The sequence below is a fragment of the Balaenoptera borealis genome (genome assembly GCF_965194805.1).
Source record: "Balaenoptera borealis genome assembly, chromosome: X".
NCBI classification, from domain to species: domain Eukaryota; kingdom Metazoa; phylum Chordata; class Mammalia; order Artiodactyla; family Balaenopteridae; genus Balaenoptera; species Balaenoptera borealis.
The window spans coordinates 38,745,712-38,817,800 of NC_138881.1; the positions used below are offsets into that span (position 1 = coordinate 38,745,712).

General features: G+C 36.7%; 2 long non-coding RNA genes across 2 annotated transcripts; both read left to right on the top strand.

The window, feature by feature from the left end:
* The first annotated feature begins 318 nt into the window (after positions 1 to 318).
* Positions 319 to 4,132, top strand: LOC309621190. Its single transcript, XR_014239804.1, has 3 exons — positions 319 to 905; positions 1,323 to 1,482; positions 2,780 to 4,132. It is a non-coding gene; the product is annotated as an uncharacterized lncRNA (long non-coding RNA).
* Positions 4,133 to 4,263: 131 nt separating this feature from the next.
* On the top strand, positions 4,264 to 50,512 carry LOC309621192. The gene is made up of 3 exons (XR_014239806.1): positions 4,264 to 5,005; positions 9,514 to 9,590; positions 45,030 to 50,512. It is a non-coding gene; the product is annotated as an uncharacterized lncRNA (long non-coding RNA).
* The last annotated feature ends 21,577 nt before the right edge of the window (positions 50,513 to 72,089 follow it).

Consider the following 72,089-nt stretch of genomic DNA (forward strand, 5'->3'; position numbering starts at 1 on the left):
GTAATTTTCATTGTCAGTTGACACCTAAATATTTGGGTGGGTCTGGATTCTGGATCTTTTTTAAATCTTGTGTTTTAGCAGGCATCTCCTGACACTGCTCAGGTGAGTGAAGGAAAGTGCCATCATGCTACTGCCAGGTTCTCTACTCAGCCTCTGTTCATACTTGGGAAGAAGGGTTCTTTCTACTGCTGGGCAGAGGTAGGAGTCACCCTTCCAACTTTGACTTCCCAGATACCACCATAGCTAGTAGGGGGAGGGGCACACAAGGCAAGGAAAAAGAAAACAGAGAGAGAAAGAGAGCGAGAACAAATAAAAAACAAGAAATTAAGTGGCAAACTTAAGTCTTAATATGTCAGTAATTACATTAAATGTTAATGGTCTCAAACAGTTGTCCCTCGGGGTTTTTGGAACACTAGTTCCAGGATCCCCCCACAGATACCAAAATCCATGGATGCTCAGGTCCCTTATATAAAATGGCATAGTATTTGCATATAACCTACACATACTTTAAATCATCTCTAGATTACTTATAATACCTAATTACTGCTCACCACATGGCCTCCACTGAGACCATGGGGGATTTGCCTTGTTATGACTAAGTAGTGGTAAAAATTATGACTCTCCACTAAGCTTCCTCTGATACCATGCCAGTGGGAGGGAAAGGGCGTTCCTAGTACTTTAAGGTGGAAGTGGAGGTGCAGGCTTTTCACATGGCCTCCAATGACACCACAGGGGGTGGTGGCCTTATTACCACTGAATGGTTGTGAAAGCTCTGATTCTCCATTAGGCCTCCTCTGACACCATCCCAAGAACGAGAGGGAAGGATGCTTTGTTACCACCAAGTAGAGGCAGAACTCCAGGCTTTCTATGTGGTTTCCACTGACATCATAGGGTGGAGGGTTTAGGTAAGCTCATTATTATTCTATGGAGATGAGAGTAATGGCTCCCCAGTTGGCCTTTTCTGATACCCTCCCAGCAGGGGAGTTGGGATTTCTTAGCATAGTCTGGCAACTGCTGTTTCATATATTTGGCCCATTTTTTGGTTTGTTTCTGACAGGAAGGTAAATCAAGCCTCTGTCACTCCAATTTGGCTAAAAGCAGAAGACCCTCTTTTCATATTTTTTATATCAGTTTAAACAATATGCCAATTACTATAGGGTTAAACAAATTATCAGGCAGGTCTGGTTTAGTAGGTATTTAACCATTAGTTTTAAACTACAGGTTAAATCACAGTTTGAACAATGATAGCCTATTAAATTGAAATTTAGAGACAGAGGAATAAAAGGAAGAAGAGAGTTTCATTATATATCTATTAAAAGTAGATTATTAAGAACAATACCGGAGGAGCTTCAAGATGGCGGAAGAGTAAGACGTGGAGATCACCTTCCTCCCCACAAATATATCAGAAATACATCTACATGTGGAACAACTCTTATAGAACACCTACTGAACGCTGGCAGAAGACCTCAGACTTCCCAAAAGGCAAGAAACTCCCCATGTACCTGGGTAGGGCAAAAGAAAAAAGAGAAAACAGAGACAAAAGAATAGGGACGGGACCTGCACCAGTGGGAGGGAGCCGTGAAGGAGGAAAGGTTTCCACACACTAAGAAGCCCCTTCGCGGGCGGAGACTGCGGGTGGCAGAGTGGGGAGGCTCGGGAGCCACGGAGGAGAGCGCAGCCACAGGGGTGCGGAGGGCAAAGCGGAGAGATTCCCGCACAGAGGCTCGGCGCCGAGCAGCACTCACCAGCCCGAGAGGCTTGTCTGCTCACCCGCCGGGGCGGGCGGGGCTGGGAGCTGAGGCTCGGGCTTCGGTCGGATCCCAGGGAGAGGACTGAGGTTGGCGGCGTGAACACAGCCCGAAGGGGGCTAGTGCACCACAGCTAGCCGGGAGGGAGTCTGGGGAAAAGTCTGCAGCTGCCGAAGAGGCAAGAGACCATTGTTTCTGGGTGCGCGAGGAGAGGGGATTCCTTCCCTGTCTGCCCACAGAAGGCAGAGCACCACTTAAACAAATACCGTATGCTAACCCATATATATGGTATCTAAAAAAAAAAAAAAAAAAAAAAAAAAAAGGTCACGAAGAACCTAGGGGCAAGATGGGAATAAAGACACAGACCTACTAGAGAATGGACTTGAGGACACGGGGAGGGGGAGGGGAAGGGTAAGCTGCGACAAAGTGAGAGAGTGGCATGGACATATATACACTACCAAATGTAAAATAGCTTGTGGGAAGCAGCTGCATAGCACAGGGAGATCAGCTTGGTGCTTTGTGACCACCTAGAGGGGTGGGATAGGGAGGGTGGAAGGGAGACGCAAGAGGGAGGGGATATGGGGATGTATGTATACATATAGCTGATTCACTTTGTTATAAAGCAGAAACTAACACACCATTGTGAAGCAATTATACTCCAATAAAGACGTTAAAAAAAAGAACAATAACACATGTTCCAAGAAAATAATCACTACTAGATTTTTGTCAAAGTTTTTACTCAATTCTACATAATCAAACGTTATTCCACTGATATTGTTCAACAGTCTAGTTTCATAAAGTCATCTATTTCTAGAAAAAAATAGTCCTGGAAATTCTGCATCTTAAGTTCCATATAGGTTGAGTCTCCCAGGTATCAGACTATAGTGGTGACATCAGCATGTATCCATGAGTTTATTCCCTCAAACCTAACTACATTAAAATAGTCAAGAGTCTCTGTTATCAAGTCTTGTTATCTTGGATATTTTGTTCAGAAATATTTGCCAATTGGCAACTTTTGGCTTTGGTTTCAGATAAATGTGAAGTGAGAGCAGAAATCCCTGACTGATGAAACTATCACTTTATTCCTGGAACTCTATCAGAGTGAAGAAGAGTGAAATCTCTCACTGGGGCACAGTTCTGACGCATGTGGACCTCCCTGTAACATTTCATACCAACTTAGTTGATTATTATGAAGGTAAAAATATGTTATGGTAGCAGAGTAATTGCTGGATTTAGAACACCTTTGTATCTCGCCTGTAAAATGTGTGTCATAATCACTAACATTTGATAAGAATTTTTAAAATCTGGGAATACATTTGTTTGAGAAGTCAATATGTTGATAATATGTCACCCCTTGCACATGAATAAAAGTGGGACTCTACACATATTAAAAGGACTAACCACTATTAAAAATATCTTTGTTTTACAGCACTTGTCTTGCACAAAATTAACCTGGGGGAGGTTGCTTCTTCTTTGATTTGATGGTTTTTCCGAATTTTGCACCCTAGGAAAGGACAACTCTTACCATTCTGTTGAGCCAATTAAGAAGATAATAAGCATACCAAGCAAACCCAATTATTTCTAACACCTCTTCTTGCTCATGAGTGCCACTTTCTGGGTTATAAGATGAGGAGAAATCCTTTGGTGCTATCTAGCAGCTGTCTTGGGAGCAATGAATATGGTTAGAGTGCAAAAAACACCTTTTCAATCGTATTATTCTGAATTTGAGGTCTGAACTCAGAGGAAAGCAAAATCTTAATAGTTTTCAGATGATAGTTCACTTGTTCGAGGACAAGAAAGGTCCAGAGAGTAGCAATACCATATAAAAACCGTAACAGAATTTTTTTCATAATAAACATTAGGAATTTAGTTCTTCATGTCAGGTTTTTACAGTTGTCTACAGTTATGGAATTCCCCAAAGCATAAATAGCATAAAAATTAACAGACTCTTCTGAGAATGCACAGTCAGGTTGGATGAGGCAAAAATCACCGGCCATCTGGGTAGAATACACTGAAAGCAAATAGTAACTTTTTATTGCTTCACATTCAGAACAGACAGTACTCTAACGACATTTTATTTTGTCTTCTGAGCTACCAGTATAGGCATACCTCATTTTATTGCAATTCTCTTTATTGCGCTTCACAGATATTGCATTTTTTACAAATTGAAGGTTTGTGGCAACCTTGCATTGAACAAGTCTATCAGTGCCATTTTCCCAATAACATTTGCCCACTTCGTGTCTGTATCATATTTTGGTAATTCTCACAATATTTTATTTATTTATTTATTTATTTTTAACATCTTTATTGGAGTATAATTGCTTTACAATGGTGTGTTAGTTTCTGCTTTATAACAAAGTGAATCAGCTATACATATACATATATCCCCATATCCCCTCTCTCTTGAGTCTCCTTCCCACCCTCCCTATCCCACCCCTCTAGGTGGTCACAAAGCACCGAGCTGATCTCCCCGTGCTATGTGGCTGCTTCCCACTAGCTATCTATTTACATTTGCTAGTGTATATAAGTCCATGCCACTTTCTCACTTCGTCCCAGCTTACCCTTCCCCCTCCCCATGTCCTCAAGTCCATTCTCTACATTTGTGTCTTTATTCCTGTCCTGCCCCTAGGTTCTTCAGAACCATTTTTTTTTTAAGATTCCATATATATGTGTTAGCATACAGTATTTGTTTTTCGCTTTCTGACTTACTTCACTCTGTATAACAGACTCTAGGTCCATCCACCTCACTACAAATAACTCAATTTCGTTTCTTTTTATGGCTGAGTAATATTCCATTGTATACATGTGCCACATCTACTTCATCCATTCATCTGTCGATGGACACTTAGGTTGCTTCCATGTCCTGGCTATTGTAAACAGAGCTGCAGTGAACATTGTCTCACAATATTTTAAACTTAACTATATTTGTTATGGTGATCTATGATCAGTGAACTTTCATGTTATTATTGCAAAGATTTCGACTCCCCAAAGGCTCAGATAATGGTTAACATTTTTTAGCAATAAAGTATTTTTAAAGTAAAGTATGTACATATTTTAGACATAATGCTATTGCACACTTAATAAACTACATAGTGTAAACATAACTTTTATATGCACTGGGAAACCAATTAGTGTGACTCTCTTTATTGTGATATTCACTTTATTGCAGTGGTCTGAAAGGCAGCTATGCTAATAATCACTATACCACCAGCGCCTCAATTGCAGTGGTCTGGAACCGAATCTCCCAGATCTCCAAGGTATGCCTGCATTTCCTCTCACATATACATAAATTTTTAAATAAATAAGTAAATAAAATAAACATGTACGTATACAATCATACTAAAAAATGAAAGATTATCATTTTTTGAAAATTTAAACTTCAGCTTTTAACATTTGTAAACATATAAGAAAGCACTTTTTTTATATGGGCAAATATGTTTACATATAGGTGAGAATATGTAAATTAAAACTATTATTTGGTGACCAATTACTTTGCTCTTTTTGTCTCTATTCACTTTGATTTCTTTAAAATTTTTCCAGGTAACGTAAGATTATTAATTAACTACACCATTATAATATTTATAGAAAGATGTAAGTTGCAATTGCAAGATCCTTAATAAATTGTGAATTAATTAAATAACAATGCAATCACTGTTGATATTTTAAAAAATGACTTATCAAAAATTATAACACAATGAAATTTTATTCACACAGTGCAAGTAGAGTAGTTCCAGGGTTTATGTATTTTGAAACATTGGCTGGAAGTCACAAGAACAAAAAAAATCAGAAGGATATTAGTTAGTATAATTCAATTTAGTTGAGCATCTATGTTTATATGTTCCTAAAATTTTTGTCAGCAATGATCACTTTTCTGACCCATAAGATAAGTGTAGGAAAGTCCCGCTCAGACTATTTTGTAAGAAAATAAAATTAAACATTGTAGGGCTTCCCTGGTGGCGCAGTGGTTAAGAATCCACCTGCCAATGCAGGGGACACGGGTTCGAGCCCTGGTCCAGGAAGATCCCACATGCCGCGGAGCAACTAAGCCCATGCTCCACAACTACTGAGCCTGCGCTCTAGAGCCTGTGAGCCACAACTACTGAAACCCACACCTAGAGCCCATGAGCCACAGCTACTGAGCCCACATGCTACAACTACTGAAGCCCGTGCGCCTAGAGCCCGTGCCCCTCAACAAGAGAAGCCACCGCAATGAGAAGCCAGTGAACCGCAACAAAGAGTAGCCCCCGCTCTCTGCAACTAGAGAAAGCCAGCACACAGCAATGAAGACGCAACGCAGCCAAAAATAAATTAACTAAATAAATTATTTTTAAAAAGTCTTTAAAAAAAATTAAACATTGTATATACTTTTTTATATCATATTCTACACTGTAATAAAATCAGAAAGAACATCTGATTTTACCTTTTTAAATTAATTACTTTTTAAAAATGAAGACATTATTTTTTAGAGCAGTTTAAGGTTCACAGCAAAACTAAGAGAGAGGAAAAATACAGAGATTTCCCATATATCCTCTGTTCCCACACATGCGTAGCAGCCTCCATCATCAATGTCTCCCAACAAAGTGGTACATTTGTTACAGCTGATGAACTTAGATTGACACATCACAATCACCCAAAGTCCATAATTTACATTACAGTTCACTCATGATGCTGTATATTCTATAGGTTTGGACAAATGTAAAATGATATGTATCAATCATTATGGTAACATACAGAGTATTTTCACTGCCATAAAAATCTACTATGCTTCCTCTCTTCATTCCCCCAACTCTTGGCAACCACTGATCCTTTTACTCTCTTCATAGTTTTTCCTATTTCAGAATGTCATATAGTTGGAATCATACAGTACTTAGCATTTTCAAATTGACTTTTTTTACCTAGTAATATGCATTTAAGTGGCCGCCATGTCTTTTCATGGCTTGATAGCTCATTTCTTTTTAGTGCTGAATAATGTTACATTGTCAGGATGCACCGCAGTTTATACAATCACTTACCGAAGGACATCTTGGTGGCTTACAAGTTTTGACAAATATGAATGAAGCTGTTATAAAGATCCATGTTCAGGTTTTTGTGTGGGCATAAGTTTTCAGCTCCTTTGGGTAAATACCAAGGAGAGTGATTGCTGGATCATATGGTAAAAATATGTTCAGTTTTGTAAGAAACCTCCAAGCTGTCTCCCAAAGTGGCTGTACCATTTTGCAGTGCCACCAGCAATGAATAAAAATTCCTGTTGTTCCACTGACACTTGGGTGTTCTCAGTGTTCTGGATTTTGGCCGTTCCAGTAAGTTTGTAGTGGTATCTTGTTTTAATTTGCATTTCCCTGATGACATATGATGTGGAGTATCTTTTCATATGCTTATTTTCCATCTGTACATCTTTGGTGAGATGTCTGTTAAGATCTCTGACCCATTTTTAATCAGGTTTGTTTTCTTATTGTTGAGTTTTAAAGATTCTGTATGTATTTTGGATAACAGTCCTTTATCACATGGGTCTTTTGCAAGTATTTTCTCCCAGTCTGTGACTTGTCTTCTCATTCTCTTGACACTGTCTTTCATGGAACAGAAATTTTTAATTTTAATGATGTCTAGCATATCAATTATTTCTTTCATGGACTGTGCCTTTGGTATTGTATCTAAAAAGTCATTACCATACCCAAGGTCATCTAGGGTTTCTCCTATGTTATCTTCTAGGAGCTTTATAGTTTTGTGTTTTACATTTAAGTCTGTGACCCATTTTGTGTTAATTCTTGTGAATGGTATAAGGTCTGTGTCTAGTTTTATTTTTTTGGATGTGGATATCCAGTTGTTCTGGCACTCTTTGCAGGAACACTATCTTTACTGTATTGCCTTTGCTCCTTTGTCAAAGATCAGCTGACTATATTTATGTGGGTCTATTTCTGAGTTCTTTATTCTGTTCCATTGATCTATTTGTCCATCATTTTGCCAGTGCCACACTGTCTTGATTCCTGTAGCTTTATAGTAAATCTTGAAGTCAGGTAGTGTCAGTCCTCCAAATTTGTTCTCTTTCAATATTGTGTTGGCTGTTCTAGGTCTTTTGTCTCTCCATGTAAACTTTAGAATTAGTTTATCAGTATCCACAAAATAACTTGCTGGGATTTTGATTGAGACTGCATTGAATCTATACAGTATGTTGGGAAGAAGTGACATCTTAAAAATATTGAGTCTTCCTATCCTTGAATGTGGATTATCTCTTCATTTATTTAGTTCTTCTTTGATTTCATTCAGCAGAGTTTTGTAGTTTTCTTCATATAGATCTTGTACATATTTTGTTAGATTCATACCTAAGTATTTCATTTTTGGGGTGTCAATGTAAATGGTATTGTGTTTTTAATCTCAAATTCCACTTGTTCATTGCTGGCATATAGGAAGGTGATTAACTTTTGTGTATTAACCTTGTCTCCTGCAACCTTGCTAAAATCTCTTATTAGTTCCAGGAGTTTTTTGGTCAATTCTTTTGGGTTTTCCACATAGACAATCATATCATCTACAAACAAAGACAGTTTTATTTGTTTCTTTCTAATCTGTATACATTTTATTTCCTTTTCTTGTCTACTGCATCAGCTAGAACTTCCAGTATGATTTTGAAAAAGAGCAGTGAGAGGAAATATCCTTGCCTTGTACCTGATCTTAGTGAGATACTTCAAGTTTCTCACCATTAAGTACTATGTTAGTCGCAGGGTTTTTTGTAGGTTTTTTTTTTAACATCTTTATTGGAGTATAATTGCTTTAAAATGGTGTGTTAATTTCTGCTTTATAACAAAGTGAATCAGCTATACATATACATATATCCCCATATCTCCTCCCTCTTGCGTATCCCTCCCACCCTCCCTATCCCACCCCTCTAGGTGGTCACAAAGCACCGAGCTGATCTCCCTGTGCTATGCAGCTGCTTCCCACTAGCTATCTATTTTACATTTGGTAGTATATATAAGTCCATGCCACTCTCTCACTTTGTTGTAGGTGTTCTTTATCAAGTTTAGTATATTGTAAATAGCTTTTAAAATAAATGTAATAATAGTTTAATTTGTATATGACTTACTATAAGAGTAATAAATTTATAATTCTCTAAGATTTATTACGTAATATTAAAACTATTCCAATTTTGCTTAAAAGTCTTCATTTAGAACATTTTCTTGAAATTGGCCTGATACCAATGTTCATTCCATTGTTTCTTATCTTAGTAGCCTAAAGTTACCTAAAATTTAATTGCTCCCTTTTGAGCACACTTTTTTCTTTTTTATTTCTCCTTTTTTTGTGTATGAGTTCTTGAGACTATTCTAAATATGCATATTTAAATGTACATAAGCTAAGTCCCTAGACTAATTAAATATGTGCTCCATTAAATATGATAAATTTAACAATCTTGTTAATTTCCCTCCAGATTAAGTGATTTAGTTTCACAAAATTACATAACTAAGGAGGTGGATCCCTTGATGTTCCACCCATATCCCCGCTCATTGAAGGACTTGCCCCAGCTTCTGGGAGTGATATAAGCAGGAAGCCCACAGCTGTCAAGGATATCTCAGCTGCAGGGAGCCACAAAGTTACTCCCACTACCCTGATCCATGTGGAGATATAAATGTGCATCAATCTTGGCCCAACAGGGAACAACTTTAAAGGCCTATTCTAACTCCTAAGTGCCCCATAGGGTTGCCCAAAGTATCAGTATTTGTAGGGACTGCATTACAGTTTGGACTTCTCCCTTGATCCCCCCTACCTCTCATAGGTGTTGATCCCTTCATAGCCATCCTGCCTGCTAAACTCTAGCTCTGGGTCTACTTCCAGGAGAACCAACTTGCAACAGTAAGTAAGTAAATAGTTTGCATTAGATAATATTATTTATATCTCCATAGGTAGTCCCATTTCTTAGTCTATTCCAGTCAATCCTCTCAGTCTTTATGCTCAGCACACAAAATAAACCCTGCCATTTTCTTTAACATCACAGAATAAGATAGTCTATTTTCATGATATCAGCTGAACAGATTTTCTGTTCTTACTTCACCTCAAGATGGATCTCTCTGTTTGAACTAAATGTTCTCATGTTGCATACAAATGACCAATTCCTTCAATCAATTAAGTTTAATTTTTCAAAGGTATTTAAAGCAAACAGCTCTATATCTAAAATCTCTCTGGTCACACACACAAAGAATTTCAAATGACCATTTACAGACAGAGATTAACATGTGAAAAATTGCTGGGCAAATTATACGATTTTAGCTAAAAGAAAAATGAAAACAAGACACAAAGTTTTTGCCAACAAAACACAGAATAACTTCCTGAAACCAAAAGAAATAAATGCGTACTTACCCACCCCAACTTTGCTAGGGTCTTTGGTCATCCCTTAGTAACATAATTAATACACTGACCAAAAGCCTATGGAATTAAACCCAACTTACCTTTTCTCCAGTCCTATGACATCCTTCCAACATCAAATGACCTTTCCAGGCACTTATAGGAGCGGCAAGGGTAGGGACATTCGATGTAATTGCCCAAACCACAGGGAAATCCAGTACTCTGGCTCCAAACTTCCTCTCCAAGTTTTCAGTGTCATATTTGATGTGGTATTACTTGATTCAGAGCTGTTCTTGCTTCACTCTGGTAGGCTGTTGTGAGTTGAGCTATCTTGGTAGGGCCTCCAAATTCTTAAGGAAAACATATATGACAAATTCATTATGTCAATGTTTTATTTTAAGTGTGATACAAGAGATTAGGCCTCTAAATTAGCCAAGTAAAAGATTTCACTTTTCGTAGATATACAGGAAAAAAAGACTGATTAGGAAATCACTGTTAGACTAGATACAAGACGAAAAAGAACGCTTGCTTAGAGATGTTTAGACTGCTGCCTGATAGATAGCTGGCTAGGTTAGTAAATAACATTATCAATTTTTAAAATTTCATTTAGGTCTATCAGAACAGTCTCTAAACATATTATCAGGAATAATCATTACTTCCCTGAAAGAGTTTGGGAATTACATCACACTCAGTTTGAGTCTTTTTTCCTTACTCATCTCTAATCTAGATTCTCCTATCCATCAAGATACAATTCAATACAGATGAAAATGGCATTCCAGGGAGGAGGTGGAGGATAAGAGTGGAGAGATGTGGTTGAGAGGGTGGGTATACAAAGATGTAGAAGAAGGAGGAGGCATGGCAATGCAGAAGTCAGGATGGGATCTGCCTAAGTCAGGTGGGCACTGCTTAGTAGGGACACATGGGAACATGATTCCAACAGTAAGGAAAAAGTTACACAGGGCCTCCACATTTTCTCAAGTGGAAAAACTACTGTTCATTTCTTCCCCATTCATGTTCAGTTGGTTATTGACTATGCAAGAGCACTTTATTCATGTACCTTCTAGGCCAGGGTAAGCCAGGGAACCTATGACCTGGTGGTTTCCTGGTCTCATGTTTTTGTACCATAAAGGGGTAGCTATTTACAGCTCTTTGATAGATTTGTGATTAGAGTAAAGATTTTACCAAAATTCCACTGAAGTACACGGTAAGTTGACCTATTTTATCCTTTGCAGTTCAGTAGGGTGCACTTTTTGCACAATCTCTTGCTCCACAGGGAGAAGTGAATGACGGAGTACTTTTAAAGGTTCCAATTGATTATGGAAAAAAATCCAGACTAATGAACCCACTACTAAATTTTGTCTATCTTCTAGCTCTAAATTTGTGCTAATGAGAGAATGATATGGTTATCACTAGTCAAGTGTGGCTACTTGAATTTAAATTTTAACTAGTTAAAATTTTTAAAAAATTGATTTCTCAGCCACACTAGCCACATTTCAAGTGCTTGGTAAACACACAAGGTTAGTGTCTACCATATTGGACAGCACAGATTTATAGAATGGATATATCACTGCAGGAAGTTCTATTAGAAAGTGTTGCTATAAGTGATGAGAAAGCATCTCAAAAAAATCTGGACTAATACGCCCACCACTAAATATCTTATGTCTATATATAGATCTATACATATAGAAGGTGTGTATATATATACATATATATATGTATATATATATGTACACATACACACAAAGTCTCTATAACAGGATTATTTTAATTAAAAACAAATGGTCCGAGTTTGGGGACACCTTCAAGATGGCGGAGGAGTAAGACATGGAGATCACCTTCCTCCCCACAAATACATCAGAAATATATGTACATGTGGAACAACTCCTACAGAACACCTACTGAACGCTGGCAGAAGACGTCAGACTTCCCAAAAGGCAAGAAACTCCCCACGTCCCTGGGTAGGGCAAAAGAAAAAAGAAAAAACAGAGACAGAAGAATAGGGACGGGACCTGCACCAGTGGGAGGGAGCCGTGAAGGAGGAAAGGTTTCCACACACTAGAAGCCCCTTCGTGGGCAGAGACTGCGGGTAGCGGAGGGGGGAGCTTCGGAGCCACGGAGGAGAGCGCAGCCACAGGGGTGCAGAGGGCAAAGCGGAGAGACTCCCGCACAGAGGCTCGGCGCCGAGCAGCACTCACCAGCCCGAGAGGCTTGTCTGCTCACCCGCCGGGGCGGGCGGGGCTGGGAGCTGAGGCTCGGGCTTCGGTCGGATCGCAGGGAGAGGACTGGGGTTGGCGGCGTGAACACAGCCTGAAGGGGCTAGTGCGCCACAGCTAGCCGGGAGGGAGTCCGGGAAAAGGTCTGGAGCTGCCGAAGAGGCAAGAGACCACTGTTTCGGGGTCCGCGAGGAGAGGGGATTCAGAGCACCACCCAAATGAGCTCCAGAGACGGGCACGAGCTGCGGCTATCAGCACGGACCCCAGAGACGGGCATGAGGTGCTTCCATGTCCTGGCTATTGTTTAAAAAAATGGTTCTGAAGAACCTAGTGGCAGGACAGGAATAAAGACGCAGACGTAGAGAATGGACTTGAGGACACGGGGAGGGGGAAGGGTAAGCTGTGACAAAGTGAGAGAGTGGCATGGACATATATATATACACTACCAAATGTAAAACAGATAGCTAGTGGGAACCAGCCACATAGCACAGGGAGATCAGCTCGGTGCTTTGTGTCTACCTAGAGGGGTGGGATAGAGAGGGTGGGAGGGAGACGCAAGAGGGAGGAGATATGGGGATATATGTATATTTATAGCTGATTCACTTGGCTATAAAGCAGAAACTAAGACACAATTGTAAAGCAATTATATTCCAATAAAGATGTTAAAAAAATTTTTTTAAATACCCAAAAAAACCAAATGGTCCACTCCCAGTTATGATAATGCACTAATATATTCCCTTCAGCTCTCTCATATTTTTATATGCCACTTTGTATTCTCCTGGTTTTACTTAACATTATATCGAACATCTTGTTTATGTTTCTACATAATCTTAATTATCATTTTAATGCCTGTATAATATTCCATCATTTTCATGTACCATAATTTATTAAACCATTTCTCTAATGTTAGACATTCTCTTGGTGCTTATTCCTTTCTTTATTCTGATTACAGTTACAAGGCTTTTTTCTGTGTGTAAATGTTTCTGTTCTCCTCTTATACTTCATAAGTAACTCCTCTATTCACATATGCTTTATGAGAGAGATTCTATTTATAGCCTTCATAGTGCCAGGAATATAAAGCTGTCTCTGACTAATTTAATCCAACAACACTCAAAACAAATAGGTTATGGAAGGCAGTAGATTTAATGGCTATTTAGAATGTGTGTCTTTGGCAGATGACCTTGATTTAATTGTGCAATTTTCATTATGCTGTAGCTTTTATTCCCTTATATTCTATAATGTTTTTGGCCCCAGAGACAGTCTCTAGAAGAACAGAAGTCATGTGAACCAGAAAAAACCGCTGTCAGACCCCATTTTAATTTCACCTGCAGGCTCAAACCCCCGCCAACCAGAGTTGTATTACTGACAGAGGTGGGATCTGATGACCCAGTAATATCTATTCTATGCCTATGCTCCTCTTCAATTTCTCTCCACTTACATCTAGAACCAAGATCCAGGATTCCACAGACATCTTTATGGCCTCTTATCCAGGCCTTGAGTTTGCCTTAAAACTCAACAAAGACTGGGGCCCCTACTGCTTCATCAGTTTATTTGCAATATTTGGTCTCCAGGACTAGGGCTTGCTTTACCTTTTAAGGTAAATTTTAGGAGGGGCCCAAGGTCTCAGCCTTGAGTCTAGGGTTCAAGGGTTAACAATCACACAGGGCCAGACAACTGAAAGGACTTACAACATTTCACACCTAAGGCTTTAATAAAGATAAGTATAGCAGGAGAAAGAAAGTATAGTCAGTCATTGAGGGGTTTGATATGTCCAGGAGCACCTCCTAGAGTTCTCTCAGTTACAGAAGATGTGCTTTGCATTCAAATTATGGACCACAAAGATATGTGCAAGGTATCTTGGTTTCAAGGAAGCCAAGATACTAGTTTACTGAGGGGTCTTTAACACACTACTTGTCACAACTAAAACCAGACTGTGTAAATGGCAAAACCAGGTACAAACCATCAATCTATAGATCCCTAACTGATGCAGACAAGCCAGTACAGGATGTCTCCAAGGGAATTTCGAACTTTAAGAAGCACATTATAAATCATCAGCTAGTACATTTCATCCTTATCTTAACCAAGGGTCAGTACCAGACTTTCAGGCAACCCTGGAGACAAGCATAGAGCTATCTCAGTCCAGGTACAAGCTAACTCTATCCTCACCCAGAGACATGGGCTATATAGAGATCCTCAGCACTTTGGTTTCTTCCTTCTTTCTCCATTGTTTAAAGCAACAAATACTCCTGTGTAACATAAAGTTTGGTGAGGGACACGTGTCAAGTCTCACAAAAGTTGCGTGGGCATATTGCCTTTCTTAAGGTTGAAAGTATTCAACTTGGGAAATCCTTTGAACTTCAACTGATTAATTTATTGAATAGACAGAAGAGGTTAGAATAAGAAAAAACATCTGTGAGTTATATTATCAGAGGGACTCTCATTTGCCATTGGAAAAGGGCTGCAGGGCATGCTGTCTCAGATGGGTAAGCTGTTATTCAGTTCACAATCCTATCCAACTCTGAAAGAGAAAAACTACATAGAAATCTTTTCAGCAACTTCTCTGTGGCTTCTTTTCCTCAAATGACCACAGAAAACTAAATGTGCTGAACCACACTTCCATAATGGTATTTGGCTGGAAACCTACTGCTGTAGCTTTTGTGTTTTTTGGCACTGTATTACTTTGTGAGGGCTGCTGGAAAAAAGTACCACAAATTGGGAGGCTTAAATAACAGAAATTCATTCTCTAACAGTTCTAGAAGCAAGTCTGAAATCAAAATTCTAGTGGGGTCGGTTCCTTCTGAGGGCTGTGAGGGAAGGATCTGTTCCAGGCCTCTCTCCTTGGCTTGTAGATGGCTGTCATCTCTCTGTGTCTTCACATTATCTTCCCTCTATGTATGTCTGTCTCTGGGTCTAAATTTCTTCCTTTTATAGGGACACCAGTCATATTGGATTGGGGCCTACCCTAATGACATCTTTTTAACTTTAGCTCTGTAAAGACTATCTCCAAATAAGGTCGAGTTCTGAGGTACCGGGGGTTAGGTTTTCAATATACGAATTTTGGGGGAACACAATTCAGCACACAAGAGGCACATATCAAAAAGCAGGCTGCTTCTCAAAGCCTCTGCAGCAACCTTTTTCTTTTTGTACTCTTCTTCTTCCTCTTGACATTAGTGTTTTTAGGAAAGGTGGTAACTGATGCTGCCTTGTGTCATGAAGAAGTTATTTCCTGCTGGCCAAAATAACAAGACATGTATATAAAGAGGCAGACATAACAGATAGCCTTCTGGACAGGAATCAACTGTGACATAATTAGAGACTCATGTCTGTTTTCAAAACAGTAACCAAGACAGCTTGGTTGCTATGAGTGACTATTCAATGCCAAAATGGCACATGAAGCCCTTTACCTCCTAAAATGAACAGGAAGGCTGCTTATCTGTGCTTTGAGGAGGGCAATTAAACAATGTTTTACTGCAATTGACTGAGAATTGTTGACTAACAATTGTTTACTAATTGCTTACTAACAATTTAGTAAAAATTGTTTTATAATTTATTGGTATAATTACCAATAATAACATAATAACAATAGTTACTCTTGCAAATATACAGTTTTATAACATATATATTGGAGTCCATAAAAATGTTGTAACTATCCTCTTTAATTGTACAACAAAAATATATTATAAAAATTTAAATTCCTTTCACAAAAAGATGTTCAAGAAGGGCAGAATAGTGATATTCACAATCATATTCACTTTCCACTTTATGATTTTAAACAGTATTTGTACCCAGGTGGTAGTGATATGCTATGGTCAAGGAGCCTAGTTGGAAGCAAAGGCTATAGGCATTTTCTGTGAAGAGATCCTAGAGCTCAGTCTCTTGGCTCTATCATTTAATTAGAAATGTTCTCTTCCTTGGTTTCTAAGCATAATTTCTTTAAAGTAGCCAAATGTAACAGCATTACCATTGGAAAATATTTTAAATAAAATTTATTAGTTGCAGCAACATGGACGGACCTAGAGATTGTCATACTGAGTGAAGTTAAGTCAGACAGAGAAAGACAAATATCATATAATATCGCTCATATGTGGAATCTAAAAAAATGGTACAAATGAACTTATCTACAAAACAGAAATAGAGTCACAGATGTAGAAAACAAACTTATGGTTACCAAAGGCAAAGTGGGGTGGTAAATTAGGAGACTGGGATTAACTACTAGATATAAAATAGATAACTAATAAGGACCTACTGTATAGCACAGGGAACGCCACTCAATACTCTGTAATGACCTATATGGGAAAAGAATCTAAAAAAGAGTGGATAAATGTTTATGTATAACTGACTCATTTTGCTGTATAGCAGAAACGAACACAACACTGTAAATTAATACTCAAATAAAAATTAATTAAAAAAATAAAAATAAAATGTATTAGTGTATGTCTAGAGTATGATTTGGTTACTTTCTTACATATCTTTAACTATTTCTTTTCCTTTACGAGTTCATGTGAGGAAAGTACAGATGGAATATTCTCCAAGATCGACGAGACCCTGGGTGCTAAAACAAACCTTAAAGCTTAAAAGATATGATATGATCTTAGCTCATAATGGAATTAAACTAGAAATCAATATGAAAAAGATAACAGGAAAATCTTTAAACACCTAAAAATTTTTTTAAAAAACCAATAATCCATGGGTCAAAGAGGAAGTCTCAAAAAAAACGAAACATATTTTTAACTGAATGGTAATATAAGATATCAAAACTTGTGGGATGCATCCAGATCAGAGCTTAGAGGGAATTTTATAGCAACAGTGTTTACATTAGAAATGAAGAAAAGTCTCAATAATATAAGTTGCTACCTCAGGAAACTAGGAAGAGAAGAGCAAAATAAACCCAAAGCAAGAAGGCGGTGAGAAATAATAAAGATAAGAGCAGAAGTCAAAGAAATGGAAACAGAACCAGCAAATGCCAATGGTTGTAGATAAAAGAAAAAACAAAAAATCCTACTCTCTCTAGCCTAAGGACTAGGAAAGAGGCAGTCTAGCAAGAGAGAAAACTTTTAGTAGCTGTTCTACTACAGCCAAACATCAAGGAAAAAAATCTGTGGCCTGACCTCTATCCATAGCAGCAGTGACTAAGAGGGAACCTAGACATCAGACTGTAATGAGGCAACCCAACCCCCTGCAGGTGTGGTGTCAGAAAAGGTCAAGAACAGAATTGGGACTTTCATCCACACTAAGCAGTACAAGTGACCACAACCCCAAACCATGGAGTCAGTGGAAACCATGCAGCAAGCATGGGCTTCCTCCATCATCTGGTAGCAATGAGGCACCCCTTCTCCACTCCACTGAGGTGGTATCAGAGGGGGCCTAGTGGATAGATAGTTTGGATTTACAACACTGCCCAATGGTAAGAAGGCGGCCCACCCACCCGACGGTGTCAATGGAGATCATGTGGGGAGTAGTAACAAGGCACCCCTACCAGTCCTAGCCAGGGAGATAACAGTGGAGGCCTAGTGAGAAGTTTGCCCAGCAGTAATGATGAGCTCCCTCCTCCTCAAGTATCAGCCAAGGCTAACTGGGAAAACCGGACTTCTACCTGCAACTGACGGTAATGAGGCAGTGTTCTCCCTTCCTCTCTGAAGTATCAGAGGAAGCTAACTGAAACAAAAGGCTTATATAAGATCCAGATTCTCACATAATATGCAAAATGTCTAGGTTACAATAGAAAAAAATCACTTATTCCAAGAACCAGGAAGATCTCAAACTGAATAAAAAAGACAACCAATAGATTTCAATGCAAAGATGACAGAGATATTAAAATTCTCTGACCAAGATTTTAAAGCAGCCATCATGGAACTGCTTCAACAAGCAATTATAAACATACCTGAAATACACCTATGAATATACTTAAAATGAAAAAATAGAAAGCCTCAGCAAAAGAAATGAAAATCTCAGTAAAGAAATAGAAAATATAAGGAAGAATCAATTAGAAATTTTAGAACTTAGAAATACAAAATCTCAGTACATGGGCTGAAGAGCAGAATGTAAGGCAAGGGGAGAAGAATTACTGAACTTGAAGAGAGAACAACAGAAATTACACAATCTAAACAGCAGACAGAAAACAGACTAAAAAAAAAGAACAGATTTTCAGAGACCTACTGGAAGATAAAATAAGATCTAACATTTATGCCATCAAAGTCCCAGAAAAAGAGGAGAAAGGGGTGGGGCTAAAAAACTATGAAATAACAGTAAAATAATAGCTGAAAACTTCCCAAATTTGGCAAAATTCATAAATCTATAGGTTCAAGAAGCTGCACGAACCACAAAGAAATTCATGTAAAGGCATATCATAGTCAAACTTCTGAAAACCAAAGACAGAAAGACAATCTTGAAATCAGTGATACAGAAACAACTTCCCTATATTGGGACAACAATTCAAATGACAGAGGATTTCTCATTAGAAAACACGGAGGCCAGAAGGAATTGATACAACATTTTTCCAGTGCTAAAAGAACTGTAAATCCACAATCCTATTTCCAGTAAAAAATTCCTTTGGGAACAAAGGAAATATAAAGACATTCTCAGATGAAGGAAAACTAAGGGAATTTGTCACCAGCAGACCTACCCTAAAGGAATCGTTGAAGGAAATTTTATTAAGAGAAACAAAATCATTAAAGAAAGAATCTTGGATTACACCAAGAAGGAAGAAAGGGGCTTCCCTGGTGGCGCAGTGGTTGAGAATCTGCCTGCCAATGCAGGGGACACGGGTTCGAGCCCTGGTCTGGGAAGATCCCACATGCCGCGGAGCAGCTAGGCCCGTGAGCCACAACTACTGAGCCTGCGCATCTGGAGCCTGTGCTCCGCAACAAAAGAGGCCGGCCACGACAGTGAGAGGCCCGCGCACCGCGATGAAGATTGGCCCCCGCTTGCCGCAACTAGAGAAAGCCCTCGCACAGAAACGAAGACCCAACACAGCCATAAATAAATAAATAAATAAATAAATAAATAAAAATTAAAAAAAAAAAGAAGGAAGAAAGAACACAAGAAGAAAAAATATAGGTAAATACATTAACTTTACTTCTCCTCTTGAGTCTTCTAGATTACATTTGGTGATTGAAGGAAAAATTATAACAATGTCTGATATGGCTCTAGATGTCTGTGGAGGAAATATTTAAGGCAATCATATCATAAAAGGGAGACAAGGTTTCTACACTTCACTCAAACCGGTAAAATGTCAACATCAGAAGACTAAGTTATGCAGAGCAGCCACTGAAGATGCTGTGCAAAAAGATACACTCAAAATCACTACAGATAAATCAAAATGGAATTATAAAATAGGTTCAAGTAATCCACAAGAAGGTAGGAAAAAGAAAATAGGAACAAAACACAGAATAAACAGAAAAAAAACCCCAGCAGATTTGAGCCCTAACATCTCAATAATTACATTAAATGTAGGCGATCTAAATATGCCAATTAAAGACAGAAATTGGTGGAGTAGATTAAAAAATATGACTATATGCTCTCTACAGGAAACTCTCCAAATATAATGATATAGACAGATTGTCATATCATGCTAACATAAATCAAAAGAAAGTGGAGTGGCTATATTCATTTCAGAAAAAAAGAACTTCAGAGTAAAGAAAATGACCAGAGGCAAAAAGGGACACTATAAAATTATAAAAGATTCAGTCCACCAAGAAGATAAAGTAAAATGTGTATGCACCGAACAACACAGCAGCAAAATACGTGAAGACAAAGGCTGAGAGAACTGAAAGGAGTAATAGGCACAGCCAAAAGATGAGAAGACATCACCATCCTTCTCTCAACAACTAACTGAACAGTTAAACAGAAAATCAGCATGGGTATAAAATAACTCAAAGGCAGTATCAACTAAGAGAATCTATTTGACATTGAACACTCCACCCAACAACAGCAGAATCCACATTCTTTTCAAGTGGCAATGGATAGCAAAACAAGACAGCCCCTTAAACAAATCTGAACAAATTTAAAGAATTGAAATCATACAGCGTGTCTCTGACCGCAATGAAATCAAACTATAAATCAATATCAGACAGATAACAGAAAAATTCCACACTAAAAACCATGCTCCTAAATAATTTGTTGGTCAATGATAAACCTCAGTAGAAATTTTTAAAAACACATTGTACTGAATGAAAATGAAAATATAACATATCAAAATTTGTGTGACATAGCAAAAACAGTGCTAAGAGGGAAATTTATAGCACTGAACGTGTACATCAGAAAAGAGGAAACATCTCCAGTCAATAATCTAAGATTCCCACTTCAAGAACCTAAAAAACAAAGAGAAAAATAAATTCAAAATGAGCAGAAGGAAGGAAAGAACGATAAAAACAAAAAGCAATGAAACTGAAAACAGAATAACAATAGAGAAAAATTAATAAAATACAGAGCTAGTCCTTTGAAAAGATCAATAAAATTGAAAAAAACTCTACCAAGACTTGACAAAGGAAAAATGAGAAAAGACACAAATAACTAAATCAGGAATGAAAGACTGCATATCATTACACACCCTGCAGACATCAAAATGATAAGGAAATACTTGAAACAACTCTATACCCATAAATTTGACAAACATGTACAGGATCTGTATGCTGACAGTTACAAAATGTTGATGAAGCTAATCAAAGAAGACCTAAATATGTGGAGAGACATACCATATTTATGAATTAGAAGGCTCAACATAGTAAAGATGTCAATTATTTCTTAATGTATATACTGGGCTAAGACAATTTCTATCAGAATCCAAGCAAGTTTTTTTTTTAATAGAAATAGGCTTATTCTAAAATTCATAGGGAGAGGCACAGGCCCAAGAATAGTTAAAATAATCTTGATAAAGAAGAATAAAGTGGGAGAACTCACTTTACCCAATATTAAGGCTTACTTATATAGCTCCAGTAATCAAGACAGTATGGTATTAGTAGAGAGACACATTGATCAATGAATTAGAGTAGAGGACACAGATATAGCTTCTACACAAGTACAATCAACCAATTTTTTTTCTTTTTGGCCATGCAGTGCGGCATGTGGGATCCTAGTTCCCCAGCCAGGGATCGGGCCCACGCCCCCTGCATTGGAAACGCGGAGTCTTAACCACTGGACCGCCAGGGAAGTCCCACAATCAACCTATTTTTGACAAAGGTGCAAATGCAGTTCAATAGAGGAAGGATAACCTTTTCAACACACGTGGGAGCAGTTTGCCCTCCATAAGCAAAAAACGAACCTTGGTTCTTCACACCTCATGCAATGATTAACCTAAAATGGATAATGGACTTAAATGTAAAACTATAAAACTTTTAGAGAAAAAAAAGGAGAAAGTCTTTGGTATCTAGCACTACACAAAGAATTTTTTAGACCTGATACCAAAGCATGATCCATAAAAGGAAAAATTAATAAACTAAAAACTTTTGCCCTGTGAAAGCCATATGAAGAGGATGAAAATACAATCCACGGACTGGGAGAAAATATTTGCAAACCACATGTCTGACAAAGGACTATTATGTAGAATATAAAGAACTACCCAAACTCAACAGTAAGAACACAAACAATCCAATTAGAAAATGGACAAAAGGCTTGAAGACACATTTCACTAAAGAGGTTATACAGATGGCAAAAAAGCACATGAAAAGATGTTCAACATCGTTAGCCAGGGAAATGTAAATTAATACCAAAATGAGATATCACTATACACCTACCAGAATAACAACAAAAACAACAAAATGATATAGTACAAAATGCTGGTGAGGATGTGGAGATCCTGGATTACCTGAATTGCTGGTGGAAATGTCAAATGGTACAGGCACTCTGGGAAACAGTTTGACAGTTTCTTATACAACTGAACATGCAACTACCACATGACCCAGAAATTGTACTCTCTGGCATTTATCCCAAAATTATGAAAATATGGCCACACAAAAACCTGTACATGAATAGCACTTTTACTTGTAACAATCAGAGACTGGAATCATCCCAGATATCCTTCAGTGAGTGAATGGTTAAACAAACTGTGGTATATACATACTCAGCAATAAAAAAGAATGAACCATTGATACACGAAACAACTCAAACGAACATCTGGGAGATTACACTGAGCATAAGACACCAATCCCAAAAGGTTATATACTGTATGATTCGATTTCTATAACATTTTGAAATGCTAAAATTTTAGAAGTGTAGGACATATTAGTGGTTGCCAGGGGTTGGGATTGAGGAAGGGGGTCACAAGAGGGAGGTGGGTGGAATTATAAAAGGGCAATATGAGGGATCCTTGTGGTGACAGAACTGTTCAGTATCTCGACTATGATGATGGATACACAAACCTATACAGGTGATAAAATTGTATAGAATTTAATACATACACATACAAATTAGGATGAGTAAAACTGGACAAATCTAAATAAGATTGGTGGATTGTATCAATGTCAATATCCTGGTTGTGATATTATATTACACTTTTGTAAATTGTTACCATTAGTAGAAATTGGGTAAAGGGTACAAAGGATCTCTCCACATAATTTTTTTACAACTACATGTGAATATACAATTATCTCAATAAATTTTTTTTAAGTTGTGAAGTACCAGAACATACACTTCACCAAAGATCATATAAGGATGGCAAATAAGCACATGAAAAGATGTTTAACATCTTTATCCATTAGGTAAATGCAAATTAAAACCATGAGGAGACACTACTACATACCTATTACAATGGCTAAAAAAAAAATACTGATAATATCAACTGCTGGCAAAGATGTGGAGCAACTGGAATGCTCATACATTGTGAGTGGGAATACAAAATGGCACAGCCACTCTGGAAAATGGTTTGGCAGTTTCTTATAAAGTTAAACATACACTTAATTATATGATCCAGCTATCTCACTCCTTGATATTTACCCGAGAGAAATGAAAACTTATGTTCATACAAAAACTAGTATATGAATGTATTTGGCAGCTCTACTTGTAATTGCCCCAAAACAGAAACAACACACATGTTCTTCAAATGGTGAATGGATAAACAAACAGTAGCATATCTATGCAATGGAATACTACTCAGCAATGAAAAGCAACGAGCTACTGAAACATGGAACAACATCAATGAATCCCAAAGGCATTATGCTAAGTGAATAAAGCAAGTCTGTAAAAGTTACATACTGCCTGATTCCAATTATAAGACATTCTGGAAAGACAAAGCAGATCAGTGGATGCCAGAAGCTGGGAGGGGGAGGAGAGTGAGACTATAAAGGGATAGCATGAGGTCATTTTCGGGGGGGGTGATGTGTTCTGACTGTGGTGGTGGATACATGAATCTATGAGAAATGTCTACCAAAAGAAGGGGCAGTAAAAAGAAATGGACATGGAATATTTGATAATCAATAGCCTTTTCCAGCAATTTGCACTCAGTCCTTTGGATGACTAAGAGTAGTGACTGAGAGACTTGAAGACTTAGTGACAAGTTACCTATACACTGTGTCTTGATCTCAAATCTCTATTCTGCCTGTCCAGGCTGTTTGAGAACAGGGATTAGAGATGAGGTTTCAGTTGCCTTTTCAAGATTCTGGTTCCTTTCTTCACACATGACATAGAAAGAAAATTATATGATACTCCTTTTATATAGTGCAAGCTCCAGTTTTCATGACTTTTTCTTCTTATCTAAAAATTGTATGTTTCCACGGAAGGCTTTTTAGTTTCCCTCTCACATAAACAGTTTGCCTTCTTTGAATGGAATTTTATGCCCCTTGAATTTTACAGAATGCTTGTAACTAGCAAAGACAAAAAAATCTTATTGTTACAAGTAGTGACTTAAAGTCATATTTTAAGGTAGTCAAAATATTTTTTTTAAATAGCTCTTTTTCCTAAAGAGTTTGAATCCATAAACAAAATGAGATATTTTTTTTGGCTTACAATTTAGATTAATTTCATTAAAATTAATTAATTTCATTAAAATCTCATTAAAACCACCACCAGCGTGGTTGTTTCCTCCCTATTTTTAAACCGTTTGCTTGTTATAGGTTTGATGTTATATGTTCATTTTGAAATAAATTCGCACAGCAGGCATTGCCAAGGATTTAGGAGTATTACCAAGTTCATTCAATTTGTTGAAAACGACATCAGAATTAAAGGATTCTCTTTCACTTTGGTCTTCTACCCACTTCCAAATTGAAATAGGAGTATCTTTGGAATAGTTTGCCCCCTCATAATTTAGAAGCCCTGTTCTGTGTGTACCTGCCACTCACTGGACCCTAAGAAACACTTTATTGAGCTAAAGAAGTCGAGCGGTCATTGTCATTTTCAGTTAAAAGCGCCATTTTGCCTCCTCATATCACTGCCAAGTGTCATCACTGCTTTTAAAACCCCAAGTAATCAATAAAGCCTTCATGGATTAATTGCATGAGTAAACAAGTTTTCCCATTATCATGTCCAAACATAAAATGTACCTCGACTTTTCATTCACTAATTCCCCTATGAATTCAGTAACTATTTCTACATAATGGAAACACCTGAACATTATGCTTATTCATTCAGATAAATGTTTATTATTCAATTATCAGTGTGTGCCATAAAGATATCCCATCTATCATAGTGATGCACTGAAGGAAATTAACCACTTTCCAGAAGAAGTTATGATCTGCCTCTGTCTGCCAAGCTTGGCTCCATTCATAAATCAATACTTAATAAATGCTTTCAATGGCTGATGATAAAAATGACTTTGTATAACTGAAAAGGCAATAGGTTTTATCCACCTTTTATGGCTGTGACAAGAGATACAGAGAAAATAAGAAATTCCATCTCTAATAATACAGTGAACCATTATCAGATCTGAATATAATGATAATATCCAAATTTGCAGTCTTTAAGACATTTAAGATTCTGACAGAATAAAGCATCTTCATATGCTTTGATTATCCCAACACCACAGTAGTTTCAGGACAGTAGTTGGTTTTAGGGAAAGGGCGGCACCAGGAAATGATAAGGGTCTTTGAAATAAGGTTTGCATGATTTCTGAATGTAATCTTTCCTTTCCAGAAAGAAATATAAACAGCTATGAGAAACCAATTGCAATAGATCTTGATCAAACTTGGCATTTACTTCAAAACAGATATTCTGTCCATAAACACCAATGCCTACCTCGTGTATTGAATGGAGCATAAAGCATTTTAATGAAAGACATTTTTGAAACAATAAGCAAGTGAGGGGATGAAAACAAATCAGACATAATTAAAACCTTGTGGCCACATGTGAACTGAAGTATCTCTAACCCTTGGAGGTAAGTTCTTCATTCGGAAGCAAGTGTCAGGCTTTGCATACTAGAGATTTGCAGAACAAGGGGCAGACAGTTTTCATAATTTTATCACATTTACAACAAAACATCTGCAAATGTTGGCTGTTATCTTTTCATTTGATTTTTCTCTGAACCTCCCTTACTTCAGTAAACACAGATTTTATAATAACAGTGTATTTTTTCTTAGCTGTCTCTCAAGCTTAGCAGAGGGGCCATGTACCCATACATTACTCATTGTGCTTCAAAATCTCATAACCCAGGAAAGCAAATTTCTCTTTATTCTCCAGAACTAATTTCAGGCTTAGAGCACAGAAAATCCTCTGGGCCGCTACCATTTCTGAAAAGACAACTAAGGCAGTGATCACCTGGTAGGCATGTTTAAATAAATCACTTTGCTTTGCTTTTTGTTTTTGCAAGATTATCACATCTTCTAGAAGGAAGATTGATTGAAGGAAATGATGGAGACAGGTTCTTTATTCATTCAATGAAAAGGTCTCCAAAGGGTTTAATCTTTAACTTGGATTTGAGAAATGTTAAGAGGGAAAACAGATCTTTCACAGTCAGGTTGTAACAGTGATTACTAGAAATGTGATTTTTGTGGATTTTCTACAATGCCAAATATTGATTCATAAGCTTTTAAAAAAAAATCTTAAAAATTTTCTCAACCCTTAGAGCGCTCATAGTGTCTGCCTAAGAACCTGACATAGTTATCTTATTCTAATTTATTTCAAGTAAGAATGTAGAAATTGACACATGCCCTAAATATGATTTGTCTTGCTTTGGTCTCCTTTCAAAGCAGACTCTGAGATGAGGATGTGGGTGCAAATACTTTATTTGGGAGGTGAGCTCAAGAAGCAGAAGTGAGGAAGTGACAAAAGAAAAGAAGAAAGCTACGGATGGACCTAGAGATTGTCCTACTGAGTGAAGTAAGTCAGACAGAGAGAGACAAATATCAGATATCGCTTATATGTGGAATCTAAAAAAAGGGTACAAATAAACTTATCTACAAAACAGAAACAGAGTCAGAGATGTAGAAAACAAACTTACGGTTACCGGAGGGACGGCAGGGGGAAGAGGGATAAATTGGGAGATTGGGATTGACATATACACACTACTATAAATAAAATAGATAACTAATAAGGACCTACTGTATAGCACAGAGAACTCTACTCAGTACTCTGTGATGACCTATATGGGAATAGAATCTAAAAAACAGTGGATATATGTATATGTATAGCTGATTCACTTTGCTGTACAGCAGAAATTAACACAACATTGTAAATCAACTATACTCCAATAAAAAGTAATTAAAAAATAATAAATTAAGAAGAAAGCTAATAAAGTATGTGTTCCTCAGCAGTTAACACTGTGGGCAACCAGAACTTAACCTTGCCAGGGAACCTCTGAAAAACCATGTGGGATAGACGTCCCAAGAACTGGGGGAGAGGAGGGGAGGGGCTGGGGTATTTATTCCCAGATCCCATCCCTCATTGGTTGAGTTCTTCTCAGGTGGCATGAACTCCCCCATACCTCCATGTTGTGACTGTGTATGGCAGACCAGGCTTCCATGCTGGAGAAAATCCTCAGCCAGGAAAGAAGACAGACACAGATGCTTAAGTTGGGAAGCTAACAGGTACTGAGAATTGTGTTTATTTGCAGCTCCTGGTGAACTCAGGTAGGCCAAAGAAATCTGGGACAGGGTATGAATAGTGTCTGCTCCCTGCTTAGTTCTCTATCTGGAAGGTGCTTAGTAGAACTTATTAACAAAGGGAGTAACATAAATATGTATTTCAATCATTAAACCTGACCTATAAAGAAGCTGACTATTGATAAATGAGCCCTGGTCTTATTACAAAGCATGTATGTTTTAAAGAGGTTGCTGGCAGATATTTGACCAGTGTTCTATCTTTACCAATGAAGTTCTGTTTTGATCAGGATTTGTGCTTAGCACTATTGCAGGTTGACTGTGCAGCTCTGACTGTCCTTCTTCCAACGGCCTTCCTTTCCCTGATGACCAATGATACTACTTCGTGAGAGGAAGGTACTAACTGGAGGAACTTTGGTCCATGCAAGATTGCTTCTTCAGGTTGGAACTTTTCCACTATTGCATTTAATATAGGTGTGATCTTGGGAAATTGTCACATCCATTGCTCAATACTCCTACTTAGAGACACATATGAAAAGGTTATTCATACCTACAAAGGTTTTTTTTTTTCCCCTGACACCAAATATGCGGGGATTTTATAACACCAGTTCTCTGATTCTCTGATACCAACTAGTTATCCAACAATTCAATCTAATTCTGACACTAATTGCCCAAAGTTAGCACAGACCCCACAAGTTAAGGGCTCAGTCCCACAAGATGGCCCCCACTTCAGATGCCACTTGCAGGTCCCAGGTTGCCACCCATACTTCTGACTATATTCTGTTTATAAATTTGATAGCCAAGTCCAGGTTCAATAATTTGCCAGAGTGACTCACAGAACTCAAGAAAGTGCTTTATTTGCTATTACCAGTTTATAATAAAGGATATAACTCAGAACAGCCAAATGGAACAGGTGTATAGGGCAAGGTATGGGGAGAGGAAGGATGCAAAGCTTCTATGCCAAGCCGCCTTCCCAGCACATCAGTATGTTCACCAACCTGGGAACTCCCCAGACCCTGTCATTTAGGGGTTTTTATGGTGGTTTCATGACACAGGCGTAGTTGATTAAATCATTGGCCATTGGTGATGAACTCAATGTCTTGGCCCACTCCCTTACCCAGAGGTGGGAGGCGAGGGGCCTGAAAGTTCTAACCCTCTAATCATGGCTTGGTCTTTCCGGTGACCTGCCCCCTGAAGCTGTCTAGGGGCCCCCAGCCCCCAGTCATCTCATTAGCATACACAAGACACTCTTATCACTCAGGAGATTCCAAGGGTTTTAGGACCTTCGTACCAGGAAATGGGACAAGAATCAAATATTGATTTTGTATTATACCACAAAACCTTAATACCAGGAAAAATGTTGTTGCCCCAGAGTCACTGGAATTTCCCCTGCTTGTGGACAAGGCAACCTATGAAACTGAGGATGTTGCCATTTTTACTTTGGCCATTAAGAACCTTGGAGACAAATTTGTAGATCATATGGTCACCTTATTTATATTTTAAATCTCCATCTTCTCCATAAATTTAATTTTTTAAAAATTCACTAGCCAAACACAAATATAATCTTATGATAATAGATTTATACAAAGAGAGTTGTAGAGAATTAAATGTGACTATTCCCTTTACTTTGCCCCTAACATTCAACATAGTCTTTCCCACCTAAAAGTAATCAAACTTAACACTTGGATTTATGTCTCTCTAGTCCTTTTTCTATGTGTCTATATAGAATGATATTCACATATATATTTATGAATGTGAATATGATGCTATTAATGTTCACCAATACATATGTGCATATAGGTGCATGTATTTCTGTATCTTGAATTTGTATACCTAAAGACTTATTAGATACTATTCTATACAGAATGCTCTCAATCTTTTCATTTTTACATAGTATACCAAACTAAGAATATTTCATAATTTAATTAACCATCTCTCTAATGATGGGTATTTAGGCTGTTTCTAATGATTTACTAATACAAATGATTTTGTAATTCTGCATGAAGCAGGCATGAAGTTGAACATCTGAAGTGGTTATTTGACATGATTTCCCAGAACTTTTTGAGCACTGAAATGCCTAGAGAATTTGAGTCTCATCTCTGTACATTAGAACCCAGGTACCTCGCCTCCACTGGTTCCTTTCAGCTAGGGTACAATCACGCAACTTAGACATGCCCATGTTAAAGTTTGATTGGAGTGAGCAGCTTCCATGTCTAATTCACAATCCAAGGGAGGGTCATAGCAGAAGCATGTGAATTGTCAAGGGAGATAGTAGCAGGAAAATTGAGTTCTTGGTGCAGAAGTTACTTTGGCGCTGACAGCAGTAGCTACCTCAATCAAGTCTAGCAGAGAGTAGCTGTTCAAGCGGCAGCCTCCAGGGTTTGGTAGCAGCGGAAACAGCAGTCTCATGGTTTAAAACATTCCCCTATCTCATGGGAAGTCCCTGGCAGTCCAGTGGTTAGGACTCAGTGCTTTCACTGCCGGGGCCCGGGTTCGATCCCTGGTCAGGAAACTAAGATCCTTCAAGCTGCGTGGCGCAGCCAAAAAAAAAGTTTCTCTAGCTCAATGTTTATTTCCTCATTGTCACTTTTTATTTTGTATATTTGGGATTTTTCCTTTTTCTTTTTTTGGTTAGCATTTTTAGCAATAAAATATTTTTTAATTAAAGTATGTACATTGCTTTTTTAGTCATGATGCTATTGCACATTAATAGACTATATCTCAATGGTGAAAAACTGAAAGCATTTCCTCTAAGATCAGGAACAAGACAAGGATGTCCACTCTCACCACTATTATTCAACATAGTTTTGGAAGTCCTAGCCACGGCAATCAGAGAAGAAAAAGAAATAAAAGGAATACAAATTGGAAAAGAAGAAGTAAAACTGTCACTGTTTGCAGATGACATGATACTATACATAGAGAATCCTAAAGATGCCACCAGAAAACTACTAGAGCTAATCAATGAATTTGGTAAAGTTGCAGGATACAAAATTAATGCACAGAAATCTCTTGCATTCCTATACACTAATGATGAAAAATCTGAAAGAGAAATTAAGAAAACACTCCCATTTACCACTGCAACAAAAAGAATAAAACACCTAGGAATAAACCTACCTAGGGAGACAAAAGACCTGTATGCACAAAACAGTAAGACACTGATGAAAGAAATTAAAGACGATACCAACAGATGGAGAGATATACCATGTTCTTGGATTGGAAGAGTCAATATTGTGAAAATGACTGTACTACCCAAAGCAATCTACAGATTCAGTGCAATCCCTATCAAATTACCAATGGCATTTTTTACAGAACTAGAAAAAAAAAATCTTAAAATTTGTATGGAAACACAAAAGACCCCGAATAGCCAAAGCAGTCTTGAGGGAAAAAAACAGAGCTGGAGGAATCAGACTCCCTGACTTCTGACTATACTACAAAGCTACAGTAATCAAGACAATATGGTACTGGCACAAAAACAGAAATATAGATCAGTGGAACAGGATAGAAAGCCAGAGATAAACCCACTCACCTATGGTCAACTAATCTATGACAAAGGAGGCAAGGATATACAATGGAGAAAAGACAGTCTCTTCAATAAGTGGGGCTGGGAAAACTGGACAGCTACATGTAAAAGAATGAAATTAGAACACTCCCTAACACCATACACAAAAATAAACTCAAAATGGATTAGAGACCTAAATGTAGGACTACAAAACTCATAGAGGAAAACATAGGAAGAACACTCTTTGACATAAATCACAGCAAGATCTTTTTTGATCCACCTCCTAGAGTAATAGAAATAAAAACAAAAGCAAATGGGACCTGCTGAAACTTAAAAGCTTTCGTAAAGCAAAGGAAACTACAGACAAGACTAAAAGACAACCCTCAGAATGGTAGAAAATATTTGCAAATGAATCAACGGACAAAGGATTAATCTCCAAAATATATAAACAGCTCAATATTAAAAAAGCAAACCCAATCCAAAAATGGGCAGAAGACATAAATAGAGATTTCGCCAAAGAAGACATACAGATGGCCAAGAAGCACATGAAAAGCTGCTCAACATCACTAATTATTAGAGAAATGCAAATCAAAACTACAATGATATATCACCTCACACCGGTCAGAATGGCCATCATCAAAATATCTATAAACAATAAATGCTGGAGAGGGGGTGGAGAAAAGGGAACCCTCTTGCACTGTTGGTGGGAATGTAAATTGATACAGCCACTATGAAGAACAGTATGGAGGTTCCTTAAAAAACTAAAAATAGATTTACCATATAATCCAGCAATCCCACTACTGGGCGTATACCCAGAGAAAACCATAATTCAAAAAGACACATGCACCCGAATGTTCACTGCAGCACTATTTACAATAGCCAGGTCATGGAAGCAATCTAAATGCCCATCAACAGATGAATGGATAAAGAAGTTGTGGTACATATATACAATGGAATATTACTCAGCCATAAAAAGGAACGAAATTGGCTCACGTGGATGAATCTAGAGACTATCATACAGGGTGAAGTAAGTCAGAAAGAGAAAAACAAATATTGTATATTAACGCATATATGTGGAACCTAGAAAAACTGTACAGACGAACCGGTTTGCAGGGCAGAAATTGAGACACAGATGTAGAGAACAAACGTTTTGACACCAAGGGGTGAAAGTGGCGGAGGGGGGTGGTGGTGCTGTGATGAATTGGGAGATTGGGATTGACATATATACACTAATATGTATAAAATGGATAAGTAATAAGAACCTGCTGTATAAAAAATAAAGAAAATAAAGTTCAAAAAAAAAAAGAGCAAAAAATAGACTATAGCCTAGGATAAACATAAATTTTATAGTCACTGGGAAACCAAAAAATTTGTGTGACTTGCTTTACTGCAGTATTGTGATATTCACTTTATTGCAGTGCTCTGGAACTGAACTTTTTTTTTTCTTAACTAGGTTAGTTAGTGGTCTATTTTGTTGACCTTTGCAGAACAGCATTTTAATTTATTTATTATTTCTACTGTTTTTCTGTTTTCTACCTCATTCATACCTCCTGTCTTTACTGATTCCTTCAGTCTGTTTTCTTTTGGATTATGATGCTGTTAACTTGATAGATCTGAGTTCATTTATATGCATTCTTTTTTTTAATTGCTCAGCATTTAAGTCTATAATTTTTTAACTGATCACCATTTTGTTTCCAATATATTCTAAAACATAATGTTTTCATTATTATTACATTTGAGAAATTCTACAGTTTTGATTTATACGTCTCCTTTTACAAAACAGTGCTTTACGGAGTTTTAAAATTCTCAAGTGAAAGGGCTTTTTTGTTATCTGATTTTGTTTTGCACTGTGAAAATTCTGTGATATTATTTCTACTTTGTGAAGCATATTGAGAGTTTTGTGACATAATTTATGGTTTATTTTTATGATTTTTCATGTGTGTTTGAAGAAGAGGCATATTCTCTAACATTTGAGTGTAAAGTTCAAAATAAGTCCACATGACCTACCTTACTGATGTTTTCTGGGTATTCTACATCATAACTGAATTTTTGTCCACTTGTCTTGGGCTGAAATTGGTATGTTAAATTTGTCTATTATTATTCTGTTTCGGTCTATTTCTCCCTGCACACTTTGGTATCAGGATTGCAACTCCTGCTTTTCTGGCTTGTTTGTATTTTTTGTCATACTTTTACATTAGTTTAGCTTTAATCTTTATGAATCACTTTGTTTTATTATGTGTGTGTATGTAAGACAAGCAAAATATTTTTTGAGAGCCAATTTGAAAATTCTTTTCTTTGGAAAGCTGACATAAGCTCATTTCCATTTATTGATATGACTAACATATATGATCTCAACTCTATTATTTTATATTTTCTGTGGTATTATCCTATATTTACCATATTTCTCTCTGTGGTCTGTTTCCTATTATTATTTTTTTAATTCTTTTGATAGTTAGCAAATTTGCATTTTTTTCTATTGGTTTTCATTTTACCATTTCCTTTGATATTGCTGTTAGTCCCATTTTTCCTTACTTAGGCTTTACTATTTATTTTGTCAGGTTTGAATGATGTCCATTGACTACCACTTATTACATATATATAGTCAGTAAGTTTATCGTACTTTACCATTTCTCTCTTGCTTCTCTACTCATTTAGTGTTGTGTTATTCCTATTTTGTCCAAATATGGGGCGGGTAAATTTGCACTTGCAAAAGGGCAATAAGAATCTAGATTATAAAATATTTCCCAGAGACTTCCCTGCTGGTGCAGTGGTTAAGAATCCACCTGCCAATGCAGGGGACACAGGTTCCATCCTTGGTCCAAGAAGATCCCACATGCCACGGAGCAACTAAGCCCGTGCACCACAACTACTGAGTCTGCACTCTAGAGCCCGTGTGCCACAATTACTGAGCCTGCGTGCCACAACTAATGAGTCTGCACACTGCAACTACTGAAGCCCACGCACCTAGAGCCTTTGCTCCGCAACAAGAGAAGCCACCGCAATGAGAAGACCCAATGCAGCCAAAAATAAATTAATTAATTAATTAATTTAAAAAAATATATATTTCCCAGATGCTCCCACTAGAATGTTCAAACTTTAAAGGACTTGCAATACTGAGTTTGGTGAGAATGTAGAGTAACAAGAAATCTCATACATTTGCTGATGGGAGTGTAAAATTATACAACTATTTTGAAAGCTGTTTGGAAGTTTCTACTAAAGCTAAAAACATCCTATACCTGTAAAGTGAACAATTTCACAACTGAGTATACACCCAAGAGAAATGAGTGCTTCTGTCCACCAAAAGACATGTTCAAGAAAGTTCCATGAAGGGTTATTCATAACAGGTAAACACTGGAAACAACCCAAATGTTAATCAAGTAGAACTGATAGTTATTTGTATATTCATATAATAAGTACAGAACAATGAAAAAGATTAACCTTCTGCCACAAGCACCAACCTAGATCTCACAGTCAGATTATTAAACAAAAGAAGTTAGTCACAAAATAGTACATGCTGTATAATTCCACTTATAAGAACTTTAAAAACAAGCAAAATAATCAACAATGATGGCAGTCAGAATAATGGTCACTTTTATGGAATATTAGCTGGGAAAGGGCATGAGAGGGCTTTTTGGGCAGCTGGGAATGTTCTATATCTTAATATGGGGTGGTGATTATATAGGTGTTTACATGTAAAATTTCATTGTGCATTTAAGATTTATGTACTTTACTGTAGGTAGTTATACTTTAATACACACACACACACACACACATTCTTCCCTGGCAGGAAATCACAATGAGGAGGGGAGGGGAGGTACATGAGAGCAGTTCCTGAGGGGAAAGGAGATGTGGGAAGGCAGCCTGGGAGGGGAGGGGAGCACTAATGTTTCATTTTGCCCAAACCAGTCTTCACTTCTGCTGCATCTACCCCATGAAATATGTATGATCCCAGGTGTTGCCTGACTCTGCCCACTGTGACTATCAGGGTAATGGTAGTAAACGTGTTGTTTCCTTACAGTGGGTCACCCAAAGCTGTCACAAGAATGTGGAGAACAGGCTGTTGCTACTCTTTCAGCTGTCGCTGGCGGCACTGCCTAGAAAGACAACCCTTGTAAAGGACCCCCTACATTATACTTTCGGGTGAATCATGGGGACTAGAGCACTTTTATATCTGTCAGGCCAGTCTTTATACCCAGACAAGGATCTAAGTTCACTGAACACCTTGGGGAATTTATAACCCTTTTGTGGTCACTTGATGTCCTCTCTCTTTACCGCCATCACCTACACACACACGAGGAAGCACTTTGCATTACTGTGTGCTCTTCAAGTCAACTGAAATTCACTGCCAAACCTAGTTGCAACCATACTTAGATATCTCAGGATTTGGGGTTTGCTAGATGAGCTGAGGAGGAAGAGGTCACATAATCAATGAAATAACCACATTCTACTTCTTCATTTAGGGGAAGGTAATGAAAGGCTCCCACAAAGTAGATAGTTGACTTTTTGGTGGTGACACAAGCTTGATTTCATCCCTCAAAGGTCTGACACTCTGGTAGCTCAAATAAGTATTCACTGATCTAAGTCCTGTGCTGAACTTCTCAAAAGAAGACTGGAAGTTTTCTTCCCTCTTCTGGTTTGCATCTCCTTTTTACAATTCTGTTATTTCTCCTCCTTTGCATCACTGAGGCCACCACCAACACAGCTACCCGGCCCATCCTGGTATTCACTACCACCCTTTTCTATCATTTATTAATTTGACAAATGTTTGTTGAGGTTCTGGGATGTATGCTCAGCCACTATGTATAAGAAGACATGAAAGACATTGTATCTATTGCAAGCTGTGATCCCCAAAAAAGGAGGCTTTGAGATGAAGATTAGCATGCAGGAACTTTATCAGGGACTAATTTTGGGATTAGCGCCTGTGAAAGCTAAGAAGGAAGACAGATAGGGCAGCAGGCAATGTTAGGCTCTGACGTAGTGACAAGAAGGGCCTCAGCCAAATTGATAGGGAGCTCAGAAACAGGAAGAGCCCTATAGAGTCGTCCCCAGTTGGGGTGAGGGGGCTGGGCCTTTATACCCTGAAATCAACCAGCCACTGGATGCAGGTGTTCCCCAGAAGGGAGGTATAATCTTGGGTGAGGCATCTCTCTTCAGCCAATGGCAACCCTGGGGAAGAAGGCTGCCGGTTGAGGGTTGTGGGCCAGCAGTTCTCACAGCAGCTGGGGGAGTAAGTACTTCTATCCAGAAGGTGGCATCTGGGTAGCATGTCACAGCATCCACAACAGTCCTTTTCCTAAAGTCCTCACTGTCTAGGCCAGGGTGGTGGTGGTGGGGGTGACAGAGACTCAGAAATGGATAAAAAGTCTTTATTGTTGCCCAATATCTGGCCAAGGCCTCCTGAGCTGTTTTTCCTCACAACACTTCTGAAACTAAATGTGTGGAGTTTTTCCCACATCAAAAACCAGTTCTCCGACTCTGGACCCAAACTGGGGGTCCTCCAATTCAATTTCTATCACGACACCAACTACTCAGTTAGTGTCAGACTCCACAGGTTGAAGGGCACAGAGAGATGGCGGCTATCCCCAAGCCAGGAGGAGGGCTCTCATGAGAAAATGACCATGCTGGCACCCTGATCTTGGCCTTCCAGCCTCCAGAACTGCAAAGATAAATGTGTATTGTTTAATCCATCACCCAGTGTATGGTATTTTGTTATGGCAGCCTGAGCAGACTAAGTCATGTCCATAGGTAAAGTGTCATATGATTAAAAGAAGGAGCTCTGTTTTGCCCCTGTGAGTGAGCCACCAGTCCCAAGTGGTGGGTTTTATAGCTTTACCTCATCAGAACTGAGGTTAAGCTGTTGATGAAATGGTCATCAGCGTTACACTGTAAGCCTACATTTTGAAAATAGGATGTTCTTGACAGTATCTGAATGAACTTTCCCTTCCTATTTATGGTTCCAGAAACAAAGCTGATATTGAGCTACAACAGGCCCAGTATTTTGCTAAATTTTACAGCAATTCGCCAGATGAGCTGGGTGCCTTCAGAACACTATTTTCCTATAAGGCTTCCCTGGGACCAGGAGAGACAGTTTCTCTATCCACGTTCATCCCTCATTTCCTTTAACACAAAATGACTTCAAATGACTGAGTTTAAACCATTTCATTTTGCTCTAAAACACAAAACAGTATCTGTTTATTTCTTAGCTCCTCAGGCAAAGTGAGTCCTTTGTGTTTCTTGACTTTATATTAACTGGCAGTGTTACTCTCACATATGGACAATTAAGGATGGACAAAAGGAATGGAGAGCCCTGGCAACCTAAAGGAAGAGCTCTCAGTGGATATCTTTAACTCTTAATCTTGGCAAACTCAGTGTCTTCTAGAACTGGGTGTTGCAATTGTGGGTTAGGACCATTCCTCCTCAGCTGGCCTCTGGACTCCCAGTGCCTTCCCTGGCCCCTTCTGTGTCAATTTCCTCCAATCTGATCATCTTCACGACTGAGCTAACCATGTGGCAGCCTACCAATGGTGGCTGGTACCCACACTCTACCCCTCCTGCCTCAACACACGTCACACAGAGTCATATTCACACATCAGTAAGGAAATGCCGTCATCCTTTCTCTCTTCTAAATGTAGTAAATAAGGGCTTGACTTCTCCGCTAGAACCAGTTTTTAAGTATCTCCAACTCTTTACCCTCAGCTGCCCTCCTCACCATCAGAATGGTTCATGAGTTGTGACAGTCATTTTCGTAGAATTGCTTGTATTTTAATTACTTATGTGTCATAAATAAATGTAATAATAGAATCACATACTATTAGAAAAATTATCTTTTATAACAAATAAAGCATGCCTCTGTTGCCTAGAAGAATGAACTCATGATTTTTCTAGTTGAAGAAACTAAGATCCACTGATATATCAAATTTCTTAATCTGGCAAGTTAGCATAGAACCATTGCTTTAAACTCACACAAATACTCTTAATGTTCAGTGAAGGGTCTCAAATCATTGGGAGAGAAACATACAACAGTTTTTTTTTTGCCATTTCATTTTTTTCAGGATTATTGAGGTATAATTGACTAAATCATAATATTTAAAGTGTACAACTAAAGTGAAGATTTGATATACATATACATTGTTAAAGGATTCCCACCATTCAGTTATGTAACACATCCACCACCTCGCATATTCCTCCCCTCCCTTTTTTTTTTTTTTTTTTTTTGGTGAGGACACTTAAGTTCCATGCTTTCAGCACATTTTAATCATAAAATACAATATTAACTAGTCACCATGGTATACATTAGATTCTCAGACCTCATTCATTTCATAATTCAAAGTTTGTACCCTTTTATTAACCTCTCCCTATTTCCCCCATGCCACCTTTCTGTCTGGCTTATTTCACTTAGCATGATGCCTCCAGGTTTAAACATGCTGTTGCAAATGATGATATTTCCTTCTTTTTAAAGGCTGAATAATAATCGATTATATATACGTATATATGTATATATATCACATTTTCTTTATCCATTCATCCATCAGTGGACACTTAGGTTGTTTCCATATCTTGGCTATTGCAGATAATGCTGCAATGGACATAGAAGTACACATATCTCTTTGAGACAATGATTTCATTTCCTTTGGATATATACCCAGAAGTGGAATTACTGGATCACATGGTAGTTCTATTTTTAATTTCTCGAGGACCCTCCATGCTGTTTTCCATAATGACTGTACCATTTTATATTCCCACCAACAGTGTAAAAGAGTTCCCTTTTCTCCACATCTTCACCAACACTTTTTCTATCTTGTCTTTTTGATAATACACATTCTAACGGGTGTGAGGTGATAGCTCATTGTGGTTTTGATTTGCATTTTCCTGATGATTAGTGACACTGAACAACTTTTTGTGTACTTGTTGGCCATTTGTATGTCCTCTTTGGAAAAAAAATCTGTTCAGGACCTTTGCCCATTTTTAAATTGGATTATTTGGTTTTGTTTTTTGCTATTGCATTGTATGAGTTCCTTGTATATTTTGGCTATTAACACTATCCAAACACTATATGTAGTTTGCATATATTTTCTCCCATTCCATGCGTTGCCTTTTCATTTTGTTGATAGCTTCCTTTACCATACAGAAGTGTTTTAGTTTGATGTAGTCCCATTTGTTTATTTTTGCTTTTGTTGCCTTTGCTTTTGATGTTACACCAAAAAAAAAGAAAAATCATTGCCAAGACCAATGTAAAGGAGCTTACTTCTTATGTTTTCTCTTAGGAGGTTTATGGTTTCATGTCTATGTTCAAGTCTTTAATCCAAATCTTTGATTTTTGTGTATGGTGTAAGATAGGGATCCAGTTTCATTCTTTTGCATATGGATATCCAGTTTTCCCAAAAACACTACTGAAGAGACTATCTTATCCCCACTGTGTAATCTTGGCTCCTTTGTTAAAATTTAATTGACCATATCTGCAAGGGGTTATTTCTATTCCATTGATCTATGTGTCTGTTTCCATGCCAAATACCATACTGTTCTGATTACTACAGCTTTGTAATAGTAATTACAAACAAATTACATAGTAATTTGTTTCCAGGAACCAGGAATTGCCTCTAGCTTTGTTCTTTCTCAAGACTGTGCTGGCTCCTCAGGGTCTTTTGTGGTTCCATACAAATTTTAAACAAATTTTTTTTTTATTTCTGTGAGAAATGCCATTGGAATTTGATACAGATTGTATTGAATATGTAGATTGCTTTGGGTAATATGGACATTTTAACAATATTAATTCTTCCAATGCATGAACATGGAATATATTTCCATTTATTTGTGTTTTCTTCAATTTCTTTTATCAATGTTTTATAGTTTTCAGTGTATAGATCTTTCACCTTGTTGGTTAAACTTATTCCTAAGTATTTTATTCTTTTTGGTGCTACTCGAAATGGAATTATCTTCTTAATTTCTCTTTCCAATAGTTTGTTGTTAGGGTAGAGAACTGCAACAAATTTTGGTACATTGATTTTGTATCCTGCAACTTTACTGAATTAGTTTATCAGTTTCAACAGGTTTTTTGTGGAATGTTTAGGGTTTCTATGTATAATATCTTGTCATCTGCAAAAACAGACAATTTTACTTGTTCCTTTTGGATTTGGATGTCTTTTATTTGTTTTTCTTGCCTAATTGCTCTGGCTAGGACTTCTAGTACTACATTGAATAAAAGTGGCAAGAGTGGGCATCCTTATCTTTTTTCCTGAATTCAGAGAAAAAGCTTTAAGCTTTTCACCATTGAATATGATGTTAGCTTTGGCCTTGGTCTTCATTTTGTTGAAGTACATTCCTTCTATATCCAATTTATTGAGAATATTTGTAATGAAAACATGTTGAGTTTTGTCAATTGCTTTTTCTACATCAATTGAAAAAACTGTATGATTTTTATCCTTCATTTTGTTAATGTTGTATATACACTTGATAGATCTACATATGTTGAACCATCCTTGCATACCTGGAATAAATCCCACTTGATCATGGCATATGATCCTTTTAATGTACTGTTGAATTTGGGTGGCTAATATTTTGTTGAGGATTTTTTTAAATAGATCTTTATTGGAGTATAATTGCTTCACAATACTGTGTTAGTTTCTGTTGCACAACAAAGCGAATCAGCCATATGGATACACATGTCCCCATATCCCCTCCCTTTTGAGCCTCCCTCCCATCATCCCTATCCCACCCTTCTAGGTCATCACAAAGCACCGAGCCGATCTCCCTGTGCTATGCTGCTGCTTCCCACCAGCCAACTATTTTACATTTGGTAGTGTATATATGTCGATGCTACTCTCACTTCACCCCCAGCTTCGCCCTCCCACCCCATGTCCTCAAGTCCATTCTCTATGTCTATCTCTTTATTCCTGCCCTGCAACTAGGTTCATCAGTTTTTGGTTGTTGTTTTTTTTTTTGGTTTCCATATATATGCGTTAGCATACGGTATTTGTTTTTCTCTTTATGACTTACTTCACTCTGTAGGACAGACTCTAGGTCCATCCAACTCACTACAAATAACTCAATTTCATTTCTTTTATGGCTGAGTAATATTCCATTGTATATATATGCCACATCTTCTTTATTCATTCATCTGTCGATGGACATTTAGGTTGGTTCCATGTCCTGGCTATTGTAAATAGTACTTGCAATGAACATTGTGGTACATGTCTCTTTTTGAATTATGGTTTTCTCAGGGTATATGCCCAGTAGTGGGATTGCTGGGTCATATGTTAGTTCTATTTTTAGTTTTTTAAGGAACCTCCATACTGTTCTCCATAGTGGCTGTATCAATTTACATTCCCACCAATGGTGCAGGAGGGTTCCCTTTTCACCACACCCTTTCCAGCATTTATTGTTTCTAGATTTTTTGATAATGGCCATTCTGACTGGCGTGAGGTGATACCTCATTGTAGTTTTGATTTGCATTTCTCTAATAATTAGTGATGTTGAGCATCTTTTCATGTGCCTCTTGGCCATCTGTATGTCTTCCTTGGTGAAATGTCTATTTAGGTCTTCCACCCGTTTTTTAACTGGTTTGTTTTTTTGATATTGGGCTGCATGTGCTGTTTGTATATTTTGGAGATTAATCTTTTGTCTGTTGTTCCATTTGCAAATATTTTCTTCCATTCTGAGGGTTGTCTTTTTGTCTTGTTTATGGTTTCCTTTGCTGTGCAAAAGTATTTGCATCTACGATCATCAAGGATATCAGCCTGTAATTTTCCTTTCTTGTTGTGTCCTTGTTAGGCTTTGATATCAAAGTAATGCTGTCCAGGTAAAATGAGTTTGGTAGTGTTCCCTCCTCTTCTATTTTTGGGAAGAGTTTGAAAAGGAATGGTGTTAACTCTTCCTTAAATATCTGGTTGAATTCGCCAGTGAAGTCATTTGGTTCTGGACTTTTCTTTCTTAAAAGGTTTTTTTTAGTTATAGTTATTTTAATACTTTTGTCTTTTAACCTTTATAATGGAATTATAAGTGATTTTCCCATCACCATTACTATTTTAGAGTGTTCTGAATTTAACTATATGTTTACCTTTACCAGTGAATTTTATACTTTCATATATTTTCATGTTACTAATCAGTGTCCTTTAGTTTCAGCTTTAAGAACTCTCTTTAACATTTCTTGTAAGGCTGGTCTAGTGGTGATAAACTCCTTCAGCTTTTGTTTGTCTGGGAAACTCTTCATCTCTCCTTCAGTTCTTTTTTTTTTGTTTTGGCTGTGTTGGGTCTTCGTTGCTGTGCACGGGCTTCCTCTAGTTGCAGTGAGGGGGGGGCCACTCTTCGTTGCAGTGCGCGGGCTTCTCATTGTCGTGGCTTCTCTTGTTGTGGAGCACAGGCTCTAGGCGTGCAGGTTTCAGTAGTTGTGGCATGTGGGCTCAGCAGCTGTGGCTCACGGGCTCCAGAGCTCAGGCTCAGCAGTTGTGCACATGGGCCCAGTTGCTCCACGGCATGTGGGATCTTCCCGGGCCAGGGCTTGAACCCATGTCCCCTGCATTGGCAGGCAGATTCTTAACCACTGGGCCACCAGAGAAGCCCCTCTCCTTCAGTTCTTTTTTTAAAATTTTTTTAAAAATTTTTATCCATTAATTACTTTAATGCAAAAGTCAAATTGATTTATTAATACATATTTTAAAACTTCACATGTATGCACATACACACATACAGAAATGTACTACACACAATATCACTGCAACGTGCATTATTCTGTACTTAAAGCTTTAAACCAGTAATACATATATGTATATGTATGTATATATGATATATTTTTTCAAGTCATATTTTAACCTATTTACATTAAAAATATTGATGCTTAGCAGCTTTAGGTATTTGACAGCAGATATAGAATGTATCCACTAACATAGGAAGTTTTATTGGCTAGTGCTAATTTTGATATTCTCTTTTTGCAGGGCAAGCATTTACACTGAGTAATTACTATGACAAAAAAATACTTGAAGAATCATCTTTGTACAAGAATTTGTGCCCATGTATGAGCATTTCACCAGGATACATACCAAAAGTAGAATTACAGATTTATAAAAGATTGATATTTGAAATTTTGAATAATAAATATCAGCAGGTTGCCTTTCAAAGAAGCTATACAACCAAAAGTATATGGGATCATCCATTTAACCATAACTTTTCTGATATTTGAGTTTTAAAATATTTTCATGTATTAAATCTGATGCTCATGTAGTCTACTTTGTAAAATGCTGTCCACACTTAGCTTCTGCAATACTGTCCCTGATTCTCTTCCTACTTATCTATATTTCCCTTGTTTTCCACAGTACCCCTTTCTTCTGGATGTCTTTTAAATGGGATGTTTACCTCAAGATTTTATCCATGGTGCTATTGTTTTACTACTCTGCACTCTGCATCATGTCAATATCTTTAGGTATATAAAATCCTTTTTTCCCCCCAAGTTTCTACTGCTATCTCTAAATATCTCCTAATGAACAGTCCCAGACTAGAATGCATGCTCCACATTAACGGGGGGAAGATTGTCTTTTTTTCTCATCTTTTTCCTCAAAGCCTATCACTGTATCTGGCACACTGTAGCCTCAAAATATACAGCATATGATGGTTGACTAAATGAATAAACAGTGGAAGATAGAAAATTTAATAAGAGTAATTTTAAAAATCTATACTTGTTCATTGGTTTCTCAAAATAGGTATTAATCTTCATCCTTTGCCATTATCCTGATTTGATCAATTTCATACTGTAATGATTTTCTTTCTATAGTAAGAAGGAAGAAAATCACTTTTTCCTTCTTCTCTTCCACTCTCTCTTCTCATCACACCAAATCTCCTTGCAATTTTATTGCTCCTGTACTTTCTAGGCTTGTTTTGAACATATATTTGGGTATATAATATTTAGGTCAGATAAGTAAGAGTAGGGTGAAATTTGACTTTTAACTGAGGCAATCAGATTTAACATTTTGCCACTGATGCATAACAAAGTTTGCGGTATTTCATATAGTGTGCTCTTAAAAATTGAAAACTTCAAATTTATGTTATAAAAGACTTGCAGTAACAAAAGCAGGAATTCTCCCATTTGCTTTTCTATATTTGAATTTAAAAGAATAAGTAATAAGAGAAGTTTTTAAGATGTCACAAAGATTAAAGATTTTATAATAGGAAGATTATATTGTATTATTGAGGGGGTCCCAATCTAGTTATATGCCCCTTTAAAAACAGAGAGATGTGACAGAAGTTAGTGAGATGCACAGAAGGCAAAATCAGAGTGATTCCAAGTGTGAGAACTCAGCACACAATAATGGGCCCTTAGATGAAAGGGACAATGTGGAAAGAACAGACAGAGGCCTCAAGGAGCTTGGAGTGGCCCTCAGCTGACATTTAGTAAGGAAACAAGGACCTCAGCCCTACAACCACAAGGAGCAGATTCTGCTAACAATCTGAGTGAGTTTGGAATTGGGTTCAATCTCAAAGCCTCCATCTCCTTCAGTTCTGAAGGACAACTTTAACAGGTAGAATATTCTTCGTTGGCAGTTTTTTTTTTCTTTCAGCACTGAGAATATATCATACTACTCCCCTCTGGCCTGCAAGATTTCTGCTGAAAAAAACACTGATTATTTCTTTGGGGGTCCCCTTGTACATAAAAATTTGCTTTTCCCTTCTTGCTTTTATTATTCTTTGTCTTTAACTTTTGACAATTTAATTATAATGTATCTCATGTGAGTGTTTGAATTCTTTTTTGAAACTCTCTGGGCTTCCTGGATCTGGATGTCTGTTTCTTTCCCAAGGTTAGCCATTATTTCTTTGAATAAGCTTTCTTCCCCTTTGTTTCTTTCTTTGTTTTCTCTCTTTGCCTTCTGGGACTCCAGTAGTGCATATGTTGGCTGTTTTATAGTGTCCCATAAATCCCTTAAGCTATACTCACTCTTTTTCATTCTTTTTTTCTTTTTGCTTTTCTGACTGGATGAATTCCACTGCCCAGTATTCAAGTTCACTAATCCTTTCCCCAGCTTGACCTGTTGTTGAACCCCTCTATTGAATTTTTCAGTTCAGTTATCTTATTGTTCAGCTATATGATTTCTGTTTGGTACTTTTAAAATATTTTCTATCCTTTTTGTTGAAATCCTCACTTTATTCATGCATTGCTCTCCTGACCTCAGTGAGCATCTTTACAACTGTTAATTTGAACTCTCTTCTGGATAATTCACTTATCTCTATTTTATTAAGATTGATTTCTGGGACTTCCCTGGTGGTGCAGTTGTTAAGAATCCGCCTGTCAATGCAGGGGACACAGGTTCAAGCCCTGGTCCGGGAAGATCTCACATGCCGTGGAGCAACTAAGCCCATGCGCCACAACTATTGAGCCTGTGCTCTACAGCCTGCAAGCCACAACTACTAAGACTGTGTTCCACAACTACTGAAGCCCGCACGCCTAGAGCCCATGCTCCGCAACAAGAGAAGCCACTGCAACAAGAAGCCCGTGCACCACAACAAAGAGTAGTCCCTGCTCGCTGCAACTAGAGAAAGCCTGTGCACAGCAACAAAGACCCAATGCAGCCAAAAATAAATAAATAAATAAATAAATAAATAAATAAATAAATAAATAAATAAATAATTTTTAAAAAGATTGATTTATGGAGATTTATCTTGTTCTTTTGTTTGAAATATAGTCCCCTTTTTCTTAATTTTTCTTGACTCTCTGTGTTGGTTTCCACAAATTAGATAAAACAACCACCTCTCCCAGTCTTAACAGATTGGTCTCATTTAGGAGATAAACCATGTCAATGAGTCTGGCCCAAGTTCCTGGTTGCCTCTCAAAACTTTGTGACTGTCAAAGTCATTATCTTCATTCCTAGTGGATCTCAGTTTTTGAGTGTGTTGAGCCCCAGGAGTGTGCCAAAAGGGAGGATCACAATCAGTACCTAGATGCAGGTCATTTAGATGTGAGTATTTTCTGTTTCCTGATGTGTAGGAGTCACTCAACTAGCTTCTGGGATTCTGTTAGAAGGAATTTCTCCATGTGTAGCTGTATATTTGGTGCATCCATGGGAAGAGGGAAATTCAAGACCCTCCAATGTTGACATCTTGGCCCAGAGTCTTTTGTTTTCAATTACTGTTTCCAACTGTGCTCTCAGTCACTCCTTTCTTGGTGAGGAGCTTAATATCTCACTTCAGTGGCTTTTTCAGCCACTTTCAGTAATTAAAGCAGTTTCATTCAAGTTTTCATGACTTAGTCCTATTCTTTTACAAAGTCAATGTCATATTCAATCCAAAGCCTTTCTCTTTTTCCCAGAGGAAAAGCTAAACTTGTGTGTCTAGCAGCTTACATGTAGGGAACTTTAAGGGCCTGATGGCTGTGGTAGAGCGCAAGGTCTGCTCTTTTAACCACTTTTACTCCATCTTCTTTGCAGTAAGGTGTAAAGAAAAGAGTAGGGAATGCCCAATGTGCTATTACACAATGGTTCATGGTGGGGTTGCTCTCCTTTCCTTAGTTATAATTATTGCTCTGGCTTTTTGGCTTTGGGCTCTTTGGACAGGAGGTAACTCCCATAGGCCACATGATGAGAGGCCTTTTGTATGCTACTGCCCTAGGCATTGGTAAGCTGCTTCCCCATATTCTACTTGAACTTCAGAATTCTGCCACATGCCATGATAGTCCCTAACAATGTTGTAGTCTTTAATCTCTTCAGTGGCTCCAAAATCAGGGGCCACTGAGAGGAGGAAGACATATCTCGGATCACAAACGTAACAATCTGCCCAAAGGAGATTTTTCCTTTCTTTAAGGCTTCTTATTTGGATTTATGGGGGAAGGGAGTGTGTAATTCTGCCTAATGGCAAATATTAGCAAGCCATACAGGGAGGCAGCAGCCTTGAACATCTGGTGGAGCGGTAGACTCTAAAGCTGGAACATAAGATACTTAACACCTCTTTGTATCAGTCACAAATTTCAATACTGCACAGTAACACTAACCTAATATACTCTCAATAAATCCAATGTTATGTTAGGTACCTTGAATCAATCAATTTATCTATCCATCTATCTAACTATCTATCTATCTATATTTCTCACATACCTATAATGTACATATATGTAATGTACACATATATAATGCATATATATTTTAGGTTTTTCTATATTATAGTATTGTATATATATTATGTGTGTGTATATATACACACATATGTATATATTCAACCATATGTACACACATGCATCATAAACACGTGTGTATGTATACATGTATGTTTGTATTCAGTGAGCTGGGTGTGGGAACAGGAGAACCATGGAATATTGCTGGATTGTGTACATTATGTGTCTCTCCTTTCTCCAGTTTCCTCTATTTATTTAACGTGGTTTTAATTTTCTTTAAGTAAGGGGGTTCTGAGATTAATCTTAATTAACAGAAAATGTCAGATGAAATCTTGTTTTTAATAAGGAAAGAATTAGAGAGCATTAAAAGATAAAGACAAAGCAAAGAACCCTTGATGTAGAAGTAAAAGATAATGAATGGTAGCAATGAAGGAAAAATAAACACAGACAGACCTGAGTAGGATGAATGGTATGAATGAGCTAATAGAAAGAGGGGCTGGCTAATAGGACAAATATTTATAAAGCTTCTGTACCAGTTCCTAGAAACTGTGGAGGACAGAGGAAAATTAATATTTAATTCCATTATTTTCTTATATCTCACAATAACGGCAGAAATTAAGAATTTAACAAAACAAGTGAAGGAGAGGATGTGGATCAAAGGGAACTCTTATATATAGCTGGCATGTGTATGAATTGATACAACTTCTGTGGAAAATAGTTGGACATAATCTCACAAAGTTGAACATGTGCACATCTTATAGTTTAGCAACCACTTGTAAGTACATATAACTAAGAGAAACTCTCATAATTATGTTACAGAATATGTGCAATTCTTCATAGCAGCAATGTTTGTAATGGTAAGAAACAACCCCGCTCCCAAATTCAGAACAACCCAACTGTCCACTGACATAAAAGTGAATAAAACAGATTGTGGTGTATTCACAAAAGAGCTATCATACATCAGTAAAAATGAATGAGCTAAATTATGGCTGAGACTGATTAGCTGATCACTGTACCTATTTTCTCTTATTCCTGGGAATACAGCTAGACTCTATTTTCCAGCCTCCCTTGAATTTATGTGTGATCATGTGTGTCATTTGGAATCCTCTGGGAAGCCAACACAAAGATGGAATTAGGAGTTTAAGAGTTTTATTGAGCTTGAGCCCTATGAATAACAAAGGGCAGAGGGAGCAAGAGTATTCAGGGAGACCCTTCAAATCATGATGCAGGTCTCACCCATGTGAAAGGAGAGGAGAAGGAAGGATAAGTGGCTAAGAAAAACTTCAGACTGCAGTGCAGCTCTGAGAAAGTTTTGGCCAGTCCAATGTGAAGTCCCAACACAAAGATTGCCCACAGATAAATTCTGCACTGGGTAAAAATGTCCAGCCCCTTGTAAACTTGCCGTGCTGTCATTGGTTGGAAACTGCCTGGGAAACTAGCCTCACCTTGAATATTGTGATAGATCCTAAAGGTGATGCAGCTGGAGGCTGTCAGCTCACTGAATTCCTTCCAGCAACTTCTGTGTTAAAGGGAGATCTGAGAAGCACACCTCCATGGTTGCCACACCATGTGACTGAGCTTTCATAAATGGGACACGAGAGGAAGTGATGTGCGCCCCTTCTGGAACTGACTTATAGAAACATCTTACATGGATCCTCCATATTTTTCCTCTCTCTGTAGCTTGAGGGAAGATAAATATGGAAACTTAGGAAGCCATATGTTGAAGGGAGCAGAGGATAATGTGGCGAAATTCTAAGTTCCTGATTCACCAACTGGATGAGAGCCATACACTATTAAAGCATGTGTATTTTAGACTTTATGCAGGAGAGAAGTGAACTTATATTGTGTTGCAATATTGAAATTTGAGGGTTTGTCTATTATGACAGCTAATTATATCCTAAATCATGCTCTTAGTGACTCATTAAATCATAGATAATTCTTGGAAAACTAATTTTGAGAGAGGATAGCAGGTCCCAGAAGACAAAATACAGTAAACTACAGTTTTATAGACTCAAAACAAGTAACTCTAATAATATATTGCTTAAGAATCATATTTTCAAAGCCATAAAAATTTTTTTAAAATAATGATAGTGGTTAATTCTGAGGGGAGTCAGAGGGTGGGACTGGGAGGAATATATAGGTAGATGAGAAAAGTGTGTAGTAAGATTAACCATAACCTCTCAGTTAATAATTCTATTGTCTTCTGTAATCCTTCTTTGCATGGAAACACTTATTAAAGGCAGAAGCTTCCTGTTAGATGGAGAATCACTGCTATGGTTTCTTAGGGACTATCAAGTGTTCCTATCAAAGATCTCTTATTCCTTGGGGGAATAACTGACATTATGAAATAAAGATTTTTTTTCTCTAAGAGGTATCAAGAAATCATCAAACTTGAGAGGTAACAAACTAAAAATTCAAAATATTTTTTATATGCTCAAATATCAGAAATTGAATATCACATTAAATTTGAAAATGTGTTGAGTTAGAAACTCTATTAGCTGCAAGTACACAGACTAAAAAATAGTGGCTTAAACACACAAAGATTTAATATCTCACATTAAAGAAGTCAGAAATTTGGAAGTCCAGAGCTGGTATGGAAGTTCACAGTGTCCTCTGGAAACCACAATTCCTTCTTTCTGCTCCAACATCCTAAGATATGGTTTCCATCTTTAAAGGTCAAGATGGCTGCTGGATATTCACTATCTAACTTGCATTTCAAGTAGCAGGAAGTACAAAGCGCAACCTCCCAGCAGTCAGCTTTCTTTAAGCAGCCTTCCAAAAAGTCCCAACCAATATTCATGCTTTCATTTTAGCAAGGGAGCTAAGAATAAAGTCTCCATTCTGAATGATCATATGCCCAGCTGAAAATCAGAATTCCACTAAAGGAAGAAGGGGGGAATGTCAACTGGGAAGCAACAGGAATCCTCTGTCATTGAGTAGGAAAAATAAAAATGGGCCTAGAAACAAAAGGCACCTTGAGTAAAACTGACTGTACACAAATCCCATGACCCAGAAGTTCTACCAGTATATAAAAGCTTAGAGAAATTCTTGCAAATATATACCAGAAAGCATGTACAAGAACTTTCATAACAGCAATGCTAATAATATCAAGAAACTAGAAACAACCAAATATCATTAATAATAGAATAGATAAATAAATTGTGTAATAAACTCTTATACTGCAGTGGAAATCAATCATGTATCTCAAAGAACTGATAGAAGCAAGACCCAGTGGAATACAGTATTGGTTCCATTGATATAAAGTTCAAAAACTGGCAAAACTAAGTAATGTTTAAGTATATACCCATTGGTGGTTTTATAAACTGAGTGTTTGTGTCCCTCCAAATTCATATGTTAAAACCCTATGAATGGTATAAGGAAGTGGGGCCTTTGAGAGATGAGCTCATAAAGGTGGAGACCCCATGAATGGGATTAATACCTTTATAAGTCACAAGAGAGTTTCCTTCCTCTGGTCTGCTCTCCACCATGTGAAAATACAACAAGAAAACAGCAGTCTACAAGCCAGAAGAGGGCTCTCATCAGAACCCAACCATGTTGGAACCCTGATCTCTGACTTACAGCCTCTAGAACTGTGAGAAATAAATTTCTGTTGTCTATCAGCCACCCAGTATGCATTTTGTTATAGCAGCCTGAACTAAGACAGGTGATAAAAAATATACAGTATATCCACAAAGTAAAGCAAGGGTATTGTATTAGTCAGGGTTCTCCAGAGAAACAGAACCAATAGGATATATAGCTATGTATAAGAGGAGATTTATTATAGGAATTGGCTTACAAGGTTGTGGAGGCTGAGAAGTCCCACAGTCTGCCATCTGCAAGCTGGAGAAAAAGGAAAGATGCTGGCGCGATTCAGTCTAAGTCCAAAGGCCTTATGGCATAAGAGTCCCAACTGAAGTCCAAAAGCCTGAGAACCAGGAGTGCCTGTGTCTGAGGACAGCAGATGGGTGTGTCAGCTCAACCAGAGAGTGATTCATCTTTCCTCTACCTCTTTGTTCTATTCTGTCCCTCAATAGATTGGATAATGCCCACTCACAGTGGGAAAGGTAATCTGCTTTGCTCAGTTCATCAATTCAAATACTACTCTCTTCCACAAACACCCTCATAGACTCACCTAGAAAATATGTTTTATCAGCTATCTGGACATCCCTTAGCCCAGTCAGGTTAACACATAAAATTATCACAATCCCACCTCTTGTCAATTTAATATCTATATGCACCTCCTTAAACCAATAACAAGATTATAATTCTGCCTAACATGATACAACTATCCTGTGTACAACCCAAAATGTACTAGTCCCTTCCTCAGAAGAGGAAGTAAAGCCTTTGAATGATGTTTACTCTTCTTATATCCCATAACTTGAATACTATGATGTAAAATTAACACTACTTATATGATGTAAAATTACTATGATGTAAAATTAACTGATATAAAGTTAATACATCTTATGTTATATGATAGGGAAATAAGGTAGGAAAGAAAACAAAGATATTTGCTTACTATATGTATATATACACACAAACATATTCATGACAAAATGAGGAAATAGTCATGACAATTACAGTCCCTATTTCTGTCACTGATCACACGGTCATAGCTGGTACTTATAACCACCTTCTTACATGACCATCACATATTCCCTTTGCCTTCATCAAGCACCTCAGCTGGTTGTGGTTCTTTATCTGGTGGGGCGACCCAAACCCTCATTCCTGAGGGGTCTGGGCCCTTAGTAGTCCTGCCTGGATTGTGCTGTTGTAGTTTTCCACTGACTTAATCATAGGACATTGTAATACTAAGAAATGTCCTAAGAAATTTCCTGTATTCCAGACATATTCTTTCTTACCTTCACTGTGGAATAGTAGTCAAATTTTCCCTGGGTAAGTAATCAGGATTAATCTGTGCCCATTGACTTGAAGGACTGAGGACCCCAAGTGGCCCATCTGTATGGGCTGCTGCAATACCAAAGACTGGGTGGTTTACAAACAACAGAAATTTCTTTTGCAGTGTTAGAGGCTGGAAGTCTAAATCATGGCGTTGGAAGATTTGGTGTCTGGTGAAGGCCTGCATCCTGGTTTATAAGACAGAACCTCTTCACTGTGTTCTCACATGGTGGAAGGGGGCAAGTAAGCTTTCTCTGGCCTCTTTTCAAAGGGCACTAATCCACTTTCCAGAGGCCCTGCCTCTTAATCACCTCCCAGAGATCCCGCCTCAAAATACTATCACCTTGGGGATTAAGTTTCAACATATGAATTTTGGGGGGACACAAACATTCAGACCATAGCAGACACAATTGATGCAAAAGTCAGTGTTACGGGCTGAATTGTGTCCCCTCAAAATTCATGTGTTGAAGCCCTAAGCCTCAGTACCTCAGAATATGACTATTTGGAGGGTCATTAAAGAGGTAATTAAGTTAAAATGGGGTCATTAGGGTGGGACCTAATCCTTATAGGAGGATATAAGAAGGTCCTTATGAGAAGAGGAGATTAAGACACAAACAGAGAGAGACATCAGATATGTGTGTGCGAGGAGAGACCACCATGTGAACACATGGTGAGAAGATGACTGTCTACAAACCAAGAAGAGAGGTCTACAAAGAAACCAAACTTGCTGCCACCTTGACCTTGGACTCTAGCCTCCAGAGCTATGAGAGAATAAATTTCTCTTGCTTGAGTAACCCAGTCTTTGGTATTTTGTTATGGCAGCTGAAACTAACTAGTGCAGTCAGGATTGTGGGCGTATCAGAGGGTGGGGCAGAAGGATGAAATCAGGGAGGGCCATAGATGATCTTCTAAGGTAATGATAATGTTCCATATTTTAATATGGATGATGGGTATGGGGGAGTTTTAGTATTATCATTATTTTAACTTTAAATATATTTTATATGTTATCTTGTATGTGCCATCATTTAAACATGGAGAAAAAGGAAAAGAAGAGAAAGATGTGAAGATCAGCATTTAAATACAGGAAAATAATCATAATTAGAGGCATTTGAACAAAGAGAAAGATATAGTTTAGATTCCGGACACCATCATTAAAAGTAAACTTAAGGGCCCCAATTCCCCTAAAGCTTAAAATGTATTTTACTCAAGGAGAAAGTTGAGTGTTTGAAGTGTCAATTTAATTGGTTAGTGAAAACTCTCTATCATTTGTTAGCAGTTTATTATACCTACTGCTGCTACTATCTTATTGAATAACAGGTATCATCTTAGAAAGATAAATTTAGAATAGGTACAGACAAAGATAAAATTAGACTAGGTAGAGATTATTGGCATATGTGTACAGTACAGAAGAACTACTTTAAAAGCAAACTATTATTTTAGTCAAACTAGTTTATGTTCATGACTGCAGTATTATGATTATTGTGTCATGTGACATAGTGTAACAGAAGGTAGACTAGACCAGGGGTCAGAAGGATACGTTCTAATTCTGATCTTAAACTCTCTGAGACTTAATTCCTTCATCTGTTCACACAGGGAATAGATATACTTGCCTGCCTACCTGATGATTCAATGAGAAAATCATAGTAAGTTAGAGTTGGAAGGCAAGTTAAACATTTTATAGTTCAGCTTATTCCTTCTAAACATGATGAATCTGAAACTTAGAGAGAGACCAAGATAATAACTGGAATATTGGGTCTAGAGCTCAAGTCTTTTGAGGTAATCGCTCAGAAATCAGAAGGAAAAAAATGTTAATTGGAAGTGAAAGAGAAAAATGTTGGGCATACTGTCTGGAATTTCAATAGCTAAGAAGACTTATGGAACAATTATAAAGAGAAAGTGCAGGGGAGGAAATTGTCTATGAAATAATTCAACAAAATTGATCAGAACTGAAGGAAACACATTTCCAAATTGTAAGGGCACACCAAGTATCCACCACAATAGGTGAAAATATACCTTGGTACGGATACTTGATTGTGAAATTTAAGAAAGTCGGGGATGGAAAGAAGAAGATTCTTCAAGCTTCTGAGGGTGGGGGGAACAAATAATATTGGAGAATCATGAAAAATAATTAAGATTAACAACAGATGTTCCATTAGCAACATCGAAATCTAGATGTTTCATTAACAACACCTGTTTCATTAGCTACACTGAAATCTAGAAGAAAATGAATTGATATTTTCAAACTGCTAAAGGAAAATGATTTCCAACCTAGAATCCTATATTCAGTCAAACTATCAATGAAATGTGGAGACAGAATAAAGCCATAGGTAGGAGTAAAGTATAAAGAAAAGCAAAGTCATAACATGGTTATCTCTAGGGATAGGGAGAGGGAGCTTCTAAAGCTGTGGTAATGATCATTTCTTAATCTGGGTAGTCTCTTTATTTTATTCTCTAATAAGACTAATAGTTTCATTATTATTTCTTAATAAGAATAAAAGAATAAATATAAAATATAAAAATAAAGAATAAATAAACATCAAAATGGTAAATTGAAAAATGATTATCAATGAAGAGTTTACATGGCAGTGAGGTTAATGGGACTTGACTTGGAGTGATGTTTCTCATGTGTAACTTTTTATATAATCTTAAATCAAGTGAATATATTGTCAAAATTTTACAATTAAAATTTTTTTTAAAAAAACAAAGTATCCTAAGGGGTAGGAGCAGATGTGAACAATTAACCAAAGCTTCATTTTCATTAAAACATAGTATCTCTAAAATGGATGAAGAATTTAAATAAGCATTTCATCAAAAGGTCAATAAACATTTGAAAAAATAATCAGCCTCACTAGTAATCAGAGAAATACTAATTAAAATAATAAAATATGGTTTTATATCTATTATTGATTTGACATTACCTAGGTTTGTCAAATTTTGTCTAGGTTGCAGAGAAATGAGGACTCATATTCATGGCAGAATGCAAATTGGTGCAATTTGGCAATATCTAGAAAGTAGATGATATGCACATCCTTTAATCCTAAATATCCACATAATCCTAAATATGCACATCCTAAATATTTTTGGGGGGCTATATCACAGAGAAATGCACACATTTGCATAAGGAGGCATACAGAAATATTTATGTCAGCATTCATTTTTATTAGTGAAAAATTGTAAACAACATAAATGTCCATCAGTGGAGGAGTGGATAAATAAATGGTAGTGTATTCACACCATAGAATATTACACATTGGTAAAATGACTGAACCTGGGTTAATCCATGTGGATTCACCTAGATAAATTTAAAAAGCAATATTAACTGGAGAAAAAGAAAGCAATGTGAAGAATATATTCAAATCATTAATAAGCAATGTGTAATTATCTAGATATTTTTAAAGGGAGGCAGATTAGGCTGTTTACATCACACGTCCTCAGTAAACAACTTTACATAAAAGAAATGTTGTTTCACAAATTCTCTTGAGGTTTTTCTCTTTGTATTTCCAACACTTAATGCTTATCTTTACTAATACCATTCTCAGACCTGGGCAAGAAGGACATCTGCCCTGGGGCTCATGCTTTAGAGAACACAATGCCACAAATATGCACATGTAAAAATGTGTGAAAGAACATATGGGCACCTCTTGCACTCAGCTCTGGTGCTCAGTGCTAACACAGCACAACCCATAACCCGCTGTGCTAAGTGTCCACCTTTGCGCCTGACACCATTTGGATCCAACAGGAATGAAGTCCTCAAAACTAAGGCCAAACACATCTCAAGGCTGTGAAGATCTGTGATTTATGCCATTGGCAACACTGGAAATAAACACTTCTTTGGAGTTCTGAGAGAATTTGAATGGCAGAAGTACTAAAGTAAGAGAAAAGGTTCATTTTCAACTCTTTTTTTCTCAGACATCAGCAACACGATAAATTTTTGCATATTGAAATATTTCCCAGTAATGCTGAGGAGAAAGCATTTTCTTGCTTTTCTTTCTGCTCTCGTTCTAATTTAGAAATAATTACAAATTAGCATGGTGCTTGCAACATGGCATCTAAAGGAAATTTTTCAATACTAAACCATTCATATCGCTCTTAAATTTGATTACCTATAGGTCTACACAAAACAGGAGTAAACTGTGATACCAATTCTTCACATTGGCAACTAAATGAACATTGAATGCCAAATCGTTATTAGCTTTAATATTCATAAAAATATTTAGTAAGATTTTATTATATTTTTAAAAATTAAAATATTTTCAGCTTTACCTTAAAACGTTTTACCAAAAATTTGTTATTTATTAATTATAATTTTGTGTTTGGCTTTTAATCTTAAGAGATAATTTGGGTTTCGATCAGTAGTGTAAATAGCGTAATTTTCACAGATTATGTGAAAATATTGACTATAATAAAATAATTAAGGATTTCATTGAGATGAAAGCAAGAAAAAATTTCATGAAATAAATGTAATAATTAATAAATTATATTTGCCTTATTTTATTACTCACCTAAATATCACTAACCCGTCAACAGAACAACTAGACATGCACAATAATAATTAATTTTAGTAGTTTAGCTTTTAAATATATAGACTTTTAAATTCAGTCATTATGAAGATATATTTGCCAAAATAGGAGGAGAGTATGTTTGAATGTATTGATATTTTAGGTTTACCAGTTAGCTTGATTTGTAACTTTTAATCATTCAGACATACGGTACATGGACTTCCATGATCCTCAGAGAAACAAAGGGAGCATCAGTTAACAAGAACTAGTCTCCTTAGAACAGACTAGTATGGTTTTTAGTTCTTGTACCTAGGAAAATTTTGTAGCAGGGAACAATCGTCTTTAGACGGCCTATCAGGCATTGCTGTGCCTTATTCTCCTACCTTCTTGCTCGCCCCCCCATTTTTACTCAGAGAATTGAGTATCTAATTCACATTCCCTAACATCTTTTCATGGCTGAGTTTGAGATCCCAGCCAGCAGTATTTACATTTGAAAAAATGTCCACAATCACAGGGGAAGCTTAAATATTAGAACTCTCTAAGTTTGGGTTATCAGACATCACCAATTGGAGAAGAGATTTTTGAGCAGAGATCCCTCAGTTTTAAACATATATAAAATGTTACAAATTGTGGATTTTGTTGCCATTAGCAAAGGAGAAGAAGCAAGGAGAATATTTTTTTCAGTGTATTTATTTCTTTTACCAAAAGAGATCCACATTTCTAATCCCAAGGCCACTCTTAGGAAGTCTTTGAAGTGTATATTTACCTCTCTTCCATCTTCCAAGATTCTCTGGGCTTAAGAGAAATGGCTGCTCTAAATTTTCTTTAAAGTACTGATTCAACCTTTCAACCACTAAACGCCACTTATTTATTATTTCCTTCCCCCATGGATTTCATGTTTTGGAAGTCAGTGCCTAGAGAACAAACTGTATCTATTAAGTCATAATTTCCTTTTCTGTTTTTAATTAATCAGAAACATCTATAACTACCAAACACAGCTTCTGAACATCATTAAGTAGCTGGGATCCACTCTGAAATGATGTGATTACAACAGAAGCAAAGTAAGACATCTTTTTAATTATTCCAGACATATTTATTGAAATGAACATGCTATTTCGGTTAGGCCTTTAAAAAATATTGAAAATAGCCTGCAGATCTGACTGGTTTTTACTGGTTATTACTTTCCTTTACTTCTTGAAAATCCTTTAATTGTTGACATAAAAATAATAAAAATGCTGACCCAAGGCCGGACTTCTGGTATGCTCAAGTGAGGACATGAGTAAATCCTCTCCTCAAATAGCTATAAAGCTATACAATTTTGTATACTATAAAGCTATACAAAATTGACCAAAAAACCATTTTAGTGCTCTGGAAATTAACCAAAGACACAATAATCTGAGGGGCATTTGTGCTTGAAAAAATGCTGAACTTCAGGTAAGAACCATGGGAGTCTATAGTGATCTTGTTTCTGGCTGCTCCTATAGACACCCCTTTACCCTGGTGGCATCTCCTTCCCAGCTCAGTAAGTGCAGAAATTCTGCCAGCTTCTCTGCTGCAGTTGAAGGGAATTCACTCAATTTGGAGTGCTGGGTGATGTTTATGCCCATCCGTGTTGTCAAGGGAAGTGATGATGATCTCTGAGGCCCAATTCAGGGCTAAGACTAAAATAAGGCAAGTGAGGCACTGACTTTGGGCACAAAATTTAAGGAGGCACCAAAAAACGCATTAATCGAGATAAATGATACTTTAATGCAATATTTTTAAAAATGAAAATTAATACAAAAATCCATGATGAACAAAATATCAAAATTTTAAATAAGGACGAGTCCCAGCCCTGGCAATGGAGCTACCATGTAGTTGTGGACGGGGCAAGCATATTCTTGGGTGAGGCAGTTATCAGAGAAAAATGTATATCTGCTTTATTTGTATAAGTATTATAAGATATAAAATTTCCTCTGATAAATGCTTTAGCTGTATCCATAGATTCTGATAGATCATGTTTTCATTATTGTTATTTTCAAAAATTCTGCAAGTTTTGGTCCATGTTTTTTCTTTCATTCAAATGTTGTTTACTATTTTAAAATTTCCAGGTAGAAGAAAATTTTTTAATTGTTGTTATTAATTTCTAGTTTTATTGCACTGTGATCAGTGAATACTTTTTGTAGTTTTTCTATTCTTGAATTTTACTGAAGCTATCTCTCTTTGTGGCCTAAGATACAGTTAATTTTTTGAATGACTTATGTACACTTGAAGAAAGTATGTTCTCTATTATATAGGTTCAAAGTATGCTATGATGTATACCTTGTTAATTGCTTTCTATATCCTTCTAATTTTTATCCACTTATTCTGTCTTATATTGAGAAGTATGTAAATGTCTCCTTTTATTAGTGTGAATCTGTCATCCATTTTTCCTCACATTTACATATATACAAGCATATATATATATACACACATACATACATGTAGTTCTTTTGTATATGTATGTATACATGTATGCATATATATAGTCTTTTACTAGAAAGTATGTTTTATTCTCTCTGTTATATCATTGATATGTAAAAAGATAATTTTCTATAAATGGTTACTTGTATATTAATATCATTATATATATGTGTACATATATATATATATACTTTCTTTTTTTGATACTCTATTGCTTCCCTGCTATGATCTTAGAAGTATTGTTTTTAATCCCAGTAACTACCTGTGGTAGACAGAATAATGCCTTCTGCAAAGATGTTCATGTCCTAATCCTCAAAACTTGTAAATATGTTACTTTACATGGCAAAAGGGATTTTGCGTGTGTGATTAAGTTAAGGACCTTGAGATGAAGTGATTTTCCTGGATTATCTAGGTGAGTCCAATGTAATCACAGGAGTCCTTATAAGTGGGAAGAGAGTCAGAGTCAGAGAAAGAGATTTGTACTATAATGCTCCATCCTACATCTATCATTTAGACCTAACTCTACAGGAAATTTTATTTGATGGTTAAAACCAGTCCTTATGCCTTCTTCAGTCGTTGTGGATTTGTGAAGTTCATTCTCTAATAGATTCCTCACAAAGTGTTCATGGAAAAATATTCCCTGAATCCTTGCATGCTCATAACATGTCTGTAGCCTTTATACTTGAAAGTTAGCTTGGCTGGATATATAAATCCTTGACTTGTATTATCTTTCGTTGTCTTTACTCCACTGTCTTTTGGTGTAAGGCCTTCCTGTCAAAAAGTCTAATGGATATCTGATGTTTTTCTCTTAAAAAGGTCTTGGTCTTTTTATACACGAATAAATTTCAAAGAGATCAGAGATTTAAATATAAAATATGAAATTATATAAACACTAAGTAAAATATGGGTGGATTTCCTTATAACATGGTAGTAGAAAAACTTCCTTAATTATAATTCAAAATTCAGAAGCAATGAAAGAAAGGATTGATAAATTTTATTACATTAATTTTTTTTTGCATGGCAAAAAGCACATTAATCAAAATCAAAAGACAAACTGGGAAAATATGTTTGTGATTTATATCACAGAAAAAAAAAGAAAACTAGCTCTAATATACAGAGATTCTCAAAATAGAGCATAAGAGGCCATCAATATGAAGAAAGAAATGGACCAAAAATATGAACCTTAGGCTCACCAAAGAAATAAAAAATGGATTCTAAATGTGAACATATACTGTCTTACTTATTATATAAGAATTGTTCATTAAAACTATAGTTAGATGGTATTTCTTACCTACTAGTTGACAAAAATCCAAAAATCTAACAAGACACTGCATTGGCAAAGCTATAGAGAAACAATTATAATCATATATTGCTGGCAGGGTATGCAAAATAATACAATTCCTATGGAGGTGAATTTGACAAGATCCAAAAAACAAAAAATTACATTGGCATGTACCTTATATCTCAGCAATGTCACTGCTATCCCAAAGATACACTATCAAATACCTGTAATTATTTATACATATGGTTATTCTTTACAACGTTATTTGTGATAGAAAACCTACAGACATAATCCACATTGCTATCATTAGGGAACTGATTTAATAACTAGAATACTATACAGCCATAAAATGAATGTGGAAGATCAATTTACACTGATATGGAGCGATTTTCCTGAGTGATTATCAGTTATGAACAGTATATCTAATATGCTACATTTTGTGTATAGAAATATAAGTATAGGGCTTCCCTGGTGGTGCGGTGGTTGAGAATCTGCCTGCTAATGCAGGGGACACGGGTTCGAGCCCTGGTCTGGGAAGATCCCACATGCCGCGGAGCAACTAGGCCCGTGAGCCTGCGCGTCTGGAGCCTGTGCTCCGCAACAAGAGAGGCCGCGACAGTGAGAGGCCTGCGCACCGTGATGAAGAGTGGCCCCCGCTCGCCGCAACTAGAGAAAGCCCTTGCACAGAAACGAAGACCCAACACAGCCAAAAATAAATAAATAAATAAATAAATAAAAATTTAAAAAAAATATAAGTATACATATATGTTTATATTTCCAACCTTGCCCCCCAAAAATGATTGTAACAGTAAGCCAAAAACCAATAAAAATGGTTATCTGTAGTTAACACACATGGTAAGTGGGAAAGTAAAGAAACTAATGCTTGACAAGAGTAGTGTTATTCTCCCCATTCCATCTGTGGATGAGACAACTGAAGCTTAGAAATCTGAAGTAGAATGAACAAGGAAACAAAGCTAGTAAGTGACACAACAGGATTCAAATCCAGTACTGTTGATTTCAGAGATCATCTTCTTAACCACTACATTATGTATTGTCATTAAATACAAACTGACACCACCTCGCCTGTCTGAAATTGATGTGCCGGCATTCTGTAGTCTCTCCAGAATGCAGCTGAGTGCAGTAAGAAAAAAAATAAAAGGATGCAACATGCCACTTAAAACATATGTACTTTACTCAGGAAATGTTATTAAGTTCTCCTTCAATATACATTTACTTTACTTACTATGCTAACTTGCTTGGTTATCTGAACACCAAGTTTACAAAACAGGAGGTAATGAGAAGCATCTATGGAAGGTAATTGGCAGAGGTATGAGAACTGACAGCTTGAAAGTCCACAAGAAAACTAATAAAAATAATAGGTTAAAAAATGTTATCTCAAGTTCTAAGGACCTTTAGTATGCAGTAAAGGAGCTCTGATTATCGCAAAACCATAGCATGCAATTATGGTTGATATGTAATGAAGCTCTTATGTCATCAAGAAAATGTATAATTATGTTCAACATATTTTATACAATAGTAAAGAAAGAGTGCTATTCTAAATTGATAAAGTAAAATAACATTTGGTGTTTAAAGCCAAAAAAAAAAAAATTAACACTTTCCTGAATATGTCTTACTACATAGTTTTGAATTTGGATTTATACTTGTTTTACATGTTTAAATATAAAATTAAATACAAAGGGAAAATCAATATCTAAAATTTTTTAATAATTTAAAACAACCAAACTGCATATCAAGTTGGTGACAAAATAATACAGAAAACAATTATTTTAACTGACTTTAGAACCTGGTATTTTAACAGCACATACTTAGTGGAATATAGTCTCAAAAAAAATAGAGCCACAAAGAAATCTCAAAATTAATTCATTAGGAAAATTGTTAGTAACAGTATCAGTGTTATTTTGAATCTATTTGGAGGGGGGAGGGGTTGTGTTTTTTGTTTTTTGTTTTTTACTTTGGCCTCGAGGCTTGAGAGATCTCAGTTCCCCAACCAGGGACTGAACCCGGGCCACGGCAGTGAAAGCGCTGAATCCTAACCACTAGACCACCAGGAGCTCCCTGAATTTATTTTTAATAGTGTAAGTAATGCAAATTATTAAGTATGAGAATATAGTTAGGAACCAATGTTTCCCATGTAAGAGAAAAGAGATTCAGGTATAAAATCAAATAATTTAAATTAAAAATATAATATTAAATTTGAATTAAAATTCTTAACATGAAGTCATTATTTCTTTTCTTTTTTAAGATACATATGCCTTAGCATTTCTCTACTAGAAGCAGTGACAAGTCAATAGCAGTGAACACAACTACACCCAGATTGTGTTCTTTAAATATCATATTTCACCAAAAGAAATGAGCTCTCCTTAGAGTCTATTTCCAAGTTTGGGTCAAAAAACATACAAACATCTTGTTGTGCCATCAGAGACTAAAAGGCTGTGACAAAAAGAGATCAGAGCCAACGTGAAGATAATATCATTGGCCAAAGATGGGGTAATTTGAGCATCAAATTGACTAATGAATAATGAACACAACTGATAGAGCATGCTGAATTTATTAAATATTATAAATCTCTAATATGTTAAAATAAATAAAACAGAAAAAGAAAAATACCATGATTGAACAAAAACGAAAGAAACAAGGGCATAAACTTTTTATCAAAATTGACAAATAAGCATTTACCTTGCCTTTCCTCTATGAACCATTTATTAGAGTAACCAGTTAGAAAATAAGCACTTGGCAATCCCTAATAAAACAATTGATTCTTGAATGAGTTATCACTGAATGAAACCATTAGATGAAAGTTTGAGTGGGAAATTGACAATGGAGGGAGATGGCTGTTGACAGCTAAACTCACTGACCAACTGTAGCCTCACTGACAGTAAAACAACCAACACTATGCATCTTCTGAGGTGATATGCTATGTCAAGCACATAGCCTCACCTATAAAAGTTTTACTAACAACACTGAAGCTGAACTAATCAAGCCTCTAGTACTAACCCCAACTTACCAAAAGTGTAAGCAATATAGAGGAACAAGTTAAGTGACATTGTATGGAGCAAACTGCCAAATTGATAATGTAGACCCTTCTGTAAGAACATGGGACTGACTTCTGCAACCAGAACACGGGCAGGAAAAATTGGGAAAGGAAAAACGGAAGGGAGGACTCACTTACATTAAAGGAAACCTAAGGGAAATAGCAGCCTATGGTAATGTGCGAACATTGCTTAGATCCTGTTTCAAATAAGTCAATTGTAAAAGGATACGTTGGGATCATTTGGATTATGGACTGTGTATTAGTTGACACCAAAGAATTATTTTTATTGTTAATTTCGGTAGATGTGTTAATGGTATTCTGGTTATTTAAGAAAATGTCCCTAATTTTTAAATATGTATACTATAGTGCAGAAATAAAAATGACATCATATCTGGGATTTGTTTCAAACTACTTCAGAAAAGGCAAAAACAAACAAAAAATAATTAGATAAAGTGAATACGGCAAAATCTTGGTAACTGTTCAATCAAGGTAAAGGGAATACAGGGATTCATTGTGTTATTCTATATACTTTTATGTATTTTTGAAATTTTTTATTTTAGACTTTCAAAATATTTAATTCCCCACAGGAGAGTAAGCAAAAGCAACATTTTTCAGGACTTTGATTATAATATTAAATCAGAGAAGGTTCAAAGCAGTCACAGAGGTCAAAGTTCCCTACTGTTTAAGCAACACTTATAAAGCAGGTGGCAGTTTAAGTAAAATTATATGGAACAGTTTTATGAAAAACAGTGATTTGTAGGATAATCTCCTTTCTATAAAATTATGTCTGTTCACCCACCTATCTGTTTGACTATTCATCTTTACACACTGAGGTTTTGATGATTTTCTGGCATTGGTTTAATATTAATTATGAAATTTTTTGAGTGTGGGATTTGGGGTGTTTTTTTCCATTTTTTCTCAAATTCTGTACCATAGTCACAATGCTAGAGTCATTATTGTTTTTAAAATTGCTAGTTGTGAGCCACTAAGATGACTTTGTAATCCACTAATGAGGCATAATCCACAATTTGAAAAACACTGCCTTAGGGGACCTGAAAAGATACTTAATTCCTGAAATGATGAAGTAAATAATCTAATTGGAAAAAATAAATATTGAATTTGGGATACACATTACAAGAGACACGTGGTTTAAGGTAAATGAATATTCCAGATTAGTGTCACAAGAAGGGCAAAAATCACTATAAATAAGTGGTCAGCAATAGCTTAGTGGTGTAGAAGAGTCAAGGGATATGGGTGACATATACATGAACAAAAAGAGATGGAGATTAATATTTCTGGTAGAGTTAGGAAGGGGAACTGCATGAACAGGGACATGAAGAAATGTAAATGATGTGAATTTGGATAGTGATATAAACCTGTTTGGTTCAGAGTCACACAAAAGATAATGAAGGACTTATCTTTTTTTATCACCTCATATTTGGACATATTATTCCTAGATTTGTCAAGTTCCTCCAATATGCTTGAATGAGGATTTTACTTAGTCCCCAAACTCAAACAATAATGATAACCTTCTACTAATTTTTCTGGAATACATTTATGATGAAAAGAAAAGATCATCTTTACATATATGAAGGGCATTGGGACTTTTTCATTATTGGCTTCCTGGGAAGTTCAGATACATTGTGCAGTCCCATATCCTTAACAGAAGGTTTAAAGGTGACTGTACATTTTGCACACACTGCTCATAAACTGACTTGATTCACAGTGGTACTTATTAATAACCGTTATCCTAGGAGGATGACTCTGTGTCCCTAGTATGAACACTAGAGTCCTCAATTTCTTTCTAGTAATAATATCATAGCTGAGATTCCCATGCTTAGAAATACATCACGCGGGCTTCCCTGGTGGCGCAGTGGTTGAGAGTCTGCCTGCCAATGCAGGGGACACGGGTTCGAGCCCTGGTCTGGGAAGATCCCACATACCGCGGAGCAACTAGGCCCGTGAGCCACAATTACTGAGCCTGCGTGTCTGGAGCCTGTGCTCCGCAACAAGAGAGGCCCGCACACCGCGATGAAGAGTGGCCCCCGCTTGCCGCAACTAGAGAAAGCCCTCGCACAGAAACGAAGACCCAACACAGCCATAACTAACTAACTAACTAAATAAATAAATAAATCCAAAGTTTAAAAAAAAAAAAAAAAGAAATACATCACGCATCTTAGAAGAATACTCGCTTTACCCTCATGGACCTCCTGAAAGGAGCCAATATTGTTCTAATGTAAATAAAGCAAATTTAACACTTGTGTATTTTAAGGAAGTATTAACAAAGGTAATCGATTTTTAAAAAATGAATCTGCTCTTTTTTCTTCCTTAATTGAATTAAACACTAAGCCTATGCAAATTTATTGATAAATCCCAGGAAGGATTTCAGGAGCCCTAGAGTACTTTCTGGTCAATTATATCTATACATCCTTTAAACCTAGAGGATACATCATCTTCTGCAACATATGGAAATGGTAGAATGTTAGAGAAAACAGGTAAAATAATACATGGGCTGAGCGACTATACATATTTTAAAACAAATTCTCTACATAAAATTATGAAAATAACATCCTTTTCTCCTATAGTATTGCATAAATGAAATGAATAAGATATTCTGATGATGGAGGCAGATAAAGATTTTAATGTTATAAAGAAAATAATCAAAACTAGTATTCTTACCTTGGTGATTTAAACAAAAATAATAAAAGAAAAATAATCAATGCAAATAAAATATTGTGTGGAAGTACACCAAAAAAGAAAAAGGTAATTTTCCCTTCCCTGAATGAAAAATGTTTTTACAGGTTATATTCTCTTCCTAACTTTTCATTGATCTGGCATTTCATCTCACTTCAGAGTAGAATATGCCAGATTTACTTTTATGCTTACAGTGATAAAAACATTCCCTTTTTACTTTATTGTAGAAAATGTTAGAAGAAAACATTAGGATATAGAAAAATCACAGCCATTTATTTTGTTCAACAGTAATTTACTAACCACCAACCTTCAAGGATCAAACAGCCTAGAGAAAGAGACCGAGTCATCAGGCCCACACAATCCCATGTGATAAGAGACCGAGTCATCAGGCCCACACAATCCCATGTGATATAAGTGCTACCAGGGTTTAAATACAGGTTATTCTCCAACATATGATCAAAACGTCTATCTAGTATACAAGGAAAACCGTAATTAGAAAAGATACATGCACCCCAATGTTCACAGCAGCACTATTTACAATAGCCAGGACATGGAAGCAACATAAATGTCCACAGACAGAGGAATGGATAAAGAAGATATAGTACATATATACAATGGAATATTACTCAGCCATGAAAAAGAACGAAATAATGCCATCTGCAGCAATATGGATGGACCTAGAGATTGTCATACTGAGTGAAGTAAGTCAGACAGAGAAAGACAGCTATCATATATCACTCATAAGTGGAATCTTAAAAAATGGTACAAATGAACTTATTTATAAAACAGAAATAGAACCACAGATGTAAGAAACAACCTTATGGTCACCAAGGAGGAAAGGAGGGGAGGAATAAATTGGGAGATTGGGATTGACATATACACACTACTATATATAAAATAGATAACTAATAAGGACCTACTATATAGCACAGGGAACTCTAGTCAATACTCTCTGATGACATATATGGAAAAGAATCTAAAAAGAGTGGATATATGTATATGTATATCTGATTCACTTTGTTGTACAGCAGAAAGTAACACATTATAAATTAACTATACCCCAATTTAAAAAATCAAGAAGAATTTATGTATTACATATATTGTCTCTAATCCACATAGTGTATCTATTTGTTTTTTTTTATTTCTCTCAGCAAAGTTTTCTAGATATCATAATACAAATCTTGAACATACTTTATTAAAATTATTCCTAAGTATTTTTGATGCTATTATAAATTCATTTTAAAACGTCATTTTGTGATTGTTCATTCTTAGTATATAACTGATGTTTGGAAATTGACCTTGTATTCTTTGATCTTGTTAAACTCATTTATTAATTCTAGTGTGTTATTTTGTAGATTATTCGGTATTTTATTTGTAGACGATCATCTCACATAAGAATAAAAGGAATTTTGTTTCTTTCTTTCCAATCTGTGTGCATTTCATTTCTTTTTCCTGCATTATTATACTGGCTAGATTCTCCAGCACAATGTTGAATAACTGGAGTGAGAACAGACATTCTTGCCTCATTTCTAATCAGTAAGTGAAACTGTTCAGTCAATCACCACTAACTATTATGTTAGCTGTGTTTTGCAGATGCTCTTCATCAGGTTGTGAGAAGTTCCCAGATATTTTTAGTTTGCAGAGATTTTTTTACTTTGAACAAATGTTGAATTTTTGTCAAATATTCTTTCTGCATCTAAGATAACTTTTTTTCTTTTTCCACTGTTAATATGGTGAATTACATTGATAGATTTTTTTAATGTTAACAAATTTGCATTCCTAGGGTATGACCCAGTTGGTCATGATGCATTATCCTTTTAAAATATTGATGATTTTATTCTATAATACCTTGTTAAAGATTTTTGGTTCTATGTTTATAAAGGACACGCATCTATAGTTTGTTTTGATTGTAATATCTTTGTGTTTGGTATCAGGTCAACATCAGCCTTACAAAATTATCTGGGAAGTTTTCCTCCACTTCTATTTTCAAGACACCCTTGTATAGAGTTGGTATTATTTCATCTTTTAATGTTTGGTAGAATTAAACAGAAGAGCCATCTAGGTCTGGCTTTTTTTTTTTTTTTTTTGCTTTGCTTTTTTTTGGGGGGGGAAGATATTTCACTGCAAATTCAATTTCCTTAATATATATATATGGATATTCAAGTTAACTACTTCTTCCTAAGTGAGCTTTGATAGTGTGTGGTTTCTAAGGAATGTGTTTACTTCATCTAAATCATCCAATTTGTTAGCATAAAGTTATTAATAATACTCATTTACTATTCATGTAATGTCTATAAGATCTACAGGGATGCCCCTCTTGTTCCTGATATTAGTAATTTGTGTATTATTTTCTTTTTTCTTGACACATCTAAATGTTTATCATATTGACATTCCACCCCCCCCACCCCCGCAAAAGACATCTTTTGGTTTCATTGATTTCTCTATTGTCTTTTTGTCTTCTCTTTTATTAATTTCTGCTCTTATAATTATTTCCTTCCTTCTGCTTGCTTTGGGCTTAATTTGCTCTTCCTTTTCTAGTTTCTTAAGACAGAAACTTACATGGCTTTAGCCATGAACCACAAATTTTGATACATTGTTTTAAATTCTTTTAATTAAAATCTCCATCTGTTCACGCATGTTGTCCACCTTTTTGCACTAGATACTTTAACTTATTAATCAAGGTTATTTAAAATTTCCTATAAGTTCCAACATTGGTATCATCTCTAGGTCTGGTTCTTTTTACTACTTTATTTCCTGACCATAGGTCAGTTTTACTCTCTTTTGTGTACATTTCCTAATTTTTGTTTGGATACTGGACACTGTGCAGAGACTGAAGTAAATGATACTTATAACTAGAAATGAGCTCACCTCTCCTCTGTCAGGCTGTTAGTGTGGAGTAGTTTGAATAGATCTAGTTAGTAACTGAGCTGGGTTTAGATTTTATTATAGTTATATTCAGTGCATCACAGAATTGATTCCTCCAGGAGTGGCTGCTGTTACTTTTACTTAATGTGGGCTCTTGGATACCAGGGTATTTTGTCCATGTTCTCCTGCTTCACCCTTGGCTTTTGAAAGGCCCTGCACACCTGTATCACATGGGTTCTCTCTACATGGTCTTGCCCCTCCTCCAGAGAAAAGCAGATTGCCATTACTTGTTACTTGATGTGAAGCTCATCATGGGAGCTAGGGGAGGGGGCAATTCTCAGTTCTCAGCCAGCCTCAGTCTTGGGCTACGTATACCTGGAAACTTGGAGTGGGGATTTCTCAGCATTCCGGCCTTTCCTACCCCTATAGCAACCAAACTACTGTATCTATAGAGGACCTTGGATGCGAGAGGGTTTCTTGCCCAGGGGTAGGCTTTTGATTTTACTTTTCCCTCAACAAGAGCATATTTTTCTTGTATCAGTGGTGAGAGGGTTTCCCTTCCCTTCCCTAAGTGACAGATTGCTGTTCCTTGTTATTTGGTGCAAGGCTCATGGTGTGGTTACGGTTATGGCAGGTTTCCTGCGCCTCTCACAATGGCAGTTTACTCTTGCTTGTAACTGGGGAAAGGAGGGTTTTCTACCTCTTTCCCGGGAACAAATGGTTTTTGCTTCTATCTCTCCCCCCAAAGCAATGGATCTTTCCCTGGACCTTGGGTAAAAGCTGATTCCCTGCCCTTCCACCAAAGCTTAAAGTGTTTGCTTCATATGAGAGAAGGGTCTAGGAGTTGGGCGGTGTTTCATGCCTGTGCTCTCAGGGTCTCCTGCTCTCTCCCCAGTCTTTCTCATAGGTGCTTGGCAGAGGCCCATGGAAAAGAGATCAGGAAGGAACGGGGCTCTGAGACAGTCTATACTGTCCCACAGTTGCTCTTGAGGAATTTGTTAAAATTTTAGCTGTCTTCTCACTTGCTTTTTTTGTAGGACACCTCTTCTTTTTATCCTCTGCCAGGGTGAAACAGTTTGTATGTATCTCTTTCCTTGGTGAGGCCTGTTACCCTTTGGAATTTATTTTACTTGCTCACTCGTTGCATTGAGACGTTCAACTGTATGATAAGCACAGGAAAAGATAAGATTCTGTAGATTATCTTGTTATTGTTGTCTTTTTTTTTTTCTATTACAGTGGGAGAGGCTTTCTAGATCCTTAGCACTGTCATGGCATCTTTAGATGAAACAAAATGATAAAGTAAGGCTACTCCTTCATATACACTACTTGTCCTCAAATATCCCCCCAAAAGTCTCTCTGAATGGGGAGTAATCATTGAAGTTAAAACATGGAATGGAAATATCACTAAAATATCCGTGTCTTGGGAAGTAAAATACATTGATAGGAATTAGATATTTTTTAATGCAGAAAGCAAAACTCTGAGCAAATAGGACTTAGGAATATTAAAGTTTGTATATGGCAGGGTCAGAAGAGGTCAAATGGAAACACCCTGGGTAGCCCTTAGTGCAGTGATGATCCAGAAAAGAATGGAACGCACTTTAAGGTAGAGCGATGCAATGGGGCATTTTTCATCCTTCCTCTGCTCCTCCTTGTTCCCTAACCTCCGTAACTCCCTCAATCACAAAAGCAACTTGAATAAATATAGGAAGACGGAATCACATACATTCATTGAAGTCTTGCCCTCAGAACATTCTTATGGTCACTGTGGAGTAAATCAGATCTCACTTTCAGAACCGATGTTCCCCATGAACAGAACATTGTGCTCTAAGCCAGTGAATATATCAGGTAGAGGGATTCTGCTCTATTCTAAGCTGTAGGATATTTATTCTTTTCTGACATCAATTTTTCTTACTGAACAGATGATTCTTTATATCCATTAAAAGTTGTCTGTAAAATAGCCCTGTCTCAGCAGTTGAACTATTTGTCTAATGGTGCAATTGAGGAGGCATTGGAAGCAAGAATAGCTCCAAGGTGTTACTGAGGGAGCAGTGAAAGGAAAGCTTTTGATAATAGAAGTTTTGATAAATTAGACCAACCTTCTTACTGAAAAATACTAAAAACAAAGCAAAACAAAAAACTAGGCAAAATATAAGTAAACAAACAAGCAGACAACAAACATTTAAGAAGCATAAAACACTAACAAGATATGAAGGCATTACTGAGCCAAGACAAGGAAAGGACTAGATATCAGAGAGAGCGCCTGAATTGTGACCCAATAATTCCACTCCTAGGAGTACACCATACATGTATGTGTGCTTATTATGTGCATCAGGACACATGTACAAGAAAGGTAATAGGTGAACAGTTTATGGTTGCAGAAAACTGGAAACAGCTCTATTGTCCATCAACAGAAGAATGGATAAATAAACTGTGGTCTAGTTATATAATGAAAGAAGGCACAGCAATTGAAATGGTGTAACTACAGCTAAAATGCACTGCTACACTGGTTAATGCTTAACAATGGACTCTCTGAAAGAAAAGGCTTTGATTTGTTGCATTTTCCAATTTTCATGGTGCAAATGCTCTTACCTTGGCTAAATTCACATTCCCAATGTAATGTCATTGTGCATAGGATTGAGGAGAGATGCATACAATCAGCTATCATGAGCTGGTAAGCACCAGCTCAAGTACACTACTGGCTAAATGCAACAATATGGATGAATGTGACACATTTTAATGTTGAGTGTAAAAATCAAGAAAGAAAAAAATACGTGTAGTATAATTCTACTAATATAAAAACAGGCAAAAACAGGCAAAACTAAAGAATAAATCTATTTTTTTTAAAGTGAAAAATATATATGGGTGATAAAACTCTAAAGGGAAGGAACAAAGAAACACTAAAAGAGACAGGCTATTAGTTCACCTGTGTGTAGGGCTGGGGTGGAAGAATAGATTATGATCTGGGAGCAGCACACAGGAAGCTTCTGGCAAGTTTCTATTTCTTGACCTGTGGAGTGTTTACACAGTGTTTGTTTTACAGCAAGTTGTTAAGCCATATATTTAGGTTTTATGCAATTTTCTCTCTGTTATATTGTACAACCTTTTTAAATGATGAAAGGCATTCTTTCGTCAAAGAGGTGCTATAAAGATTCAAGGAACTTTTCTAAACGCTATCAGGAGGGCTAGAACTGACTCTCACAATTTAAGTCACTTAAGGGATCCTCTCAGCTAAATTTCCTCAGATTCCCACAAGGTACATGAAAACTGCCAAAGTTAATGGTAAATTTCTTATAAAACAAAAAGAAACAGAAAACAAAAGTTAAAACATCATATTTATTTCCAGAGTTAGATGTTATAACATAGATACGTTTTTACTTTGTATTTTTGTCTCAACTATAGGGGGAAAGAAACCACCTCTTCTATCATTATTCAAAACTTATTTTTATTCTTTTTTTCATAAGTAAAAGGAAAATTTTCGGCAGGTAGCAAAAACAATTCAAATGATACAAAATATTCTAAAA